Source organism: Nicotiana tabacum, chromosome 5, assembly GCF_000715075.1.
Source record: "Nicotiana tabacum cultivar K326 chromosome 5, ASM71507v2, whole genome shotgun sequence".
NCBI lineage: Eukaryota > Viridiplantae > Streptophyta > Magnoliopsida > Solanales > Solanaceae > Nicotiana > Nicotiana tabacum.
Genome location: NC_134084.1, coordinates 102,192,605 through 102,264,693, shown reverse-complemented (window position 1 = coordinate 102,264,693; position 72,089 = coordinate 102,192,605). Strand labels below are relative to the sequence as shown.

At 38.7% G+C, this 72,089-nt stretch overlaps 1 protein-coding gene and 2 long non-coding RNA genes across 3 annotated transcripts; 1 reads left to right on the top strand and 2 right to left on the bottom strand.

Annotated features, from left to right (window-relative positions):
- Positions 1–18,573: 18,573 nt before the first annotated feature.
- Positions 18,574–20,015, bottom strand: LOC107760415 (uncharacterized). Its single transcript, XM_016578459.2, has one exon. It carries the CDS (start codon positions 19,813–19,815, stop codon positions 18,823–18,825), a length of 993 nt encoding a protein of 330 aa, XP_016433945.1. The 5' UTR covers positions 19,816–20,015; the 3' UTR covers positions 18,574–18,822.
- A 3,565-nt stretch (positions 20,016–23,580) lies between these two features.
- On the bottom strand, positions 23,581–35,733 carry LOC142181200 (uncharacterized). Its single transcript, XR_012709674.1, has 2 exons — positions 35,346–35,733; positions 23,581–23,912 (listed from the first exon to the last, which is right to left on the bottom strand). It is a non-coding gene; the product is annotated as an uncharacterized LOC142181200 (long non-coding RNA).
- A 1,174-nt stretch (positions 35,734–36,907) lies between these two features.
- On the top strand, positions 36,908–44,703 carry LOC142181201 (uncharacterized). Its single transcript, XR_012709675.1, has 3 exons — positions 36,908–37,162; positions 37,810–37,903; positions 44,086–44,703. It is a non-coding gene; the product is annotated as an uncharacterized LOC142181201 (long non-coding RNA).
- The last annotated feature ends 27,386 nt before the right edge of the window (positions 44,704–72,089 follow it).

Genomic DNA, 72,089 nt, shown 5'->3' with positions numbered 1-72,089 from the left:
TTTACTCTCGTCCTCACCAAAACAATCATATAATCAAAATGTGCATGGCATTACCCTTCGCGCTTTTACTCTCTTTCCTCACTATATAATCAATAGATTCGGCACGGAATGGTACGTCGTGCGGCACGGCATCACCCTTCATGCTTTATATTCTTTCCTCACAATAACAAACAATGCACGGCATCACCCTTCGTGTTTTAACACTCTTCCTCACCCAAAAAACAATCACAAGCAAAGGGGCAAGGGAATAAACAAAATAGTAATAGAGATCCCGACAAGGGAACAACAGTTAAACAATTAAATCCCGGCAAGGGAACAACAATTAAACAATTAAATCCCGGCAAGGGAACAACAAATAAATCAACAATAGCCCGGCAAGGATGACAACATAATGATCTCATCTCTTTCTCAATTTTTACTTCACAATTCACTTCACAACTCGAGCCAATTCTCTAGAGGTTCAATTATCACTTATACTTTCACACTTCATTTCACAACTCGAGCCAATGCTCCTCAATGTTCATAGGTCACAATTCTTTCCACAAACTTTATACAACAATTAGAAATCTTCACCAAGGCATGAATAATACAACGAAATTATGAAAATCACAATATAAGACTCTCGGTCATGCTTGACACCGACGTATAGATACTCGTCACCATGCCTATACGTCGTACTCGACAAGAAGCAAATAGAAAATAGGACACAACTCCTAATCCCTCAAGCTAAGGTTACACCAAACACTTACCTTGATGCCTCGAACACAACTCAAGTTTCAATCACAAGCAAAGGGGCAAGGGAATAAACAAAATAGTAATAGAGATCCTGGCAAAGGAACAATAGTTAAACAATTAAATCCCGGCAAGGGAACAACAATTAAACAATTAAATCCCGGCAAGGGAACAACAAATAAATCAACAATATCCCGGCAAGGATGACAACATAATGATCTCATCTCTTTCTCAATTTTTACTTCACAATTCACTTCACAACTTGAGTCAATGCTCTAGAGGTTCGATTATCACTTATACTTTCACAATTTATTTCACAATTCGAGCCAATGCTCCTCAATGTTCATAGGTTACAATTCTTTCCACAAACTTTATACAACAATTAAATTTTCACCAAGCCATGAATAATACAACGAAATCATGAAAATCACAATATAAGACTCTCGGTCATGCTTGACACCAACGTATAGATACTCGTCACCATGCCTATACGTCGTACTCGACAAGAAGCAAATAGCAAATAGGACACAACTCCTAATCCCTCAAGCTAAGGTTAGACCAAACACTTACCTCGATGCCTCGAACACAACTCAAGTTTCAATTATAGCTTTACCCCTTGACTCCACCGCCAATCGCTCGTATCTAGCCATAAGTTACTTAATTACATCAATAAATGCTAAATGAATCAATTCTAATGCATGAAAATAGGTTTTTTAAAGATTTTCCCAAAAAATTAAAATCGACCCCGGGCCCGCTTGGTCCAAACCCGAAATTCGGACCTAAACCCGATTACCCATTCCCCCACGAGCTCAAATATGTAATTTGTTTTGAAATCGGATCCCAAATCGAGGTCCAAATCCCCATTTTTTTGAAAAACATAGGTACTACCCAAAGCACTCAATTTCCCCCATGAAATAATTGACTTGAAGTTGAAATGATGTTAAAAGATATTAATGATTGAAGAAAACTAGTTAAAAAATGACTTACAATTGATTTGGAGAAGAAATGTTGTTTGAAAAATCGCCTCTTATGTTTTTTGGGGTTTAGAAAAATGAAAATAACTGAAAATCCCGTTTATTTATACCCCTCTCAGACCCTCTCCACAGACCGCATAAAAAAGACTGCGGCCGCAGAGCTCCACTGCGGGACCGCATAAAAAGGACTGCGGCCGCGGAGCTCCTCTGCGGACCGCAAGAAATCGAGCGTGGCCGTGGAGGCTTGGCCTTGCTCACCGCGGACCGCACAAATCCCACCGCGGTCACGGAGCCCCCACCGCGGCTGCGAAGTTTCCACCGCGGACCACGAGACCTGGCTTCAGAGACCTGCAACCTCTTTGAATCTGCAACTTTTTCCTTAGTTCAAAACTTGCCGAAACACATCCGAAACACACTCGAGCCCTCGGGGCCCCTAACCAAACACGCGTACTAACTCAAAAATATCATACGAACTTATCCATGCGATCAAATCGCCAAAATAACCTCAATAACAATGAATCAAACCTCAAAATCAAGAATTTTTTTCTCAAATTTCATCAAGTATCAAATTTAGTTAGGTCCGAATCACGTCAAACAACGTTCGTTTTCAACCAAACTTTACAGAAATGACTTAAACCATATATAAGACCTGTACCAGGCGCCGGAACCAAAATACGAGCCCGATACCATCTCTTTCTAACCAAACTTCATTTCAAATTTCCTTAAAAAATTTCAGAAAATAATTTCTTTTCAAAATTCATTTCTCGGCCTCAAAACTTCGGAATTCGATTCCGGGCATACGCCCAAGTCCCATATTTTCCTACGGACCCTCTGAGACAGTCAAATCACGGATCCAGGTCCGTTTACCCAAAATATTGACCGAAGTCAAATTTATTCATTTTACAGTCAAAACTTATCATTTTTCACTAAATTTCATATTTAAGCTTTCCATCTACGCGCCCAGACTGTGAACGCAAATCGAGGTGACTCTAAATGAGGTTTTCAAGACCTCAGAATACGAAAGTTTCGTTTTAAAACAAGTGATGACCTTTTGGGTCATCACATTGGCGACAAGTGGCCATTTTGATAGAAGGGTTTAAAATAGCACCAATTAGGTTAATAGGAGGAATATGATAAAAATATTTCTTAAATTTATCTAGCATAGATTCAACAACAGAACTATATCCTTCTTTCTTCTTGAAATTATGGAGTAAAAGAGAAATTTCAGCTATATGTACTAAACCATTTGCAATAGTAGGATAATATGCTCCAGAAAACTCAAGTCTAGCTACATAAAAATTTTGTAAAAATTTTACAACATCTTCAATGACATCCCAAGTACTAGATGTTAACAAACGGTTAAAATCGGTATAACGAGAATTATCAACTTCAGTTATATAGACATTTCATATTTATAACAATATCTTAAGAATAAATAAGTATAATTCCACCTAGTAACTATTTATTCAGGCACGAGTCTTGATTTTAGTCCATATTGAACAAATTTATCCATAAATGCATTTAATCTAGCACTTCTATTATTTTCTTGAATTACACCATCAACTCTTCTAACTAAAGTGATCACATTTCTAAATAATTTAAGGTCACTCTTAACAATTAAATTATAAATATGACGTGAACAACTCACATAAAATATTTCAGAAAGTGATGGGTGTAGATGCAATTTTAATAGTATAATAGCAGAATTGTTGTTAGAAGCATTATCAAATGACATGCACAAAACTTTTTCTGAAAGATTGTAAAATGTACAACTTCATGGATAGTATTACTTATAAATGCACCACTATAACTTTGATCTTTAACATATTTATAGCAGAGTTCGGATGCCGCATTAAATTTGATATTACGCTTCAATTGATATGATGATATTGATACCACACGTCACTTGATAATTATAATTTTGTAGTGGTTACCGTAAATATTTGATAAAACTTGAAATAATAAGTAATTGAGAATTTGAGAGCAATAAGCAATTCAATAATTATGAGAGAATTAGAGTAGTACGAGAGCAAATTGCGAGAAAAAATGAAGAAGATGTGAACTATTTATATTTTTTAAAAGGTTAAAAATATAATTTATCAATTATTAGGGGTGGGGGCTATTTTCTTAAGGGGGTAGGCCGTAATGGGCAAATCTGCAAAAAAAATGGTCGTTGCCCAACGGTCATTTTTGAATTTGACCGTTGGCAACGGTAAAATAAGAAAATTAAAAAATACATAATGGTAACCGGGTTGGACCGGGCTATAACCCCGTAAAAACCCGTTAGTGGTTTATCGGGCTTGCCGAATTCTGGGGCACCGGTTAGCAAAAATAGCCTGCCCCCGTCCGGCTAAACCCCTAACCCTAACCAACTTGTCCCACCCTCTTAGTGGACCGGGCTGACCCAGGCTGAACCGGATAGAATAGGATCGAACCGGATCGTCAGTGGTCTGACCCGACCCGTTTAACATGTTTACTTTAATCTAAAAAGTAAGATGTATGCGCGTAAAACAATCGAGCATTAAATTTGATCTTTTTTTATTTCGAATGAATTTTTTTGATATATTTGTAAAAGAATAAAGCTTTTGTACAAAATACTAAATGTGAAAGATAAAAAGATATAATAGCTAATTCATAGAGAGTTAGACTATTAAGGCCTCATTTGTTTTTTTAATATTAAGACGTCTGAATCTGAATACACATCTAAATATCAATATGTGTATTAAGATTAAGACATCTGAATCTGAATACACATCTGAATATATTAAGATGTGTATTAAGATCTGAATACTAAAAATTAAGACTGTTCAATTTTTAACATCTGAATGCATAAAATTTATCTTTATTTGAAAAATAATAAACATAAAATTTAAATGAAATACTAACTAATCGAATATTTTATCAATAAAATATATAATTTTTTAAATTATGATAGTTGTTGGTAGTGATGGCTAATAGGTGAATGCCGACTAGAGGAGGTGATTGGTGGTAGTTTTGGTTGATAATAGTGGTTCATGCTAGTAGCTAGTAGTAATTGGTAGTGGTGGCGATTATGATTGAAGATGGTGGTGGTGGGTGGTGATAGTTAATAATGGCGGGTGGTGGTTTGTGATTGAGGAAGGTGGTGGTAAGTTATAATGATGGCAATGCCGACTGTGGTTAATGGTGATGTGATGATTAGTTGTGGTAGTTGAGGTGGATAAGTGTTGACTGTGGGTGAGAATGATGGTGGTCGGAGTGGTGGGAATGGTGGATGGTGATGGTCGATAATGGTGGCGGCTATGATTGAGGATGATAGCGGCGTGGTGGTGGTGGTTGAGTATAGTGGTGGTGGTGGTGGTGGCATGGTGGTAGTTGTTGTCACACCTCCTTTTTCCGTACTCGAGAGGGTACAAGGGAGTTGGTGGGGAAGTAGGAGTGACGAGTGGTTCGAGCCCCTTTTGCGCCTTAGCCATGGCTAGATGCATTTCATGCATTTCCAATCTCATTTTTTGGAGGTGCGCCTAAAATTTTAATCGGTTACTGTGCTTCATTACGCTATCAAAACTTGCTGGGGATGAATTTTCCTTTTCTTCCTTCCCCACTCTGTATTTGCGACCAACTTCTTTTCACTTTATCGCCTTATCTTTGGCCTATTGTATTCGCCTTTTGCTTTGCATCATTTTGGAAACTGGTAGTAAACTTTGAAAATCCTTTTCAAAAACAAACTGTTGGGGAGGTAAAATCTTTAAACCAAGAAATGAAAAAGTGAAGAATTTCAAAAATAGAAAAAGAAGAAGTCTTTCTGAACAAAATGTTGGGGAAAAGGAAAGAAAAGAACACCTCCGACTGTCTTTCTTAGAATCGTGTTGTCTTGCTATCTCTTAAAACTTGAATTGATTTCCTCGTTCCTTCGAGAAAATTTTCGACAAATGGCAGAAAATTTTCTGCCCCAGTGTTGGTGCTTTTACTTGTGGCATGTTTTTTCGCCATTAACAAGATTTCCTTTTCCTGCTTGAAAAATCATTTTATTTGAATTTTTTTTGGGAGTGATTCTCATATAGGGCAAAAATCACGTGCTTACAGTTGTATCCAGAGATGTTCACTCTCAAGAAACCAAATTTCCTTTTGCCTCAGACACCACATCTCCAGATCTTATCTTTGCGCACGCAGTCCGAGCGTGTAGCCAGAAAGCCAATATGTGAAAAATATGTGAAAATGATGAATTTTGCTTTTAAAATGAATTTAAGTTGACTTCGGTCAACATTTTGGATAAACAGACCCGGACCAGTGATTTGACGGTCCCGGAGGGTCCGTAGGAAAATATGGGACTCGGGCGTATGCCTGGAATCGAATTCCGAGGTTCCAAACCCGAGAAATAAATTTTCAAAGAAAATTATTTTCTGGAATATTTATGAGTTTTTGGAAATGAAATGTGTTTAAAACTTGATGGTGTCGGGCCTATATTTTGGTTCCGGAGCCCAGTATAGGTCTTATATGAGATTCAAGATGAGTCTGTGAAATTTAGTAACAAATGGACTTGAAATAATGTGAATCGGACCATATTTGAGAAAAATGAAAAAAATGAAGTTCTTAAGAAATTTCATGATGTTGATGCTAAATTCATAGTTGTTGATGTTATTTTGGTGATTTGAATACACGAGTAAGTCCGTATGATATTTTTAGGTTGGTGTGCATGTTTGGTTTGGAGCATAGAGGGCTCCGGTGAGTTTTGGATAGGCCACGGGGTGGAATTTGGACTTGAAAAAAATTGCAGGTTTCAGCTGTTATATTGCAGGCCTGCAGGCTTCGCAAAGGCTCGCAAATGTGAGGGCTAAGTCGCAAATACGAAATAGCCCAGGACAGCCTACCTCGCAAATGCGAGGTGCCCATCGCAAATGCGATGCCCCCTAGTTGTTGCCTTAGTCGCAAATGCGACTCCTATGTTGCAAATGCGACTTCGCATTTGCGAGAGATCTATCGCAAATGCGAAGAAGACCAGAAAATTTATTGGGTCGCAAATGCGAAGGTCTCAGAATTTTGAAGGGTTCGTAATTGCGAACCGTGGTCGCAATTGCGATATCAGAGACCTATAAGTTCACACTTAGACGCATTTTCAATCATTTTTCGCACTCTTTCAAAGCCAAAACACTCTAGGGCGATTTTTCAAAGGCAACTTCTTCTCCAAATCAATCGTAAGTCGTTTCGAACTAGTTTTCTTTAATCTTTAACATCTTTTCAAATGATTTCAACTCAAAATCAATGATTTTTATCGGGAAAATTGGGTGTTTTGGGTAGAACCTAGGTTTTTCAAATTTTGGGAATTTGGACCTCGATTTGAGGTCCGAATTCAAAACAAATTATATATTTGGGTTCGTGGAGCAATGGGTAATCGGGTTTTGGTTCGAACCTCGGTTTTTGACCATATAGGCCGGAGGCGATTTTTGACTTTTTGGGTAAAACTTTGAAAAACTTATTTTCATGCATTAGAATTGATTCAACTAGCATTTATTGATGTAATTAAGTAACTTGTAGCTAGATACGAGCGAATTGGTGGTGGAATCAAGGGGTAAAGCGATAGTTGAGACTTGAATTGTGTTTGTGGCATCGAGGTAAGTGTTTAGTCTAACCTTAGCTTGAGGGATTAGGAGTCATGTCTTATTTCTTACGTGTTAACTGTGGAGTACGACATATAGGCATGGTGACGGGTATCTATACGTCGGTGTCAAGCATGACGTTCTGACATTCCTTATATTTCTCTACTTTATTCTTCTATTTCCTTATCTTTACTGGTAATTGATTTATGGCATTCCTTATATTTCTCTACTGTCGTTCTGTTGTTACATGTTACTCCCCGCGGCATGTTTCCCCCACCCAACTTTAGTTGTAATTATCTGCTTCTATTTCCGATGTATATGATTTAACTACACATGTTTATTAGGTAGTCTTGTCCTAGCCTCGTCACTACTTCGCCGAGGTTAGGCTAGGCACTTACATGCACATGGGTCGGTTGTGCTGATACTACACTCTGCACTGTTTGCAGATACTGATACCAGAGCATTTGGACCACAGTGAGGGTGTTGTCTTCGGTCCACACAGGCGACCCGAGGCAGTCCTGCAGACGTCCGCGGGCCTTGGTGTCTCCTCTTATCTTTCTCTTTTTGTTTTTACTTATTCAGAGACAGACTTATGTATTTCATTCAGACTTTGTTTGTAGTGTTCTTAGACAGTCCGTGACTTGTGACACCAAATTGTGGGTAGTATTGTACTTCAAATTATGTAGCAGTGTTTGCTTGGAATATTAAGTTTTGGCTTCCGCATTTCCGATTGGTTAATCTTATTCCGTTGTCTAACCACTTAGTATTTTACATTGTTTAATATGTTAAATAAAAAGGGATATAAATTTGCAATATTCGGCTTGCCTAGCTTCCATGAGTAGGCGCCATCACGACTCCCGAGGGTGGGAAATCCGGGTCGTGACAAGTTGGTATCATAGCTCTAGGTTACATAGGTCTCACAATTCAAGGACAAGCTTAGTAGAGTCTGAGGGATCGGTATGAAGACGTCTGTATTTATCCCCCAGAGGATACGGAGTTAGGAAAAACTTCACATTTATTCTTTCATGTCGTGCGATTTGGTTTCTCAATGCTAATTGAATTTCTACTCTTTTATTTCGCAGATGGAGAGAACACGCGCTTCCTCATCCACTGACCAGCAGCCCGAGCCCCCAGCAGCAGCTCCTATGAGGGGTAGAGGGCAAGGTCGAGGCTGTGCTAGAGGCCGAGGTAGGGGAAGAGTTCAGCCCAAAGCAGCAGCACCAGCGGCGGAGCCTCAGGTTGACTTTGATGATGAGGTTTCGGCCCAGACAGTTCTGGTGGGCCCATCTCAGGTCCCAGAGGGGTTTATTGCTACCCTAGAACTCCAGGATACTCTAGTCCGTCTAGTGGGCCTTATGAAGAGTGTCACCTGGGCAGGCTTGCTTCCTGTAGCACCAGTCGTCTCTCAGGCTGGAGGAGGAGCTCAGACTCCTGCTACTCGCACTCTAGAGCAGATGGCTCCCCAGTTTCAAACTTCAGCAGCTCAGCCAGTTGGAGCAGTTCAGTCGGGTGTGGTAGCCCAGACCGGTGATGGAGCAACTATGTCTGCCGATGCCTTGTGGAGATTGGACAGGTTCACCAAGCTCTTCACTACTACTTTTAGCGGTGCATCTTCTGAGGATCCCCAGGATTATGTAGATAGCTGTCACGAGGTTCTCAGGAACATGGGGATAGTGGAGACCAATGGGCTCAATTTTGCTACTTTTCGCTTGTCTGGTTCCGCCAAGACTTGGTGGAGAGATTATTGATTGGCTAGACCAGCCGGATCACCAGCTTTGACTTGGGAGCAGTTTACTCAGCTATTTTTGGAGAAGTTTCTCCCTATCACTCAGAGAGAGATCTATCGGAGGCAGTTTGAGCGTCTCTAGTAGGGTTCAATGACTGTTACTCAGTATGAGACCAAATTCATCGACTTGGCCCGTCATGCTCTTATCATACTTCCTACCAAGAGAGAGAGAAAGAGGGAGAGGAGGTTCATTAAGGGACTTATCTGGCCTATTCTACTTTAGATGGCCAAGGAGACGGGGAGTGGGATCTCTTTTCAGGAGGCGGCCAATGTGGCCAGGAGAGTTGAGATGGTTTTATCGCAGGGAGGTGGTCATGGGTCGGACAAGAGGCCCCATCATTCAGTCAGATTCAGTGGTACCTTTTCTTGAGGTAGGGATTCGTATGGTAGAGGCCATCCTCCTAGGCCTTTTCAGTCGGCACTTCAGGTTTCTCACGGTGCTTCAGGTGGCCGTGGTTCTCAGATGCAGTATTCTGATCAGCAGTCCTACAGTGCACCACCAGCTCCTATCAGTGCACCGCCACTTCAGAGTTTTCAGGGTCGTCAGCCCCAGCAACCGAGGGCTTGTTTTACTTATGGCGACACGAGGCACATTGCTAGATATTTCCCTTGAGCACCGAGCAGTTCTCAGCAGCAGGGTTCCCATGCTATGGTTCAGGCACCAGGTGTCCCACCGCCCGCTCCGCCAGCTAGGGGTGGGGTAGAGGTGCTAGAGGTGGAGGTCAGACAGCTAGAGGTGGAGGCCAGCCAGCAGTAAGCCATCCCAGAGATGTAGTTCAGGGTAGTGGGGCCAAGCCCCGATGTTATGCTCTTCCAGCCAGACCTGAGGTTGAGGCTGAGGCTTCTGATGCAGTTATCACAGGTACTGTTCTGGTTTGTAGTATAGATGCTTCAGTCATATTTGATCCAGGGTCTAAATACTCATATGTGTCATCTTATTTTGCACCATATCTAGTCATGTCTAGTGATTCCTTGAGTGCCCTTGTATATGTGTCTACACTGGTGGGTGATTCTATTGTGGTAGATCGAGTCCATCATTCTTGTATAGTTGTGATTGGGGATCTTGAGACTCGTGTAGATTTGTTACTTCTAGACATGGTTGATTTTGATGTCATATTAGGGATGGACTGGTTATTACCTTACCACGCTGTCCTGGACTGCCATGCCAAGACTATGACCTTAGACTTGTCGGGTTTACCTCGTTTAGAGTAGAGAGGGACTCCTGGTCATTCTACCTGTAGTGTTATCTCTTATGTGAAGGCTCGGCGTATGGCCGAGAATGGGTGTTTGGCTTATTTGGCGTATGTTCATGATTCTAGTGCCGAGGTTCCTTCTATTAATTTTGTGCCCGTTGTTCGAGAGTTCCCTGAGGTTTCCCTTTAGACCTGCTGGGTATGCCACCCGACAGGGATATTGACTTTTGCATTGATTTGGCTTCGGGCACTCAGCACATTTCTATCCCACTGTATCGTATGGCCCCGCCTGAGTTGAAAGAGTTAAAGGAGCAGTTGCAAAACTTGCTTGAAAAAGGTTTCATTAGACCTAGTGTTTCGCCTTGGGGTGTGCTGGTGTTGTTTGTTAAAAAGAAGGACGGATCGATGAGAATGTGCATAGATTACCGGCAGTTGAACAAGGTTACAATCAAGAATAAGTATCCATTGATGAAGATTGATGATTTGTTTGATCAGCTTCAGGGTGCTAAGGTATTTTCGAAGATTGACTTGAGATCTGGCTACCATCAGTTGAGGATTAGGGCATCTGATGTCCCTAAGATAGATTTCTGCACTCGGTACAGGCATTATGAGTTCTTGGTGATGTCATTCAGGTTGACAAATGCCCCGGCAACTTTTATGGATTTGATGAGCCGAGTGTTAAGGCCTTACTTGGATTCGTTCGTGATAGTCTTCATTGATGATATTTTGATCTATTCCCGTAGCTGGGAGGAGCACGAGCAGCATCTTAGAGTGGTTCTTCAGACTTTGAGGGGTAGTCAATTGTATGCCAAGTTTTCGAAGTGTGAGTTCTAGTTGAGTTCAGTTGTATTCCTGGGTCATGTTGTATTAGCGGAGGGTATTCAGGTGGATTCGAAGAAGATTGAGGCAGTTAAGAACTGGCCTAGACCAGCATCAGCTACAGAGATCAGGAGTTTCTTGGGATTGGTAGGCTATTATCGTCGGTTTGTGGAGGAGTTTTCGTCTATTGCAGCCCTGATGACCAGGTTGACCCAGAAGGGTGCCCAGTTCAGATGGTCAGACGAGTGTGAGGCGAGCTTCCAGAAGCTCAAGATAGCTTTGACTACGGCACCGGTGTTGGTTTTGCCCACAGGTTCAGGGCCTTATACAGTTTATTGTGATGTATCTCGTATTGGACTTGGTGTGGTGTTGATGCAGGATGGCAAGGTCATTGCCTATGCTTTGCGGCAGTTGAAGATTCATGAGAAGAACTATCTGGTTTATGATTTGGAGTTGGCAGCCATTGTTCACGCGTTGAAGATTTGGAGGCATTATCTGTATGACGTGGCATGTGAGGTGTTCACGGATCACAAGAGTCTGCAGTACTTGTGCAAGCAGAAGAAGCTAAATTTGAGGCAAAGAAGGTGGTTGGAGTTGTTGAAAGACTATGATATCACTATCTTATATCATCCGGGAAAGGCCAATGTGGTGGTCGATGCTTTGAGTAGGAAGTCAGCCAGTATGGGCAGTCTTGCTTATATTTCGGTCAGTGAGAGACCGCTTGCTTTGGATGTTCAAGTTTTGGCCAATCAGTTCATGAGGTTGGATGTTTCTGAGCCCAGCCGTGTATTAGCTTGCACCATCACTCGTTCTTCATTATTGAAGCGTATCCGAGATCGGCAGTATGATGATCCCCATTTGTGTGTCCTTAGAGACACGGTGAAGCACGAAGGTGCCAAGCATGTTACCTTAGGAGATGATAGAGTTTTGAGATTGCAGGGGCGAGTTTGTGTGCCTAATATGGATGGACTCCGAGAGTTGATTTTAGAGAAGACCCATAGTTACCGGTACTCTATCCATCCGGGCGCCGCTAAGATATATCAAGATTTGCGGCAGCATTATTGGTAGCGGAGAATGAAGAAGGACGTTATTGCTCATGTGGCTCGGTGTTTGAATTGTCAGCAGGTTAAGTACGAGATCAGAGACTCGGTGGTTTGTTCCAGAAGATTGAGATTCCTGAGTGGAAGTGGGAGCGTATCACTATTGACTTCATTGTTGGACTCCCACGGACTCAAAGGAAGTTCGATGCAGTGTGGGTTATTGTTGATAGGCTGACCAAGTCAGCATATTTCATTTCTATGGCAGTCTCATATTCTTCCGAGAGGTTAGCTGAGATCTATATCCGGGAGATTGTTCGCCTTCATGGTGTGCCCATGTCTATCATTTCGGATCGAGGTACGCAGTTTACCTCACATTTCTGGAGAGTTGTTCAGCGAGAGTTGGGCACAGGGTTGAGTTGAGCACATCGTTTCATCCTCAGACGGACGGGCAGTCTGAGCGGACCATTCAGATTTTGGAGGATATGCTCCGAGCTTGTGTCATTGACTTTGGGGGCTCGTGGGACTAGTTTTTGCCTTTAGCAGAGTTTGCCTACAGCAACAGCTACCAGTCGAGTATTCAGATGGCTCCTTATAAGGCTTTGTATGGTAGGCGATGCGGGTCGTCGGTTGAATGGTTCGAGCTGGGGGAGGCTCGGTTGTTGGGTACGGATCTGGTTCAAGATGCCTTGGACAAGGTTAGGATTATTTAGGATAGGCTTCGTACAGCTCAGTCCAGGAAAAAGGGTTATGCTGACCGTAAGGTTCATAATTTGGCATTCATGATCGGTGAGCGGGTATTGCTTCGAGTGTCGCCTATGAAGGGCGTGATGAGATTTGGAAGGAAGGGCAAGCTTAGCCCTAGGTTCATTGGCCCGTTTGAGATTCTTGATCGAGTGGGAGAGGTGGCTTACAGACTTGCGTTGCCGCCGAGCTTATCAGCCGTGCATCTAGTGTTTCATGTGTCCATGCTTCAGAAGTATCACGGATCAATCCCACGTGTTAGATTTCAGCACTGTCCAGCTTGCACAAGGACTTCTCTTATGAGGAGGAGCCGGTAGTTATTCTAGACCGGCAGGTTCGTCAGTTGAGATCGAAGAGTTTTCCTTCTATTCGTGTTCAGTGGAGAGGTCAGCCTGCTGAGGCATCGACCTGGGAGTCCGAGTCCGATATGCAGAGCCGTTATCCCAAACTTTTCCCTGACTCAGGTACTTCCTTCTTCTGTCCATTCGAGGACGAACGCTTGTTTTAGAGATGGAGAATGAGATGATCTTTTTAAAAATAAATTCTATGTTCAGAGGCCTTAAAAACCTCTTTCTGTCTCCCTCGATTTGCGTGCGCAGTCAGGGCGCGTACCCGGAAAACCAATATGTGAAAAATATGTGAAAATGATGAGTTTTGCCTTTAAAATGAATTAAAGTTGACTTCGGTCAATATTTTGGGTAAACAGACCCGGACCAGTGATTTGACGGTCCCGAAGGGTCCGTAGGAAAATATGGGACTCGAGCATATGCCGAGAATCGAATTCCGAGGTCCCAAGCCCGAGAAATAAATTTTTAAAGAAAATTATTTTCTGGAATATTTATGAGTTTCTGGAAATGAAATGCATTTAAAACTTGATGGTGTCGGGCCCGTATTTTGGTTCCGGAGCCCGATACAAGTCTTATATGAGATTTAAGATGAGTCTGTCAAGAAACGGACTTGAAATGACGTGAATCGGACCGTAATTGAGAAAAATGGAAAATTTGAAGTTCTTAAAAAATTTCATGATTTTGATGCTAAATTCAGAGTTGTTGATGTTATTTTGGTGATTTGAATGCACGAGCAAGTCTGTATGATGTTTTTAGGTTGGTGTGCATGTTTGGTTTGGAGCCCCGAGGGCTCGGGTGAGTTTTGGATAGGCCACGGGGTGGAATTTGGACTTGGAAAAAATTGCAGGTTTCAGCTGTTATATTGCAGGCCTGACTTGCAAATGCGAGTTCGCAAATGCGAGGGCTGAGTCACAAATGTGAAATAGCCCAGGTCATCCTACCTCGCAAATGTGAGGTGCACATCGCAAATGAGATGCCCCCAGTTGCTACCTTAGTCGCAAATGTGACTCGTGTGTTGCAAATACGACTTCGCATTTGCGAGAGGTCTATCGCAAATGCGAAGAAGACCAGAAAATTACTGGGTCACAAATGCGACATTTTGTTCGCGAATGCGAAGGTCTCAGAATTTTGAAGCAATTGCGATATCAGAGACCTGTAAGTTCACACTTAGACGCATTTTCAACCATTTTTCACACTCTTTCAAAACCAAAACACTCTAGGGCGATTTTTCAAAGGCAACTTCTTCTCCAAATCAATCATAATTCGTTTCTAACTAGTTTTCTTTAATCTTTAACATCTTTTCACATGATTTCAACTCAAAATCAATGATTTTCATGGGGGAAATTGGATGTTTTGGGTAGAACCTAGGTTTTTCAAATTTTGAGGATTTGGACCTCGACTTGAGGTTTGAATTAAAAATAAATTATATATTTGGGTTCGTGGGGGAATGAGTAATCAGGTTTTGGTTCGAACCTCGGGTTTTGACCATGTGGGCCCGGGGGCAATTTTTAACTTTTTGGGTAAAACTTTGGAAAAATTATTTTCATGCATTAGAATTGATTCAACTAGCATTTATTGATATAATTAAGTAACTTGTGGCTAGTTACGAGCGAATTTGTGGTGGAATCAAGGGGTAAAGCGATAGTTGAGACATGAATTGTGTTCGTGGCATCGAGGTAAGTATTTGGTGTAACCTTAGCTTAAGGGATTAGGAGTCGTGTCTTATTTGTTACGTGTTAACTGTGGAGTACGACGTATAGGCATGGTGACGAGTATCTATACGTCGGTGTCAAGCATGCTCGTGAGTCTTGTATTGTAATTGTTATGACTCTGTTATAGTTTATTTCGCTTCATATGAGGACTATCATTATTGTTCCCTTGCCGGGATGTTATTATCATTATTGTTCCCTTGCTGGGATGTTATTGTCATATTATTGTTCCCTTGTCGGGATGTTTGTTTTGATATTATTGTTCTCTTGCCCGGATGTTGTTGTAATATTATTGTTCCCTTGTCGGGATGTTGTTATATTGTTATCGTTCCCTTGCCGGGATCCTTTTATAATTGGTGTTGATAAATGAAATGGGAGCGGGTTGCACGCCTGCAACGATAATATATGAAATGAGAGCGTGTTGCACGCCTGCTACGGTAATATATGAAATGGGAGCGGGTTGCACGCCTGCAACGGTAATATATGAAATGGGAGCGGGTTGCATACCTACAACGGTATCATATGAAATGGGATCGGGTTGCACGCCTGCAATGGTATTACATGTGTACTTGTTCTTCTATTTCCTTATCTTTGCTGGTAATTGATTTATGACATTCCTTATATTTCTCTACTGTCATTCCTGTTGTTACCTGTTACTCCCCGCGACATGTTTCCCCCGCCCAACTTTAGTTGTAATTATCTGCTTCTATTTCCGCTGTATATGATTTAACTACACATGTTTATTTGGTAGTCTGGTTCTAGCCTCGTCACTACTTTGCCGAGGTTAGGCTAGGCACTTCCAGCACATGGGGCCGGTTGTGCTGATACTACACTCTGCATTGTATGCAGATACTGATACCGGAGCGTTTGGACCACAGTGAGGGTGCTCTCTTTAGTCCACACAGGCGACCCGAGGTAGTCCTGCAGACGTTCGCGTGCCTTGGTGTCTCCTCCTATCTTTTCTCCTTCTGTTTTTACTTATTCAGAGACAGACTTATGTATTTCATTAAGACTTTATTTGTAGTGTTCTTAGACAGTCCGTGACTTGTGACACCAAATTTTGGGTAGTATTGTACTTCAAATTATGTAGCAGTGTTTGGTTGGAATATTAAGTTTCAGCTTCCGCATTTCTGATTGCTTAATCTTATTCCGTTGTCTAACCACTTAGTATTTTACATTGTTTAATATGTTTAAATAAAATGGGAGATAAATTTGCAATATTCGGCTTGCCAAGCTTCCACGAGTAGGCGCCATCACGACTCCCAAGGCGAAAAATCCGGATCGTGACAGTAGTTGATAATGGTAGGCGGTGGCAGCACTTAATAATGAATATGTGATAGCATCTTAATTAAATTAAGTCTCTATTATAGATCTTAATCACACAGACCTTTTCAGACACATTAAGTGATTGTGAAGTAAAAAAACAAAACACACTTAATGATTAACATCTGAATAATTAAGATTCAGACTTTAAAACCAAACGCATTTAATGTCTGAGATCTGAATGATTAAGATTCAGACCTCCATTAAGTGCAAACAAATGAGGCCTAAGTGTGACATTGAAACAGTCGAAGAGGGGCCCACTTGAACAGTAATTGGCAGTTTTAAAATGTTGCAATAACGCGTGGCATGGAAAGTTAAGGTGGACACCATACTTCCAGCAAACTTATCAAGTACGTACAAGTAATAAAGCTAGCAAGTACAATAACAACAACAACGGCCCAGTATAATCCCACAAGTGGGGTCTGGGGAGGGTAATATGTACGCAGACCTTACCCCTATCCCGAGGGGCAGAGAGGCTGTTTCCAGGAGACCATCGGCTCAAGAAAGCAACAAGAGACGATATAGGAGTACCACCAATAGACTCATACTAAAGTAACATCAATATAAGAGATACGAAATACGGAATACGAAAAATATAAGAAATATAGGAAATACAAAAGATGGAAGGTATAATAATATCCAGCAGGTAAAGCCCTGCATCAGTAGCTGACCATTAGCATCCTAAGACTAACTCCTAACTGGTTGGTCTCACTCTAGTGTGCTGTAGAAATATTCACAACTTCCCCCTAACCTACAACCTTAATGCTCGACCTCCACAATTCACTGTCAAGGGTCATGTCCTCAGTAATCCTAAGTCGCGTCATGTCCTGCCTGATCACCTCTCCCCAATACTTCTTAGGTCTCCCTCTACCTCTCGTCGTGCCCACCACAGCAAGTCGCTCACACCTCCTCACCGGTGCATCAGTGCTCCTCCTTTGAATGTGCCCGAACCATCTGAGTCTTGCTTCCCGCATCTTGTCCTCCATGGGGTCCACGCCGACCTTCTCTCGAATATCTTCATTCCTAATCTTATCCATCCTTGTATACCCGCACATCCACCTCAACATCCTCATCTCAACTACATTCATCTTCTAGATGTGTGAGTTCTTAACCAGCCAACACTCGGTCCCATACAACATGGCAGGCCTAACCACTGTTCTATAAAACTTACTTTTTAGTAACGGTGGCACTTTCTTGTCACACAGGACTCCCGACGCTAACCTCCACTTCATCTACCCACCCCTATACGGTGTGTGACATCCTCGTCGATCTCCTCAATCCGCTAAATAACTGACTCAAGGTACTTGAAACTACCCCTTTTAGGAATGACTTGAGAATCAAGCCTCACTTCCACTCCCGCTTCCGTCGACTCGGCCCCAATTTTGTACTCGAGGTATTCCGTCTTCGTCCTACTCAACCTGAAACCATTAGACTCAAGGGCATGTCTCCAAACCTCTAGCCTCTCGTTAACACCGCCTCGTGTCTCATCAATTAGAACTATATCATCAGCAAATAGCATACATCATGGCACATCCCCTTGAATATGAAGAGTTAGTGCATCCAACTCTATTGATACGCATATTGGGTCTCATTTGAAGTGGTTTTTGATCCATCAAGTGCAGAGGAATAAACCATCAATCATACCAGCCCCTAGCTCAGTAATTTGCCAGTAGTTATCTATGAACAGAACTAAAAATTCTTAAATTATTGACTATCTTGTAATTCTCCCCTAAAAAAAATTCAGTGTTATGATTTTTTTTTTATTACTAAGAAATTCTCCAACGTTAAAGGTGCAAAATTTGAAACCGCATGGATAATAGATCCGCCTTCCTACACTTCTATATTAAAATATCATGTATTTGTTTGCAGTAGACTTTGAACCAGTGATACGCGGCAGCATCATGTATTGTGCTTCTAGACCAAAAAACTTGGGGAAAATTCATTGACTATTTTGTAATTCTCACTTAAACAATTCTTCTTAGTGTTTTGCTCCTCCGACTATATCATGTTTATGCTATTATTGATTATCTATGGTAAATAAGAAAAATTAGTATAACGGAGCAAGGGGCAAGCCTCCGAGTCGGAGCACCCACCTGTTATCCTTGTTTTATGTTTAAATTTACCACATGCATTTTAATGGAGCAACATGTTAGTGATGATTCATATATTCGATCTCAACTTGTTTGGTATAGAAATTGTTGATATTTTTTCCCTAGAAGTACATAATCATATTAGATTTAGAAGTTCTATAACAGAAACAAATAGACAATATACTAAAATTGCATAATAAACGAAATGTAGATTACCAAACAAGGTAATAAGCTCTCAAAAACTAGAACTTGAACTTAAAAGTATATAGCAATATAGCACATTTTAGACCATCAGTTTTCCTCCATACTATACTATAAAGATCCTTACCAAAACAAGCTGTTTTTTAATTATTACTGATTTACTTCACCTTAAATCCTCAAAAATCTCTTTTAACAAGATCCAATATTACTCTATGCCACCATAAACAACAGAAAACTTTTTAACAAAAACATAGGATCAAAACATTTAAACATGAAGCAATGTCACCTAATTTAAGCTCCAGTAGCTCCCACCGATGCCTTCTTCTTCTTCAACTCCTCATTAGCATTATCTTCAGTTCCTTTCCCATTCAATTCATTCGTCGAAAAATTAAACCTTCTTGAAGATATTTCAGATCTTAAATCATTCAAAGCATTTCTTAATAATCCATTTTCAGCTTGTATTGTCTCCAGTTGCTGCTTCACATCCACACACACCTTCGCCAAATCAGCATTCTCTGCCATCCCTTTCTTCGAATCATCTTTCGCCACGTGTTCGATGCCGATCTTATTCATCACCAACAGCGGACATTGCCTGAACGAAATCCCCGCCTGCGAAAACACGTCGTTCTTCCCAAGTATAACAGTATCCGGATCCTCCGCCGGAGAAACCGTCGGAAACCTAAGACCCCAGCGGAAATTCACCACCGCACGGTTTCTCACGGGGAACGAGGTCCGTGCGCTGACCGCCGTGCCGGAGAACAAATTCTCCACTGCTCCAGCGACGGCCGATTCCGATGGCAAAACCCCGACTTTACCGCCGAGAAACGCCGGTTTCACTAAAGGCGTTTCGAAGCCGTCGTGAATTGGACCAACGACATTAACTCCGTTCGATTTCGAGCTCAAACTCTTCGTGAGGGCCGAAGAGGAGTGCGATTTCTTCACGCAAAAATCACCGAAATTAGGCTTAAAGTGAATGAAGAAACTAGGGTTTTGATTCCCAATCAAATTGAACTCAGCACTCATAGTAAACGGGCTGGATATCGGGGACCCGAAATGTCCAATCCCTGTTTTGAACACAAAACTAAACGGGTTTGCCGAATCATTAGGACGATAAGCGAATTTAAAAGACGGTCCAGAATCGAATAAAGTACCGAGATTTAACGATAACTCTTTCGATTCGCCGGCAACAATTCCTGATTGGAACGGAACGTTAAGTATACTGAGAGGAACTTTGGCTCTGATTAACGGTTTTTGCTCCTCACGAAATTTGATTGAAGCTTTCATCTTTTTCTTAAGCCCCAATTGAGATTTGAATTTGGGTTTGGATTTGGATGTGTACTGGGAATTTGGTGTTGGAATTATGAGTGTGAAAATACTGAGGTTTTTATAGTTGGATCTTGAGGGTTTAAGGGTTGCAACGGAGAAGCGGAGATTCCGTCAAATTGAGCTGGCAATTATTGGGTCTGAAATGGTGAATGTGTTTTTTGGCTTATTTGCTAGTCTATGTACAAGACAAGGTTACCCCTAACAATTATCAATAAATAATTTTTACATTTAAAGGAGTATTCTTTAAAACTATAATAAATCTCCGATTAACCTTTATACTGATGTATATTTTAACCAGGTTAAATAATTCATGATAAACATCAGACCTAATTTAAGTATAAATATAGTCATTATATTATTTTTGTAAAAATATTGGATGCTAATCTACTATGATCCTCCTATTTTATTGGGGACTTTACCGCAATTGTTTGGAACGAAGAAAGCAATATTGCTGGTGGCAATTTGGGAATTTAGATTATTTTCTAAGGATTCAGATTGGTGTTGAGTAGGATATTAGAGGGAAATTGGTAAAGCTGTTTTGGAATATTATTTGAAATTCAAATTTTGTATTTAGCTGCAACTTAGGAAATTTGTGGGCACCAATCTGGATTTGATAGGATGCTGATATCAACTTAAATTTGAATTTTTCGGAATCGGTTTAATTAAAATATTCCCAGCATTTAAATTTTGACTTATTAACTAATTAGGTAAGTCATTAAAACTGAAATCACATCTGGAAAAAAAAAATTGCGTTTGAATTTCAGACTTACGTTTTGAAATATTTTGTCATTTAACTTAGTTCATAATTTGCTTGTTTAAACATGAACTACGCTTTCATAGAAACAACCTCCTTGTGCTTTTTGAGTTTTGTCAAACTTGAGTTTTAAACATTTAGAACTCGATACCGGTTTCCCCTAAAAATTTCATTTTATATGAATTGGATAAGGAATATAATAAGAATGACTTTTGGAACTTGCGGTCTTAAACAAGTGATGAGGTTTTTGTGCCAATAAAAATCATGAAATTAAGGTTAATTCAGTTAAAGTTTAAAATTTAAGTTGTTAAAAAATAATAATATGTTATTCGCTTTTAAATATATAAAAACAAACAAAGTTCACATAGAGTAAAACAGAGAAAATAATTTTTATCAAACTAAACTTCAGATATTTTTTATGAGGATGTCTATGTAGATAATAAATTGCGTCGAGAAAATAAAATCAAGACCGAAAAAAATTGCAACGATCGTAGTATTTGATTTCAAGTAATATGAGTATACAATCTCTATGATTCCTCTGATTCTACTTTTCCAGTATAAATTCAAGGGCCTTTGAGCTTGATCTTGAATTTGAATTTGATTTATCCGTCGCAAACACTTTGATTGTTGCCACGAATTGTATCACGAACAAGTAACCTTGATCTTGAACGCCTTGTATTTAATTTGATTTCGTTCTTGATCTTGAATACTTGAAATTTGCATTGAAGTGCTTGAATGCTTGAACACTTGCAGTTTGCAGAGAATTATGGCCTTTGATCCACGAGCTCCCTTGTGTCTTCTTATTGTAACGTCTGGTGTCTTTTCTGAGTTATGAAGACCCTTATTTATAGTTATGGAGGGGAAGAGTTATGATGAGAACAAACTCTTTCCGACCAATTAGATTGAAGCGTGACAAGGCCGCAATTGATTGGCCAGAACATATCACTTGCACATGTGGCGCGATTTCATTGGCATTTTAATTTGATTTGGCATGCCTTGTCATTTTGACATGTGGCATGATCCTATTGGCTTTTTCGTTTGACTTGTCGTGCCATGTCATTTGACATGTGGCATCAAACTGGACCTCTAGGAAGATGATATCTTGGGCCTAATGAGGTGGGCTCATCATTTGTAGCCCAATTATATGAGCTAGCCCAATAATATTGGACTTATATAATGAATCCAATTATATTAGCCCATAATATTTATTTGGACTAATATATTTAAAATATAGTCCAAATTATTTATTGAATTTAAATCCAATAAATTTTGCTTGCCTACAAATACTCCTGCTTCAAGACTTGTTGGGGTGTAGACATGTTGAACTTTAAAACAAGGCTTGAAGTACAATGTCAAATAGCTTGAGCTCTTGACCCCGAATCGCAATTTGTTTTCTCAAAATAAAATTTCAGTCTTAATACGTTCAAGAAAATTTCATCCTCTTTAGAAATATATATATGTCTTAAGTTGATGAGCTTTTAATATTGGCTTCAAGAAAGTTTAATTATGTAAATAATTGAAGATCAATTGCCACTATTGTAAAGAGATATACTATCAAAGCCAATACTCAATCTTTCTAGTGGCACACGTGAGTCAAGGACTCCTACTCATATAGGAGTGCCGTCGTCCGTACATTACCAAGCAAATAAGGAGTGTTTGATAGTCTCTAAATCCCACTTGAACTTCAAGTAGCCAATGACTAAATCCCTTCAGGAGCTAAATTACATTACTGACTCCCACATCGCTAATATATCTTTTCAACACATCCTCGCCATCTATATATATAGTTGCATGCAGAGGCGGATACAGTGTAATAACTACGGGTTTAATTGAACTCATAATTTTTAATGCGGAGTAAAAAATTTGTATGTTAAAATTCATTAAAATTGTAAAAATAATAGATATGAACAAATAACTTTAAAAATATAATGGGTTTAATGTTAAAAACATTAAAATTGAACTCATAGGATTTAAATCCTGGGATCCGCCTCTGATTGCATGCTCTCCGGTAGTGAATATTAATTTGCAGTGTTTGCCAATTTCTCGAGTGCATATTTGACAGGTAACTTCTTCTTTTTCCAATTTTTGTCACCCCTTTACAGTCAGCATATTTTATGGTATAAAATTAATATCTTGTTGTAGAAAAGTCCAAATCACGGTCCATTTGTTTCTATAGAAGCTATAATTTTAGTTCTATAACATATCTGAAATTCAGAATTAGACTCCTCGCGGATCATCCTACATGAGTTTTTGAAGTTAGCCTTAATTTCTGTCATGCTGATATTTCCAGATTTGTGCGACTTCACCAAAAGTTTTATATCTTGATGTATGAACCTCAGAATCACAAACCGTTTAATTTTTCAAAAACTAGAGTCCAATATCTACAACATATCTTGAAGTCAGCTTTACATTCGAACAAGCCAACAATTTTAGATTTGTGTGGCTTTACCAAAAATTTTATATCTTGATGTAGATACCTCGGAATCACAAACCATTTAATTTCTCAGAAACTAGAGTACAAGATCTACAATATATTTGAAATTCAGAATTAAAAACTTTCAGGATCGTTCTAGATGATTTTTTGAAATCGACTTTACATTAGAACAAGCCAACGGTTTCAGATTATCGCGGCTTCACCAAAACCTTTGTATCTCAATATTGGAATGTCAGAATTTAAAACTGTTTTAGTTGATAGAAATTTGACTCAGATAGCTTCGTTCTCACTAAAAATCATGGCCCGAATTATACCTGATTAGTTTAAGCAATACTTTGAACTCAATTTTCGAATCTGACACGCCTTGGCAGGTAACTATATTTCTTGTACTTGTATATTTTTCGCTACCTTCTTTTTTTGTTGTAGACAATGGAGATATCTTCGTCAACAAGGTTAGATGCCCATAGAAGGAAAATGTCACGACCCCAACCCCGGTCATGATGGCGCCCAACACATTGCTAGGCAAGCCCGACCATTTACCAACATTATCCCAAATTCTTATTCAGATTATAGATAAATATCACAGAGAATTTACTAAGTCATTACATTCAAGTGTATAATTCATAATAAAATCTGCGGAAGTTCAATTAAAATACCACACCATAGCCCAATAGAATCCGGTGTCACGAATATGAGCCTCTAATACAGAATATCCACCTATTACAAGTCTGTCTAGGAAAAATGCGGAATTAAAGATAGAGATAGAGGGGAGAGATCAAGGCTGCAAACGCCATGCAGCTACCTCAATACTCCCGGATACTGCTGCTCAGCTAACAAATCCTCACTCAGCCTGTGGTGTACCTGGATCTGCACGCAAGGTGCAGGGAGTAATGTGAGTACTCCGACCCAGTGAGTAATAAACATAAATAAAGGCTGAGAATAAGAAATCGTGGAAAAATACAAAGTAAACTATGACTGGCAGTTTAGAACAACAATTAGTGAAGCAACAAGTCAATTAAATCAGAGTACCAATTACTGAGACAGGTATAACAGATAAAAACAAATGCATGAGTGTAATGCAATGCATATGATGGTACACTCTATGCATGAGTGCAATGCAATGCATATGATGGTACTCTCTAGTACCCACTGCGGCGTGCAGCCCGAGCCATCCATTTTATTTATCGTCGACGACGCTCACTGGGGGTGTGTACAGACTCCGGAGGGGCTCCTACAGCCCAAGCGCAATATAAAGCCATCTTGTGGCATCAAATCTAGGCACTCGACCTCATATCAATATCAGTATAATCACCCAGGCTCTCGGCCTCAATATCAATGTAATCAACCAAGCCCTCGACCTCAATATCAATGTAATCAACCAGGCTCTCGGCCTCAATATCAATACAACACTACTGCAGCGCGCAGCCCGATCCATGCTCAGTCCGGAAATCATCATAAGCCCCTTGGGCATTTGTAAAACAGTAGTTCTCAGCCCGAAATATCATTTAGAAATATCATTTAAGTTTTCAAATCTTAGAAAGATGGCTGAGTTTGCAAAACAGTATTTAAAATCTTGGACTGAGATCAAATGATATGCATGTATGCAAAAACAGTGATGTCAATCCCTGAAGGATTCAAATAATTGGCAAGAAGCCCAAATGTAACAATTAAATCCAAGTAAGGATGATTCTCAATTTAGTTCAAATAGAAAACACGGTAAAAACATCTCTCGGGACGGACCAAGTCACAATCCCCAATGGTGCTCTACCCCACGCCCGTTATCCGGCATGCAAGTCACCTCAATAAAGCGTTACGATGTGAAATTCCGGGGTTTCAAACCCTCAGGACATCATTTACATCAATTACTCACCTCAAACCGGCTATTTCTTTAATTCGCGACGCCTTTGCCCCTCGAATTGGCCTCCACGTGCGTCGAATCTGCCCAAAATCGCAACGAATATGTCACATAATGCTAAAGAGACAATACCCAATCGAAAGCACTCGAAAAATATCAAAATTCACGAATTTGGCAAAAAACCGAGCCCCGGGCCCACGTCTCGAAAAATCAGAAAATTGACATCACCGAATTCCTTATCTCGCCACGAGTCTATACATATCAAATTTACCAAAATCGGAGTCCAAATGACACGTCAAATCCAAATTTGAAATATTAAAACTAAAGCCCTAGTTCTTCCTCTTTCGCTAAATTTCCATGGATTCCAAGATCAATTTCACAATAAAAACGTGTTTTTAGTTCATAGGACTTACCTCCAATCACTTCCTGTCGAAACCCCCTTCAATCCCCGTCCAAAAGCTCTCAAGGTTGCTCAAAAATGGAGGAAATGGGACTTGGATCGCGGGTGAAATGTTTATTAAACTCACTCACCCCCTTAAATTCACGCGTGTGGACACTGTTCACCCGCGCGTTTACTGTTCATGCGCGGTTACTGTTCACGCTGTTAAAAATATACAACAGTAGCCAAAGAAATTGCAGCACTTTTCTTTTTACTAAAATGGCTCTAACTCCATCATACGAACTCGGAATTCGATGATTCTTGTTCCTATGAGTCACAAATAATGATACAAACATAGTCCTTCAATCGAAACTTAATTCGGAGCTCGTTTGCTCAGTGCGATATCCATTTCGCTCGTTAAACAATTAACTCATATTTCGTGTCAAAAACCCAATCGCCTTGATGAAATTAGACCAAACATTCCAGATCACTCCTATAATTCATTATTTAAATTTTGGAAATCTCGAAATAAAATTTCGATCTCTAGAACTAAAAATGGACCTTTGGATCATTACATGCTTATGCTCAAACGGCAAAAATCTTCCAAAAACTCTTCCAAAACTTATCCGAGCCTCATGGGACCCCGACCAAACATGCCAACATAATTCATAACATTATTCAAACCTCTTCCAATCATCAAAATACCTCAAACGACATCAAATTACCCAAAACTCATCGAATTCAAGCCTAATTTTCTAAAAACTTCCGAAATACACTTTAGATCAAAAACCCGACCAAACCACGTACGAATGACCTAAAATTTTGCACACATATCCCAAATCACCTAACGAAGCTACAGCAACTCTCGGAATTCCATTCCGACTTTGGGATCAAAATCTCACCTATCAACCGGAATTCGCCAAAATACTAACTTCGCCAATTCAAGCCTAATTCTACACCGGACCTCCAAAATTACTTCCGATCACACTCCTAAGTCACAAATCATCCCCCAAAGCTAACCGAATCATCGGAATTCATATCCGAGCCCTCTAACTCATAAGTCAACATCGGGTTGACTTTTCCAACTTAAGTCTTCTTAAAAGAGACTAAGTGTCTCATTTCTTATCAAAACCACTCCAAACCAACTCGATCACATAAGATACGGATAATAAAGCATAAAGAAGCTGAGAATGGGAAAAAAATAGAGCGGTAACCCATGAGACGACGGGCCGGGTCTCACAGAAAATTCGTGGCAGAAAAATAGAAGTTCAAATCTTCAACATTATATGGGAGGACAAGTCCATGACGGTATATGGAACGACAAATCCATGACAGCATATATGGAAGGATCAAATTCATGACAACATATAGAAGGATAAAATTCATGAAGAGGCCAACTTAAGGTGCATAGGGACTTAAATGTCCACTTTAAGATTGGAAAAGTATAATTCCTTTTGAAGACAAACATACGAAGAGGTCAACTTAAGGTGCAAAGAGACCTAAACGTTCACCTTAAGATTGGAAAATTATAGTTCCTTTTAAGGACAAACCCACGAAGAGACCAACTTAAGGCGCAAAGGGACTTATATGTCCACCTTAAGATTGGAAAGTTATAGTTCTTTTTAAGGACAATCCTACGAAGAGGCCAACTTAAGATGAAAAGGGACTTAAAAGCTTCAACTGGAAGACTTAGTGGACGTAACGACATCGACTTGAACACTTGGAAAACTTTGCAGATTTGGTGGACCTTGCAGACTTCAACTTGAAGAGTGGTGGACTTTTAAAATCAACTTAAAAAGTTAGAAGACTTGAGGACTTCAACTTGAATATTTGGAGGGCTTAAATAATTCAACTTGAAGACCGGCGAATTTGAAAACTGACGGGCTTAAAGACTTCAACTTGGAGACTTCGATGGCTTAAGTATTTCAACATGAAGAATGAAGAACTTGAAGACCGACGGACTTGAAGACTTCAACTTGAAGACTTGGAGGGCTTAAATATTCAACTTGAAGACCGAAGAACTTGAAGACAGGCAGGCTTAAAGATTTGGCGAACATGAAGACATAAAGAACCTGTTACATCTCGCGTTTTTGTACACTAAAAGTTTCGTCTTCGGTTAATTGATGTAGACTCGGGGATGATCATCTTGATGTTAATGTACTTACGCTATTTATAACAAGCAATAAATAAGTAGAACAAGGGGTACACGAATTAAGGAAAACGAGTTTCGTTGAAAGTGGTCAATTTAGAATAAAATATGGGTCGAGCGATAATACCCGATAATTATGAACTAGTACCATGCAAGGTACCATATGACTATGGTAGTATAATATATAAAGTATATGTGAAGTATTTTAAAAATAAATAGAATTTTAAGTAATTTGTGGTAATTTTTAAATTATACGGGTAATTGATTAATTACCGGGTAATAAGACATTACCCAATTAACTAATAAGTAGATAAAAATTTAATAAATTAACCACTCTCTGCGTGGCACAAGGCCACCAATTTAAGAAATGACTCACTGCACATAAGTGTAGGTGTCTAACTAATAATCAAATATGACTTAAGCATAAAGTGACTAAAACTTATAAAATCTTATCTAATTAGACCATTTGTTCTTAGCTTCAAGTCATGTCTTGGAATCAAGAACTTGGAAACAGATTCTCGTCCAAACTCTTAGCCAAAGAGTTCAAGTGAAATTTCAAAGTTCAACAAATAGACTAAATCCATTTCTGTCCTTGTTCAAAAACGTTAGAAGCAAAGCAGAACAAATTCGTCCAAGATTTCAAGTTCGTCCAAGTGTAAATTTCGTCCATATTTCGCAGAAGCAGATTCGTTCAAATAATTCCAGGAACAAATATGTTAAGGCAATCCCTTTTTTATGCTGAAGAAACGAGCAAACACACAGTTTTCATAAATTATTCTATTCATAAAAATAGTAGGGGTGTCTATATTCTTGATTCCTCATGAAAAATATTATTATCTTCTGTTCATGGGTCTCAGAATAATACGCAGTTGGAAAAAAATTTCCAGAAGGAATATTGAGATTATTATGTATTTTTCATGCATTTTACTTATTTATACATGTGCATCGATTCATGACCAGATGGCGTTATATACGCGTATATATGTAAATATATGTATATGTGATATGGAAAAAGGTTACGGCGTTATATACGCATCACCACCTGATCAGCTGGTATATGATAATGATGTTGCCCACAGTGGCCGAGATGATATGATGGGATGCCCTCAGTGGCTTGATGATATTATGTACACCCATACCTATGCATGGCATGACATTTATACGCACGTGCATGACATTATAAACGTTTCAGAATTTACAAAGTTATTCAGATTTAAAGATGTGTTTCTGTATTCCATGTTTCACCTATGTCTTTTACGTACTAATTTTCATGTCTTACATACTTAGTACATTTTTCGTACTGACGCTCTATTATACGGGGCCTGCATTTCATGCCCGCAGATGCAGGTAGGCAAGCTGACGGTCCCCCTTCTTAGGATCCCTGATCAGCGAGAGTTGGCATGCTCCATTTGATCCGGAGCTGCTTTTGATTTTGGTACGATACGTTTGTATATATATATATATATATATATATGTGTGTGTATATGGGTATGACGTGGCTCAGTCCCGTCTTTGTACAGTTATATTTCTGTTAGAGGTTTGTAGACAGTATGTCTAGTTGGATTATATGTGGCCTTGTCGGCTTTCAGTTTTGGATATATAGTTGTCTATAGTAGCCTTGCCGGCTCGCCCACTATATTCTACATGTATACATACATATGCCTTGATGGCAGGTTTCCTTCATGTATGTTATTTTCGTAATGCAACAGATGTTATTCAGATTCATATCTTAGATGCATGCTTAGGGGTGTTTGACAGGTAGGACTTAGGCACCCATCGCGGCCCATCGGTTTGGGTCATGACAAAAGTGGTATCAGAGCAGTTCTGTCCTAGGATTGTCTACAGACATGTCTAGCAGAGTCTTGTTTATGGGTGTGTTGTGCACCACACTTATAAATAGGAGGCTATAGGACATATAGGATGTTATCCTCTCTTTTTATCTCAGATCGTGCGATACAAGAATTCATGTTCCTAACGATATGTTATATTTTCAGCAATGCCTCCAAAGAGTACGACCGCTCAGAAGGGAAAGTTCGTGGCCGATTAGACTACTAGTCGAGCGCCACAAGTTACCAGGGTTCGGGGAAAGTCTCATGGTGAGGTTCCATCTGAGACTTCACATACCCCGCTCCAGCGTCCGCCCCTGTACATTCAGCACCTCAGTTGGATGTACCGGGTCAAGAGATGAGAGATGCTATTCAGTTATTGACCCGATTAGTAGTCGCACAGGCTCGGCATCAGGAAGTAGGTATTGGTCATGCAGATAGGTTCGTAAGTGCGAGGGTTCGTGACTTTATTAATATAGACCCTCCGGTATTCACTGGAGTAGATCCAAACGAGGACCCTCAGGTATTTATTGATAAAGTGCAGAGGACGTTACAGGTAATGAAGGTCACTGCGACTGAGTCAGTTGAGCTAGCTTCCTATAGACTCCGAGATGTTGCAGTTAATTGGTACGAGTCTTGGGAATTGTCCAGAGGTGAGGATGCCCCTCCAGCAGTATGGCAGGAGTTTACAGATGTTTTTCTTCGTCATTATCTGCCACCAGAGCTTAGGCAAGCTAGAGTTGATAGGTTCTTGACCCTTCGGCAGGGTAACATGAGTGTTCGGGAGTACATTCTTCAGTTTGATTCGTTGGCTAGGTATGCTCCCACTATTGTATCTAAAATGGAGGATCGGGTTCACCAGTTCATAATGGGATTAGAGCCTCGCCGAGAGGTAGATTTATTTCCTATCTCAAGGCAAGGAAGATGATCAATAAGGTGATGTATTTATCACTTAGTTCGGGTTCAGTATGTGGAAGTAGAGTCACCAACCATTCAATCCATCCCTGTGGTGAATGAGTTTCCCTGATGAGCTTCGGGGTCTCCCGCTAAAATGAGAAATTGAGTTTTCTATTGACCTACTACCAGATACTCACCCAATATCTATTCCTCCCTATAGAATGGCCCCCGCAGAGCTGAAAGAATTTAAAGAACAATTAAAGGACTTACTTGAAAAAGGCTTTATCATACCTAGTACGTCACTGTGGGGAGCACCTATTTTGTTTGTGAGAAAGAAAGATGGTTCCTTATAAATGTGTATTGATTATAGGCAGCTGAATAAGGTGACGGTCAAGAATAAGTACCCGCTCCCGAGAATTGATGACTTATTCGATCAGTTGCAAGGTGCCAAGTGTTTTTCAAAGATAGACTTGAGGTCCGGGTACCATCAGGTAAGGGTTAAGGATGAAGATATTCCGAAGATAGCATTCAGGACTAGATATGGGCACTTTGAATTTCGGGTTATGTCATTCGGTCTGACCAATGCCCCAACAGTATTCATGGATTTGATGAACCGTGTGTTCAGGCCTTTCTTAGATCTATTCATAATTGTATTTATTGACGATATATTGGTGTATTCTTGTTTAGAGGATGAGCATGCAGATCATCTGCATACTATGCTCAGAGTTCTACAAGAAGAGAAGTTGTATGCAAAACTTTCTAAATATGAATTCTGGTTGAACTCTGTGGCTTTTCTTGGACATGTTATTTCGGGTGAAGGCATCCGGGTGGATACACAAAAGATTGAGGCAGTAAAGACTTGGCCTAGACCCACAATACCGACGGAGGTTCGTAGCTTTCTTGGTTTGGCAGGTTATTACAAGAGATTTGTAGAGGGATTTTCTTCCCTTTCAGCACCTTTTGACAAAGTTGACTCGGAGGGGAGCAAAGTTTCAATGGACTGATGCTTGTGAACGGAGTTTCCAAGCATTAAAGGACAGATTAATGTCAGCACTGGTTCTAACGCTTCCAGAAAGGAACCGATGGTTACGTTATTTATTGTGACGCTTCAGGCATTGGGTTGGGTTGTGTGTTGATGCAGCATAGTAAGGTTGTGGCTTATGCTTCTAGAAAACTAAGAAAGCATGAGAAGAACTACCCGACCCACGATTTAGAGTTAGTTGCGGTAATTCATGCACTAAAGATGTGGAGGCACTACTTGTATGGCATTCATATTGATATATATACGGATCATAAGAGCCTCCAGATCCTCAAGCAAAAGGAATTGAATCTATGTCAAAGGGGATTGTTAGAGCTACTTAAAGACTATGACGTTGATATTTTATACCATCCGGGGAAGGCGAACGTAGTAGCCGACGCCCTCGGTGGTAGATCTATAGGTAGCCTGTCGTATTTTCATCCAAAAAAGAGGGTAATAGCCCATGAGGTTCATCAGCTAGCTAGTATTGTAGTTCGGTTACTGGACTTAGGTGATGTTGGAATTACTCTTCAGGATATGGCAACATCCTCTTTAGTAACTGAAGTGAAGGAACACCAGTACGAGGATCCTATGTTAGTTCATTATAGGGATACCACCCTTCAGAAGGAGAAGATGCCGTTTGAAATTACAGAAGATGGGGTCCTCAGATATCAAGGACGATTATGTATGCCTAATGTTTCAGGGCTGCATCGGCAGGTTATGGGAGAAAATCATTATTCTCGTTATTCTATCCATCCAGGAGCGACAAAGATATATCATGACATCAGGGAAGTACATTGGTGGGACGGAATGAAAAAGGATATAGCAGAATTTGTTGCTCAGTGCCCTAACTGTCAACAAGTTAAGATTGAGCATTAAAAACCCGGTGGATTATTGCAGGGTATGTAGATTCCGACTTGGAAATGGGAAGTAATCAATATAGATTTCATCATAGGCTTACCTCGTACCTAACGTAAGTTCGATTCGATATGGGTGATTATTGATAGGCTTAGAAAGTCAGCCTATTTTTTGCCCGTTAGAACTACATATTCCTCAGAGGATTATGCGAGGCTTTATATTAAGGAGATAGTACGACTGCATGGTGTCCCTGTATCTATTATCTTGGATAGAGGAGCTCAATTTACAACTAACTTCTGGAGGTCCTTCCAAAAAGGATTGGGGACTCAAGTAAGTCTTAGTACAATATTTCATCCCCAGACAGACGGACAGGCTGAGTGTACTATTCAAACACTGGAGGATATGTTACGAGCTTGTGTAATAAACTTCAAAGGTAGCTGGGATGATCATCTGCCACTTGTTGAGTTTGCATATAATAATAACTACCATTCCAGTGTTCAGATGGCTCCATACGAAGCTCTTTACGGATGGAAGTGTAGGTCGTCTATAGGTTGGTTTGATATTGGAGAATCTGGATTATATGGGCCAAACCTGGTTCAGCAAGCCTTAGAAAAAGTAAAGCTTATCCGGGATCGACTATTGACAGCTCAGAGTCGTTAGAAGTCATATTCTGATGTGCGGCTACGAGAATTAAAGTTTGGGGTTAATGACTGGGTATTCTTAAAAGTGTCACCTATGAAGGGTGTGATGAGGTTTGGCAAGAAAGGCAAACTTAGCCCACGGTATATTGGGCCTTATAGGATCATTCGGAGAGTGGGCCGAGTAGCTTATGAGTTAGAATTGCCCTCGAAATTGGAGTCTGTCCATCCGTTTTTTCACGTATCTATGTTATGGAAGTACATTAATGATCCTACCTGAGTGGTGCCCACGAATGATGTACAGATTACAGAAGACTTATCATACGAGGAAGTTCCAGTTGCCATTCTAGACGGACAAATCCACAAGCTATGGAATAAGAAGGTAGCCTCCGTGAAAGTACTTTGGAGGAACAACAAGGTGGAAGAAATGACTTGGGAGGTCGAGGAAGACATGAAGTCTAAATATTCATACTTATTTCCTCCTCTAGTGAAGGGTCCGACTGAGACGTCATAATCATAAGGTACGTGTACAAATTCTTTTGTTGGCTATTGTCGTTGGTCGTGTGAGGTCATGGTCGTTATTCATAATTATGGTCCTGTATGGCGTTGGGTTATTAAGCTTCTATGAAGAGAATTGGTAGTGGTGTTGTTACAAAGGCGACCCTGCCAAAGTTATATGAATCACGGGGAGTTGAACATTCGAGGACGAATGTTTCTAAGAGGGGAAGGATGTTACATCTCGTGTTTTCGTACGTTAAAAGTTTTGTCTTCAGTTAATTGACGTATACTCGGGGATGAGATCATCTTGACGTTAACGTACTTACGCTATTTATAACAAGTGATAAATAAGTGTTATGAAGGATAAGGGAGTACACGGATTAAGGAAAATGAGTTTCGTTGAAAGTGGCCAATTTGGAATAAAATACGAGTCGAGCGATAATACCCGATAATTATAAACTAGTACCATGTATTATACCCCATTGTGTCCAGTCAAACAGGTTCACATAAATTGGAACGTAGGGAGTACTAATTAAAGAGTCGCCACCTAATTATTTTAAAGATGAATTAGGACACCTATTTTAACTAAGTAATGTAAAGTTAAACTTCGTTAAAGTCTACTAAATATGAGAGATTCTAAGGTAAGGGTTCAAATTAACTTAAGGGGAAGGTGTGAGGCACCCTCAAGACCCACATGAGACGAGCGTCACTTCCGGACTTAGTGTAATCTAACTAAAGCTTTATAAGACTATTAGACTACAATACTAAAATATTTCAACATAATACTGTATGTCATTTGAAAACTCAAAATTTTGCTTTTTAGGATTTTAACTCCAAAATACGTAGAGGCTTAAGAAAACGTCATTTTCGCAAAGGTTGAAGCTTGAAACTAAGAAAGTTTAGAAAGCCAAATCTAATAGATAGGCAAAGCATCCTATTGATTTAAAGGACAATCAGATCTAGTATGATAAGGAAAATACTTGGTAAGGAAAATTCTAATTGGACTAAAACTAAGACCAACCCATATTGACTTAATTATTATTCAATTTAACTGATTTCATAAGCACTGCTAAATAGCTAGGCGTTAGTGGAATTTCTAGTTTGATTTTTAACTATATTTGTTACCCTTACGTGTTCATGCAAGAACTAATTAAGAATAATTGTAAATAAAATATTTGTAAGCAAGAAGTCACATGATTTATGAGCATAAGCAGATGTTTTTAAATGTCCAACCAGAATGTAAGAAGCCCAACACTTATCGATATAAATAGATTCTTAAGCAGTAATTATATACTTAAAGCTAAATATCTAGTATTTCCATATTGTTTATTATAAAGAAATCATAAGGTATACTTCTATACTTTAAAGAAGCAAATAAGCCACGTACGTGAAGTAAGCAAAGAGAGACTTTTGCATAATCATTTAGAGTAACAAAGATACTATCATCTATTAAGAGATTTTCCAAACAATGAATACACCTTAACATATTGAAGGCTTACCGTAAGCATATTGGCAACAAAAATTTCTCATAATAGATTGCCTAATTCTAAAGGATCTAAGTCACGGTTTCTGCTCTTAGATCATTAGTCATACTTCTTAACAGGTAATGCAGCTAGAACAAACACATATCCTAAATACATTGTCCGAACAGATTTACAGACTAAGATAACATCTGTTTGGACCAAGCGGCAGATTATTTAAAGTTAGTGACACATTAAGCATGGTTTTTCGGACTGGTTTTCACGCTCAAATTTAGTCAAAAGTATAAGAACATGATTTCTCCTTTTTACTATTGATATCTGTCACGGATTATACACAGATTTACAATAGAACATAAAAGAAACAATTTTCCTGGTCAGGCTTCAAAGTTCAAGCTCAACAAAAAGAATAAAATATTTAACATGTCATATTATTCAAGATTTTGTTTCAATATAATCTTTTAAAATAAATATGATTCCAAGTAAAACAAATTTCAGCATATGAAAAGGGAAACTCTAAGTCAACAAAGCAGAGCACATATAATATTTTAACGAAATCCAAAATCAAATTCCCATGTTCAGGATCTTCACATATGAAAAATAAATAAAATAGAAAAGAAACAAGGACATTCTACTTCCAAAATTAAAGGCTATGACACATATGCACAACAGAAAACATAATAAAATTTAGGTTAAGATCTAACCTTTTATGGAGCAGGAACTGGAGCGTGTGAGGCTTCGAATCTATTCCCTCCACGTAACAAGATCGAAAAGTGGTGTTAGCGAACTAGATAGACACTGAGATTATAGAAAAGAAAAGAGTTGCTTGTTGACTCGGTTTGGCAATGTTCGAGCTATTTTCCAGGATTCAAAAGATGATTTGGCTGAAAATTTTAGGAGTATTTATAGATGTAAAATTGAGGTTCTTAGTTCCTTTGAGCGAGAATTTGAAAGTTCGGATTTCAAAAGAAATCAAATGGATCCGTTTGAATTTTAACGTTGAAACTTTTTTGGATGGATTCGATCTTCATGTGATTTTTCAGTGATATCCTTCAGGTTACACCCGAAAATGGTGGGATATGCTCTATCACGCAGGGATTTGAAAGTCAAGAATTGGCCAAAAAATAGAGGAAAAGTCAAGATGACAGAGATTGAAAGTGACATACGAGAGGGAAAAGGGATGAAACTTAATTAAAAATAAACAATAAAATAAATAAGTGCTAGCATTTATTTAGGAATTCTCTGAAAGATAGAAGAAAATTGATCTTGACCATTAATTGATGAATTCATATGGCAATATGTGGGGTCAAAGTATGAAAGGACGAGGAAAGAGTGTGTTAGACGTGTGTTTTTGGTTGTTGGGAGCCTAGATGTTGCTGACATGGATCTTATATGGCGCCTACATGAAGGTAGAATAGAGTAGATGGGCTGGTAGATATGGACCTCCGATTTGGACTATTTTGGCCTCCTCTTTTTGGGTCAAAAAATCTAGAATATAAATTATAAGAATTGGCCCCATTTTAAATAATATTGGACTTTACCAAGATAATCCAATTTAGATTTAAAAGTCCTTTTTCACTTTAAAATTTACTATGCTTCCATAATTCTAATAATTTATAATAAAATATATTATATTATATTGTTATAAAAATAATATTTAGTACGTATGCATTTATATAGAATAGAAAATAGAGAACTAAACAATATTTGTATTAATTACTACGATGCATTAGCATAATATGATGGTGATTAAGTTACTAAAATAATAACGATATAGTAACAATAAATTAATATGCTAGATTATATTAAGGCTAATAATTGTACTTTATTTTAAACATCTTGAGGCTGGAAAAAATATAACAAATATTTTGGATAAATATACTTAGTAAATTATTAAGAATTAGGAAGCATAGAGAAATAGATCCGGAAAAGGAGGGGCAAAATTGATTGTCAACACCATGCAAGGTACCATATGACCACGGCAGTATAATATATAAAGTATATGTGAAGTATTTTAAAAATAAATAAAATTTTAAGTAATTTGTGATAATTTTTAAATTATGCGGGTAATTGATTAATTATAGAGTAACAAAACATTACTCAGTTAACTAATAAGTGGATAAAAATTTAATAAATTAACCACTCTCCATGTGGCACAAGGCCACCAATTTAAGAAATGACTCACTACACATAAGTGTAGGTATTTACCTAATAATCAAATATGACTTAAGCATAAAGTGACTAAGACTTATAAAATCTTATCTAATTAGACCATTTGTTCTTAGCTTCAAAGTCATGTCTTGAAATCAAGAACTTTGAAACAGATTCTCGTCCAAACTCTTAGCCAAAGAGTTTAAGTGAAATTTCAAAGTTCAACAAATAGATTAAATCCATTTCTGTCCTTGTTCAAAAACGTTAGAAGCAAAGCAGAACAAATTCATCCAAGATTTCAAGTTCGTCCAAGTGTGAATTTCGTCCATATTTCGTAGAAGCAGATTCGTTCAAATAATTCCAGGAACAGGTATATTAAGGTCATCCCTTCTTTCTTTTGGCATGGTCCAAATTATACTGAAGAAACGAGACACATAGTTTCCATAAATTACTCTATTCATAGAAATAGTAGGGGTGTCTATATTCTTGATTCCCCATGAAAAATATTATTATCTTCTGTTCATGGGTCTCAGAATAATACGCAGTTGGAAAAGTTTATCCGGAAGGAATATTGAGATTATTACATATTTTTCATGCATTTCACTTATTTATACATGTGCATCGATCTATGACCAGATGGCATTATATATGCGTATATATGTAAATATATGTATATGGGATATGGAAAAATGTTATGGCATTATATACGCACCACCACCTGATCAGCTGGTATATGTTGATGATGTTACCTACAGTGGCCGAGACGATATGATGGGATGCCCTCAGTGGCTTGATGATATTATGTACACTCATACCTATGCATGACACGACATTTATACGCACGTGCATGACATTATAAACATTTCAGAATTTACAAAGTTATTCAGATTTAAAGACGTGTTTTTGTATTCCATGTTTCACTTATGTCTCTTACGTACTAATTTTCATGCCTTACATACTCAGTACATTTTTCGTACTGACGCCCTATTTCACGGGGCCTGCATTTCATGCCCGCAGGTGTAGGTAGGCAAGCTGACGGTCCACCTTCTTAGGATCCCTGATCAGTGAGAGTTGGCGTGCTCCATTTGATTCGGAGCTGCTTTTGATTTTGGTATGATACGTTTGTGTGTGTATATATATATATATGTATGTATGTATGTATGTATGTATGTATGTATGTATATGGGTATGACGTGGCTCAGTCCCGTCTTTGTACAGTTATGTTTCTGTTAGAGGTCTGTGGACAGTATGTCTAGTTGGGTTATATGTGGCCGTGTCAGCTTTCAGCTTTGGATGTATAGTTGTCTATAGCAGCCTTGCCGGCTCGGCCACTATATTCTGCATGTATACGTACATATACCTTGATGGAAGGTTTCCTTCACATATGTTAATTTCGTGATGCAACAGATATTACTCAGGTTCATATCTTAGACGCATGCTTAGGGGTGTTTGATAGGTAGGACTCAGGCTCCCATCGCGGCCCATCGGTTTGGGTCGTGATAGAACCCCTATACTTCAATGCAAATACTTGGTACCCTTCGAAAAGATTATAATCGTCCCACTGAAGACACTGGTTTACCCTATAGGCTTGCCCCCTCTAAGTTATATGAGATCCAAAATTCAATAGAAAAATGATATTTCAGCCCGACTTTCAAGTGTTGGTTGAATGAATTACTTCCATCATACTTCATTTGTACAACGATTAGGGCAGTATGTATCTTTTGAACTTATGTGACTGAACTTAGAATAAAACTTTAAGCTGCCTACGTACCTCGGTAAAGAAGATCAAGTCATACCGTAGTTCATAATGGGTGATTTTTTTATGTCATAACTTTTGCCTAGGCTGCCTCTTTCGAGGTTTTCAACCTAGCGACTTTTTTTTTGGACCCTACACAGTTTAGACTCATGCGAGCCAGGAGTGTAGGAACATGCAGTTTTGGCTCATGCATCAAGGAGCGCAACGACTTGCAATTTAAGCTCGTGTTTTGAGGAGCTTTGCAACTTGGAGATTTTGCTCAAATTTGAAGAGCTTTATGACCTGCAGTTTAGGCTCGTGCGTTCAGGAGCGTTGTAATTTGAAGATTTGTCTTACAATTTGAAATGCTTCCCAACTTGAAGACTTGCTCAATTTTGAAGAGCTTTGCAACTTAAAGGTTTTGCTCGAATTTGGAGAGATTTACAACTTGAAGACTTTTCCGAATTTGAAGAGCTTTATGTCTTGATGTTTGGCTCGAATTTGAAAAACTTTATGATTTGAAGTCCTTGCTCGACTTTGAAGAGCTTTCGACTTGAGTCTTTGATCGAATTTGAAAAACTTTGCAACTTGAACACTTTGCTCAAATTTGAAGAGCTTTACGTCTTAAAGATTTAGTTCAAAATTGGGGAGCTTTGGTACATACAATATATACTCATGTGCCGAGAAGCATTATAACTTGCAGTTTAGGCTCGTGCGTTGAGGGGCATTATAACTTGCAGTTTAGGTTCATGCGTCAAGAAGCATGATAATTTGCATCTTAGGCTCATGCATTAAGGAGAATAGCAACATGCATGGACTCTTCAGTTTCATCTTCAGATGAATACTTGCCCCCATTCTGAGCATCGTCTGCTTTTATTTCATCATGAGGCTCAAAGTCAAGAAACCTTTGATCTCCACTTGTAGCCATACTCAATTCCAGATCATATTCAAGAGTTGCTAGTTTTTCAAATGTTTTGGGCTTTATTCCTTGTAAGATATAGTGAAGACCCCAATGCATGCCTTGAATGTACATTTCGATGCCAGAAGGTTCGCTAAGGTGATCTTTACAGTTGAGGCTTAAGCTCCTCCAGTGGTTGATAAAGTCAATAACCGGCTCATCCTTTCCTTGATAAGTGTTTGTAAGTTCGATCATGCTTATGATGCATCTTGTGCTATAGAAACGATTGAGAAACTCTTGCTAGAACTGCTCCTAACTATCGATAGAACCAAGTTCGAGATCTGTGTACCAATCGAATGCATTACCTTTGAGAGAATGAACAAACTGTTTGATAAGATAATTACCGTACATTCCAGCATTGTTGCAAGTTTCAACAAAGTGCGCTACATGTTGTTTTAGATTTCCTTTGTCAATGAATTCTTGCAACTTAGGAGGTTGATAACCAACATGCATCTTTAAATTATCAATTCTTTGCGTATATGGCTTTGCATATGTGAGATATAATTTGGATGACGACTTAGGATTATCTTTGATAGCCTCCATGATAAAGTCCTTCAATTTCTCAACGGGAATCAAACCTTCAGCAGAGACTTGAATCTCCTTGGTTGTCGTTGCTTGCTTTACGGAGGAGTCTTCTTTCTCTTGTGATCTTTGAAAATTTAAAGGTGTTTGTGTCGATTCTTCCTCTATTATGCTATCCAATGTATCTGTTAACTTCAAAAGTTTAGCATCTTGATATTGCATGTGCTTTGATAAGTTTCAATTGCTTTCGAAAAATTTTCAAGTTGTTCTTCTACAGTAGAAGCTTCAATAACCATTGCTTGCATGATCGCCATTGAGGATGAAGAATAATATGGATCATTGTTGGAATAGAGCTTAGTGGTTGCATGAGGATATCCAACGCTCAAGTCAACATCATCAACTTGCAATAAAGGTTTCTTGGACTTAGATAAACTAAGTTGAGCAAGAACCTCTTCGATCTTTTTAGCAACATCGTTCCCTTTCTGCGTCACACTTATAGAGGATCTTGTTCCTTTTGAGGATGAAGATCCGAAAATAGGGCTTGATGCGGATGACACTTGAAGTGTTTGTTTTCCTAAAGAGCTTACTTTTCTCCTTGTGACTTGTCCAAAGTTTCCAAAGGTAACATCGAGGATGCTTTCCACATCAGCATAGAACCTGGAATTAGCAACCTTGGTGGAAGTTGAACCGGAGTTGATTTTCTTTGAAGCCATTTCAATGTTCTTGAACTTTGGTGATTGAAAAGTTGAGATGAGAGGTAGAGATTATGCCACTGGGTGTGCAAGAATTTGTAGACAATAAATTGTGTCAAGAAAATAAAATCAAGACCAAAAATATTGCAACGATCATAGTATTTGATTTCAAGTAATATGAGTGTACAATCTCTATGATTCCTTTGATTCTGCTTCCAGTATAAATTCAATGGCCTTTGAGCTTGATCTTGAATTTGATTTGATTTATCTGTCGCGAACACTTTGATTGTTGCCACGAATTATATCACGAACAAGTAACCTTGATCTTGAATGCCTTGTATTTAATTTGATTTTATTCTTGATCTTGAATACTTGAAATTTGTGTTGAAGTGCTTGAATGCTTGAACACTTGCATGTAACAACCGACCGGTTGTTTTGAGATTTTGCACCTCGCTTGCCAGTTCTCGGTCATGACTAGACCCGTGTGGTATAGTATGACTTATGTAAATCGTCGGTTTTGGTTTTCAGGGTAATCAGAATGAATTTGGAAGAACAGTTCTCAGTTTGAAGCTTAAAATTTGAAAGGTTTAACCAAGTTTTGACTTGTTAGTATATGATCTTGGATTGGAATTTTTATGATTTGGTTAGCTCTGTTAGGTGATTTGGGACTTACGAGCGTAATTGGAATGTATTTTGGATGTCCGTGAAAGGTTTAGGCTTGAATTGGCGAAATTGGGATTTTGGCGTTTTCCGGTTGATAGGTGAGATTTTGATATAGGGATCGGAATGGAATTCCGAAAGTTGGAGTAGGTCTGTTGTGTCATTTGTGATGTGTGCACAAAATTTCAGGTCATTCGAACAAGGTTTGATAGATTTTTTGATCGAAAGCGGAATTTGAAAGTTTTTGGAATTCTTAGGCTCGAATCCGATGCAAACTTGGTGTTTTAATGTTGTTTTGAGTGTTCTGAAGGTTGGAACAAGTTTGAATGATATTATGGGATATGTTGGCATGTTTGGTTGAGGTCTCGAGAGCCTAGGGTGTGTTTCGGGTGGTTAAACAGATAAAATTCTTGTTTTGAAAGTTGCAGATTTCTTCAGTTCAGTGTTGCAGAGTTTTGGCCCTCGCGTTCGCCAAGAGATGTTGAGTGAGGCAGGCCAGTTATGCATCCTGATTGTGCATCGCGAACGCGTGGCATGGTTCGCGTTCGCGTAGAAGGGTGAAGCAGACTTGGGCACCAGGCCCTAAAGCATCACGTTCGTGACTGAAGAAACGCGTTCGCGTAGGCTAAGCTGGGTAAGGCATCCCGTTCGCGTAAGAGGAAATTTGAGCTGTGAATTATTTGTGCTTCGCGAATGCGAGGCTTGACCGCGTTCGCGAAAAAGGAATTTTTGGCCTGGGCAGAATGTTTAAATAGCCATGTTCGCGATTTTTGGTCTATCTTTCACCATTATTAAGCGATTTTGGAGATTTTTGAGAAGGATTGAAGAGGGAATCGAAGGGAACACTTGGAGGTAAGATTTTTAAACTCAATACTCGATCCTATGTTGATTCTTACTTGTTTAAACATGAAATTGGTGGAATTTAAAGCCTAAAATTGGGGAATTAGGGCTTGAAATTGGTGAATGTAAATTGGGGATTTGAGGTCCAATTTTGATGTTTTTGGTATGTATGGACTCGTGAGAGTGTAAGGATTCTATCAGTGTAATTTTTATCAGATTCCAAGGCGTAGGCCCGGGGTCGGGTTTGGCCAATTTCAGAATTTTCGATGTAAATTGATTATTTTTGAGTGGGCTTTGTTCCCTTAGCATATTTTGATAGTATGAATCTGATTTTGGTTAGATTTTGAGCAATTGGAGTCCAATTCAAGGGGCAAAGGCATCGCGGGCTAGAGTTTGGACCGAATTGAGGTAAGTAATGATTGTAAATGTTGTCCTAAGGGTATGAAACCCCGGATTTCACATCGTTGTGCTACTATGAGGTGACGCACACGCTAGATGACGAGCGTGGAGTTGTGCACCGCTTGGAATTGTGACTTAGTCCATCCCGTACAATTGTTAAGTCGCGTAATTGATTGAAAACTGTTTGATATCATTGTGTTTTGAAAAGTATTGATATGTTTTGGGCGAAATGCCACGTTTGGGCCTTATACCAACTGTTTTGAACCCTTGTGGGGCTTTTACTATTTTTCCTCACTATTTTGACTTAATAATTGTACTCTGTCATGTTGTGTTTTATTAATTTCATAACTCAGCCTTATTTACTCAATTTTGATACTATAAATGATATTTGAGCTGAACGACATGTTTTACTAATAGTCCGAGTAGCTTGTGAGGTTGATGGCTGAGAGAGGCGGAAGACCTGATTGTGAGGTTGATGACTTAGATAGACCGAGGGTCTAATGGTAGGGTTGATGACTGAGAGAGGCTGAGGGCCTGGTTGTGAGGATTATATATTTATGGATTGGGCTACACGCCGCAGCAATATATATATATATATATATATGGATCGGGCTGCACGTAGCAGCGATATATGGATCGGGCTGCATGTCGCAGCAATATGTTGGGTCGGGATGCACGCCACAACGATATAGCGCTTGGGCTGTAGGAGCCCCTCCGGAGTCTGGACACCTCCAATGAGCGCAGTCGACTATATATATGGATCGGGCTGCACACCGCAACAATATATGGATCGGGTTGCACACCGCAACGGTTATGATAAGGTACCTATTGAGCGTGAGTGCTAAGTGTGAGCGCTGATTGCTGAGAGTTGAGTCATGAGTGATTGAGTGGCTTGCCCGAGGGGCTATATATACACACATATACGAGTGATGCTTTGCCTGAGGGGCCTATTTATGAACTTATTATTTTTCATTCCTCCTTAAAGTGAGTTTCTGTTGAATATGTTGATTAAATTACTACTTTCACTCATCTTTAGACTGAGCCTCTATTGAAAATGTTGAACAAATGCTTTAAACAACTTTCATTTAAATTGAAGTTTTTATGAGGTGTTCGGAATTTAGTCACCGATTTGGCTTTGTTACTTCCTCCGAGATTTTTAAGTAATGAAATGGTTCTAAATTTCTGTTTGCCGAGGGGCTGTATACGAACTATGTTTTGCCCAAGGGGCCGATTATAATTTTCATCACTTTCACTATATATATTTCTTTAAACCTCTATTTAAAAGGTTAGAAAGATATTTTCTAAAGAATTTTACTGAAGTTGAAAATTTAACTAAATGATTTGAATGGTATCCTGTTTTGGGAACATACTATAACCACTGTGGTGCTATGACATGGTTTACGTGATTTCTTACTGCTCAGTCTTCGTTTACTTTTATTACTTACTGAGTTAGCGTACTCACATTACTCCTTGCACCTTGTGTGCAGATTCAGGTATTTCTGAGCTCGGTGGCAGGTTCATCGGAGTTAGCAAGGTAATTGTCTGGCGATCGCAACCCTGCTTTTCTCCCTCCTTATTCTTCCTTAGTGTATTTCTTGTGATTTTCCCGGCCATGTTGGTTTTTATGTTGTTAGACAGTTGTAGTAGATACTCATGACTAGTGACACTCCAATGTCGGGCTTGTGTATTTATTCCGCACCGTTCATTTGAACTTACATCACGAGATTATTGATTAATAAATGGTATAAAAATAACTTTTGTCACACCTCCTTTTTCCACTCGAAAGGCGTATAAGGGAGTTTTTCCAATTAAAGTGACATTATTCGAAATGAGATTATTTTATTTAATTAGAGTCGCCACTTGGAATAAATTATTTGGTGTCCCAAGTCACCAGTTTATTTTAAAATCTCAAATCAAGGAAATTTGACTTTATTTAAAAGTCAGCGAAATCAGAACTTCTATATAAGGAAATATGTTAACCCGGGAGAAGGTGTTAGGCATTTTCGGGTTCCGTGGTTCGAGCACGGTCGCTTAAACTATTAATAATTGACCTATTATCTGATTAATTACAAGTTTTAAACCTAGTTGAATTTTTAAACTTTTAAACTGCTTTTAATTATTTTAAAACCGGTTTTAGGATTTATGGAATTATTTCTTGAACAAGTTACGATTGTCGTACACTTGTTGTTTTGGGGGCACACTGCAACCACGCTACATGAAATGCACCTGTGATTCGCAATATGTTTATTTTATTATTTTTCAAAGTTGTTATGATCGGGTCACATGAAATGCACACCCGAATTGGGGATTACGTATCGTAACTATGTCACGGGAGTCGTACCCATAGTCACGATGATTTAATTACGCGCCTAAAGCAAACTAAGAATGTTCATAATTATTCATTTCCTAAATTCGAGATTGTTGTGAGGCCATGGATTATAGCTATAACATTGTGGGTAGAAAGGGATGTATCTTGAGATGCCATTGGGCTTGACAGAATTATTTTGGCCCTAACTAGCTTAGTCCAACATTTTCTAATATCAAAGTTACGGCCCATAGTCTGTTAACTTCACCTACGGCCAATCATCCGGTCAAATCAACTCAAAATAAAAACCTTTGTAACTCTAAAAATTAACATCAAGGTCCAACTTAATCATAGTGTTACTGATTCCATTAATTTAGATCATAAACTATTCTAAGAAAAAAAAATAAAAAAAAAATCAACAAAGTATTTTAATTATGAGCAAATTATTATTATTCAAGGATAAGACAAACTAAGATTAATTCTAAAAACTTGTCAAACTGCCAGTTTAGCCTTAGTTAAGAAGTGATATTAATTTTTTAAAAGTCCCTAGATGAAACTACATCAGCCAAACAACAACCATTTATTTCAAATATAAAGAATAATCAATCAAAAGCATAAACAACAAGAAATGACTTCACACACTATTTGAATAACAATACATTAACCATAAAGTAAAGGAGAATGGACCTTTGTAGCAAACTTTCTTTATATTTAAAAACCGACTGTGAACAAAGATAGTCATCGACCTCTGACCGCACGCCGGAAAAAGACTCGAACTGAACCTCTCGGAATTGTGAATGGACAGCTCGTCGACTCGACTCGCACCTGTGGTGTCATTTTGGATGATCTCGAGGTTGTTTTTGGGTGGTTTTCGGGCTGGAATTCGGACTGATTTATGGAGGTGTTTTGATGTGAGTTTTGTTGTGTTTTTCAGCTTATTTGATGTAGTTTTTTCAACAAGATTTGATGCTGTTTTTCAACAATATTTTATGCTTATTTCAACAGTTTTTATGTTGTTTTTTCAGCAATTTTTATGTTGTTTTCCAGCAGCTTTTGAAGCATTTTTGGACTGAATTTTGTAGAGCTTTTGCTGCATTTTTATGATGTTTGAAGGCTGAGATCTAGAGGAAAAGAATGGGGTGTTTGGTTGTTGATGGGTGACGTTTTTTTGGGGGTTGAATTTCAGCTAGGTTTAGGGTATTTTTGGAGTTGTTTTTGCAGCTGGAATTTTTGGTTGGCTTTTTATGGAATTTTTGTGGAATTTGGTGGTGTCTTAACACAGGTGGAATGGAGTGGATTTTTACTGATTTTTGTGTGTGTGTATCGTGTGTTATAAGTAGAATGAGTGGGGAGTGGGTGGAGAACATGAGTGGAGAGAGTGGGAACATGAGTGGGGAAAGTGGGGGGAAATGAGAAGTGAGTGGAAAAAGTGGGGGAAGTGGGAAGTGAGTGGAAAAGTGGGAATAAATTCAAACATGATAAAAAATTAGTTGCTCACAGCTGCCCCTCTTTGCTTGGAAACATGAAGAGTTTTCAAGCAAAGATAAGGTGAACCATGTGACTAATTTTTGAACAAATCCTTTTTTTCTAAAGGGAAAATAAACAAAGGAAATGGTGCAACCGAGTCCTGATTTTGGATAGCCTACATATCCCCGGTCATAAGGGAACCAGGTCGTGTGTAGTTCAAGAAGAATGATGGAATGATTAATTCGAGAGTCAAGTGAGGTTCCGTCGAGGCTCTAGTCCATGGTCCTGTTATTACCTCGAAATAAAAATGAAATAGACTAACTAAGCCATCACCTACGAGTTACAAGATTCCAATCTACAAATCTTCTAAAGCTTGATCTTGAGTCTTGGATGATTCTTCATGCAGACTCTGATCTGAATCTCAATGCTTGTTAGCTGCAGGTGTTGGTTCATTCTTCTTCAGCTTTCCGGATCAAGATGGGACATGCAATGTTTGTGACTTCAATCATATCTTGAGCAGTTCATATCTTTTCTCCGCTTCTGCATTTTGAGTTCACTTCTTTTTTTTTATTCTGGATTGAGACTTCTTCTTTTGGTCGCCTCAAAACTTGTTCCTCAAGGTAAAAATCCTGTTCAGGCACCAAAACAAACAACGAACGAAATTTTTCTGCCCCAGTTTTCACTGGAAAAAATTTCGTGAGTTATTGTAACAAATCTAAACTACCTCTTTATTGAAAGCAAAAAAATCAGGATTGTGTATTCTTGGGAAAAGAGATTAAGGAGTGAAGCCTTATATTTATAATGAAATCAACTAGGGATCGGGGCCCTAAGTTTGAAAGATTACCAGGTTATGCTGGAAAAATACCGGGTTATGCTGGAAATGTCCTCGGGTTATGTCGGGGAAGGTCATCGGGTTATGCCGGAAAAGAAAAAGGACCTCGGGTTATGCCTGTCCGGTTCTTGGGTCCGGTCGAGCCTCTTTGAAATTACATCCCTGCCTCTCGTCTAACTCGAGTTGCCCCGCTCCTTTGGCAGTTAAAGTAGCTCGCTTCAAGAAGTAAGATTATATCCCTAGGGGTATGTTACGAGCAGAAGTTCTCTTGCTAGTGGAAGTAAGAGTAGCAAGGTTAGGACCGCATATAAATATAATAGGGGGTTCGAAAGAAATTAGATTCCCTAGAAGTTTTGTCCGGTTGGGAAAGCCAGAACTCTTGTAAACCAGCTTGATAAAGGGTAGTGGTAGGGACAGTCTCAGTACCACTGAAAGTGCGATAGTCCTTCAAGCAAGGGACTTGGGCGAAAAGTCATCGGGTTATGCCGGAAAAGAAAAAGGTCCTCGGGTTATGCCGGGGAGGTCCACGGGTTATGCTGGGAAAGTCATCGGATTATGCCGGAAAAAGAAAAAGGTCCTCGGATTATGTCGGGGAGGTCAACGGGTTATGCCGAAAAATTTATCGGGTTATGCCGGGAAAAGAAAACGGTCCTCGGATTATGCCGGGGAGGTCAACGGGTTATGCCAGGAAAGTTATGCCGAAAAAGAAAAAGGTCCTCGGGTTATGCCGGGGAGATCCACGGGTTAAACTGAAAAAGTCATCGGGCTATGCCGGAAAAGAAAAAGATCCTCGGGTTATGCCAGGGAGGTCCACAGGTTATGCCGGAAAAGTTATCGGGTTATCCCGGAAAAAGAAAAAGGTCCTCGGGTTATGCTGGGGAGGTCCATCGGTTATGCCGGGGTGATCATCAGGTTATGCCGGAAAAGAGAAAGGTCCTCGGGTTATGCCGGGAAAGTTATCGGGTTATGCTAGAAAAGAAAAAGGTCCTCGGGTTATGCCGGAAAAGAAAAAGGTCCTCGGGTTATGCCGGAAGGTCTACCGGTTATGCCGGGAAAGTCATCGGGTTATGCCGGAAAAGAAAAAGGTCATCGGGTTATGCCGGGGATCAACTAGGGAGTAGAACCCTATAATGGAAAAGGCTACCAGGTTATGCTGGCAACGACTAGGGAATGGGACCCTATGTTGGAAAAATGTAGCTAGAGATTGGAGACCCTAAACTAATATAATTTTGAATTTTTCTCCTTCTTTCTTTTTCTTTTTCATTTCTGATACTTTATTCAAGAGAATGCATGAAGTGTTTGAAAGGGACTTCCCTTTTTTGGGTTAACTTCTGCTGCAGAACCATTCTGGTCTCTGTGCACCTTGATTTTATTGCACCTGCTTTTTGCGGGGCTATCTTAGACTGCACCTGTTTTCAAATCAAAGAACAATTTATCAGTTTGAAACGGTGGTTGATTTTGTGGCCTTGCTTATTTTGATCACTTGATCTCGGCACAACTCTTTTGTCCTAATCCTTTACTGCTTGCTGGCTTTCTGCAGACCAATTTCTCTTCTAAAACGAGGGACCTTGACTTTCCAAAATTTCACTTGATGGTTCAACCGTGCGGGGCTTTGGCCTTTTCATCTTATTTCTCCTTTATGGGCATTTGACTTTGGATTTCTTTCCTTTTTAATAAATTTGAACCTGGAGCATCGGCCATCATGGCCAGTCGAGATCGACTTGATGCACCTGCTGAAGTTGGGTGCTTTTTTTCTTTGAACTCGGACTTTGTTAAGCAGAACCCTGTAAACCAATCTTGCCATCTTTTCTTTCGATTAGTTTCGAAAGAGGATTAAAACCAAAAGGGATTCGAAGAAAAGTAAAGAAAGGACAGGATAATGAATTAAAAGAGAAGTGTCCCTTTCGGGGGAGGGAAGAAGGACTTATCTGGAGTTCATGCAGACTTCAATAGACATGACATGCTTCTTGGACTGGATACCCGATCTGCGCAACTATCTGACTTCTCATAAACCCATTATGACCCGTGTTTTAAAATTGGGGAACCTTGCCAGGGCTCTTTCGGTGCCAATGGTTGTAAGGGATTCCTTCTTCTCGATCAACGGCGCCCTTTGCGGGTTTTCACCAATTAACCTCTCTCGTTTCTCTTCTCACCATTGCCTTATAGTGCTCTTTACGAGTTTTCACTAACAAGACTCTCTTATTTTCAATTTCTCTGATTACCATTGCCTTACGGTGCCTGTGTGGGTTTTCACCAATAAAACTCTCTCATTTTATTTCTCTCGTTTTGATTGCATTGGATCCAAGCAGCCGCATTCTCCAATTCTTGAACATCGCTAGATCAGAAGGACTTGATCAGGATTTAGGGTAAAAAGAGTTCGGATCGAATTACAACTTTGGAACCTTTCTGGCGAACCGTAGCCAAACCATTATAACATCTGCCCTAGTTTCACTTTTGGGGGAACTGGGATTTTTGTTTTGGTGTGAGTGAACCCCAGAGAGAGGCTGCCTACGTATCCTTTCGGAATCAAGTCGAACGTAGTTCAGGGAAACTTTGTTTTTTATTTTCTTTTGTTTTTCTGTGTTGTTTTGTTTTTTTTCTCTTTCTTTTTCCTTTCCTTTTCCACTTCTCTTCTTTTTTGTGTTTTTCATTTTCTTTGTCTTTTCTCCCCCCCCTCCCTTTTTTATATCTTTCTTTTTCTTCTCTTCATCAATTTTTTTCTTCATTTCATTTTTTTTTATTTTTATTTTTTCAATAACATTTTCAGGTTCCAAAGAGAGTAATCAAAGAAGAGTAATCAGCTCAAATGGTTTACAAAAAGGTTAATGGTGTTTGGGTAGCGTGAATGAAAGTCTTCATCATCCCAACCGGAGAATATTAATACTATATGGAGGATCAAACATATTACCTTTTGACTGCACCTGCATTGATAGTTGTTTCAGGGATATTTCCTTTGATATTTCTTAGGTACAACGCTCTCTTTTGGCAGTACTCTTGTTACCATGTATGGATCTTTCCAATTTGGAGCTAGTTTTCCTTTAGTTGTTCCAACTCATTGTTTTATTTGTTTAAACTTATCTTCAATGCAATCTAATTCTTGATTCATTATTTCAAGGTCTGACAGTGTTTCAGGATCTAGGCATGAAGTCCGTAAGCATGTCATGTTATTGAAATCTACATTTAACAGAACTAAAAAGAGAATAAGAAAAATGACAAGATTAAGAAAAGAGCATTCCTGGGCAGTGAAATATTAATTTCATTTAATTTTTTTGATTTTTTGATTTTTTTTTTCAATTTTGAAGATAAAAGGGTTTACATCGAAGACAATAAAGTAAATCATCCGGATCACACCCTGAGATAATACGGATGCAGAAAGGATAGCAAGACTAGCTATTAAGACTTCCGTCTGATGGGAAAATTTCATGCTTGGCGACCGTCTTTCGGCTTTTCTTCTGTTTCGACAATGGCTGCAATAGCTTTCAATGCCGGATCAAATTTCTCATCTTCACAAATCATTCTTACTACTGGCCCAACGTTGTGAGCAGGCAACAGATTGTTCATCACATCAAGAACTTCTTCGTCCTGAAAAATAATTCTTTCAGCTTCAATCAAATCTTCAACTGCCTTTTTGAGGGTCTAACAGTCCTCTGTACTGTGTCTCACTGCTCCAGAATGGTATTCACATCTAACATCAGCTCGGTGCGATGGGAGACTCGGGGTTTGGCCGGTTTGGGGCCCCTGGATGCAGCAGACCTCGTCTGACTAGCTTTTGGAACAAGCTCGAGTATGATTCACCAATAGGAGTGAACTGATTACTTTTGAAAGGCTCTCTTAGGCGAGGATTGTATTGGGGAACATTTGATTGGGGATTATATGGAGCTTGGTAAGGATGGGCATTTTTGGGAGGTGGAGTTCGTTTTTGTGTATAATGTTGTGGCCGCGTGCAAGGTTGCGTGTTCATCACCGCATACCAACAAAACCAACCACCTGAACAGAACCTGACTAATTTTCTCACACCACAACCTTATTAGCTTTGAGACATTTAACATATAGGAAATCACATGTTGGGATGCAATGCACCTAACAGTTAAACGCTTCTACCATGTGTTTGAACGGTTGCATGTTTTATCCCGGCCTTAACTAACTCTTTCAGTATGTACCTCTTTTCTTTTATTTCTGCCTCTCTTGAATCACTCTTGATTTTTTTCATTCTATTTTTGTCGCTCTTTTATTTTTGGCACTCTCTTTCTTTCTTTTTTATTTTTGTTTTTGTCACTCTTTTAATTTTTTGTCACTTTTTTTTTCTTTTTTTTCACTCAATTTTTCTTTCTTTTCACTCAATTTTTCTTTCTTTTCTTCCAGTTTATTTTCCACTTAGTTAATTGTATGGCTATGATAGAATCCGATGGGGATTGCCTACGTATCATGACGTCGCATGAATCAGATCTTGCGTAATTCGGAAAGATTGAGAATTGAGTAAATAAGCTAATTTTTTTTTTTTACTTTTTATAAAACTCAGACCATAAAAGCTTTAAGGCTAAAGAAAAATATTTTTTTTCAGTTTTTTTTGTTTTGCCTCTTTTTTTTTGAATGTTCGAAAACAATTGCTTTAAAAGAAGAAAGAAAATAATTTATTTATTTTTTTGGATTTTTGATTTTGGTTTTTTTTTTTAAAAGATAGACTTCTAAAAATTCTTTTTCTTTTTGATTTGAACTTTGGAAATTTCAAAAGTAAAAGAAAATACTTTTTTATTTATTTTCTCTTTTTCTAAAGAAGAAAGAAAGTATTTTTGGACTTTGGATGTTGCCTCTTAATTTTCGAAATAGAGACTTTTAAGAAAATATTTTGGATTTCTGAGTTTTAATTTATTTACAAAAGTACTTCTAAAAAGAAGCGAAAATATTTTTGGACTTCAATTTTTCAATATTTTTTTTGACATTTACGAATGAAAGATTTTTAAACAAGGAAGAGAAATTTTTTTTTCTTTTTTTTCTGATTTTTTGTTTGAATTTTTCTTTTTGGAAAAAAATACTTCAAACTAAGGGAAACACGTATTTTGGATTTTGATTTTTCTTTTTATTTCTTTTTTTTTTCATATGAAAGACTTCAAAAAGAAGGAAACTATATATTTTTTTATCTTTTTGTTTTTGAATTTTCTAAGGAATGATTTCTAAAGAAGGAACTAAAGGAAAATATTTTTTTGGATTTTTGAAAATTGGGGTCGGAACCGATGAGGTTTGCCTACGTATCTCACATCTAGTGAGAATCAGACCCGCGTAGTTCGGTCAATTTTGACGGAACTGAGAAACATGGCATTTGAAGATTTTGGGCTCATTTTGAAATGACCTTGTCTTTTTTTTTTTTTTTTTTAGAATTTCGGTAGAGTTTCGGAATTTATCAAATACCTACCTCACTCTTTTTTTTTTCTTTTTTTTTTGATTTTTTTTCTCTATTCTAGAAGCCGATCAACATGCAAGCCGAAATAAACAGATGCGCAAGTAGCACGTAAGATGCATCAGGATGGTCTTTTTTTAATTTGGGTACACCTGTCCTAGACGGACCCAACCCCTATGTTGAGTCCCCAAAGTCAGATGCACGTGATGCAAACAAACGTTCCTACTAGGGATCCGACATAAGGTTATGTTAATCTAGGTTTAAAAACCCTGGTATATTATTCTAAACCTGGCTTACCCGAGCAGACAGCTCGAGCCGGGGGCCAGCGTACCGGGAATACAAAAGCTTCACCGGCTTTGCAACTTGTCCGAACCTCGTTCTAAAATTGGGATATGACTGTAACAGAAAAAAGTCACACGAAGTGCACACTTCCCAGATGATTTAGAAGACTCAGGGAGAAGAGGTTTTCGTAACAATTTATATACAATCCAAACAATATCAAAGCGGTAAAAAGCGACATTTAGCACATTAGGCTCAAACATGTAAAAATCAGATAATAAACAAAGCCAAGTATAACAGTTATTCTAAGCTCGAATTCTTGAACCATGAACCGAAAGTTCTGGGTTATTCTCCCCAGCGGAGTCGCCAGAGCTGTCACACCTTCTTTTTACCTGCTCGAGGGAGAGTATAAAAGAGTTTTTTCAATTAAAGTGACATTATTCGAAATGGGATTATTTTAATTATCAGAGTCGCCACTTGGGATAGTTTATTTGGTGTCCCAAGTCACCGGTTCATTTTAAAATCCCAAATCGAGGAAATTTCGACTTTTATTTTAAAAGTCTGCGAACCAGAAATTCTAAATAAGGAATTCTATTAACCCGAGAGAAGGTGTTAGGCATTCCCGGGTTTCGTGGTTCTAGCACGGACGCTTTAACTATTAAATTGGCCTATTATCTGATTTACTACACATTTTAAACCTATTGTGCATTTTTAACTCTATAACTGCTTTTAATTATTTTAACCTCTTTTTAGGATTTATGGAATTTATTTCTTGAACAAGTTAAGATTGTCGTACACTTGCCGTTTTGGAACACACCGTAAATCATGCTACATGAAATGCACCCGTGATTCGCGACATGTTTATTTTATTATTAGAAGTTGTTATAATCGGGTCACATGAAATGCACACCCGCATTTGGGGATTAGGCATCACAACTATGTCACGGGAACCGTACTCATAGCCATGATGGTTTGTTAATCCGCCTAAAGAAACTAGGGCATTTGAATTATTTTCCTTACTTTGAGATTATTGCAAGGCCAAGAGTTATGGAATTATTGTGGCAAAAGTGATGTAGTGTAGATTTTTATTTCACTGTTATCTTGGCTTTGGGCCCAACTTGTATTTAAGCTCAAATCATAATCCTTGTTGTGACTTATTAAAATTAAAAGCTCAAAATTTCATCAATCTCACATTAAAGTTACAAGACCCAATGGCTCTAATATACCACATTTTTTAACTTAAGCTCCATTTTTCAGCTTTTTTTAGATAACTAAAATAATTTTGAACTCAATGACATACGTTGTCTCATGGAGCAAGAAATCAAAATAATAGAAAGCTAGCAGCAGATTATCTACTAAGGAATAAAATACTCATATAAACACTATTGATAAAATAAACTTCCTTTAAACAAAGACTTATTTACGTTCAAGTCCAACATGGATTTCTCAAATTATATTAATCTAACAACATAGGTGAGAAGCTAACATTCAGTTACTTGATAAACTAATTCTAATCAAACAAAACAGAAAACAAAGCAAAAAAAAGAAAAAGAAAAATTAGTGAAACATTTGAACAGATCTAAACCAAAGCTGAAGCATTATATTTTAAAGAGGTACAAGAAAAAGAATGATTCTTTTATTAATGGATTTCTAACCTTTTATTGCGAAAAATGGAAATCAAAGACGACGTTCTACCCGAACTCGCTGACCGGAGCATCGAACGAGAACTCAAACAGACCTCAAATTTCGACCTCTTCTAACTCGACCCAAATGAGGCAAAAATAATTAGACCTGGCATGGGTTTATGGTAGTGTTTCGTGAGCGTATTTTCGAGCTATTTGGTTGCAATTTTTAGGTGTTTCATGCCTGTTTCAATGCTGATTTTCGTGGTTGTTGATGGGTTTGAGAGTAGAGTTTGGCTGGTGCATTTCAGGTGATGAAATCGGTGGTTTTAGGTGTTGATTTTGGGATGTTTTAATGGCTGAAATTTCAGCTGGTTTTCATGGTGATTTTTGCTGAGTTTTCAGCTGAAAATAGAGCATGTTTTAGGGACCAAAAATGGAGAAAAATATATTTTTTAAGAGTGTAGATGCGGCATTTTTCTGAGAAAGAAAAGGAAGGAGTTGTAGTTTTTTTTTAGCTTTTTCTCTCCCTCCTCTATATTTCAGATCTCTCTCTTTCTATTATCTTTTCCTCCGTCTTCTCGCTCCTTTTGTGTGTGTTGTGTGTGTTATTTAAGAATGATTGGGGAGTGGATGGGGAACATGAGTGGAGAGAGTGGGAAAATGAGTGGGGAAAGTGGAGGAAATGGTAAGTGAGTGAAGAAAGTGGGGGCAGTGAAAAGTGAGTGGGAAAAGTGGGAATAAATTCAAACATGGTCAAAAATTAGCTGCTCACATGAGCGGGGAAAGTGGTCAAAAATATGCCGGTAAAGTCATCGGGTTATGCTGGAAAAAGAAAAAGGTCCTCGGGTTACGCCGGGAGGTCCACGGGTTATGCCAGGGAAAGTCATCAGGTTATGTCGAAAAAGAAAAAGGTCCTCGGGTTATGTCGGGGAGGTCCACGGGTTATGCCGGAAAAGTCATCGGGTTATGCCGGAAAAGAAAAAGGTTCTCGAGTTATGCCGGGGAGGTCCACGGGTTATACCGAAAAATTTATCGGGTTATGCCGGGAAAAGAAAAAGGTTCCCGGGTTACGCCAAGGAGGTCCATGGGTTATGCCGAGAAAGTCATCGGGTTATGCCGGAAAAAGAAAAAGGTCCTCGGGTTATGCTGGGGAGATTTACGGGTTATGTCGGAAAATTTATTAGGTTATGCCGGAAAAAGAAAAAGGTCCTCGGGTTATGCTGGGTTTTCTCTCCCTCCTCTATATTTCAGATCTTTCTGTTTCTATTATCTTTTCCTCCGTCTTCTCCCTCCTTTTGTGTGTGTTGTGTGTGTTATTTAAGAATGAGGAGGGAGTGGGTGGGGAACATGAATGGAGAGAGTGGGAACATGAGTGGGGAAAGTGGGGGAAGTAAAACGTGAGTGGGAAAAGTGGGAATAAATTCAAATATGGTCTAAAATTAGATGCTCACAACTTTTATTGAATAATGGTAGATTCGAGAGTTGTATCGGCTGGTCTAGTTTCACGATAGGTGCCATCACGACCGGGTCAATTTTTGGGTCGTGAAAAGTTGGTATCAGAGCCTAGGTTATATAGGTCTCACGAGTCATGAGCAAGTTTAGTAGAGTCTCGCGGATCGGTACAGAGATGTCTGTACTTATCCTCGGGTGGCTGCAGAACCTTTAGGAAAAACTTCACATTCTTGAATTCTTGTCGTGCGTCCTTGATTCACCTTGAAATGTAACTCTTTGAATTCCTTCCACGCGTTCGTATGCGCACATGAGCACTCAGTATCAGATATGCGTCGATGGCTTGTGATTCCCTAATCGAGGGGCGAAATGTGACCTCTGTGTATTGATGTTGGGCCAGTCTGGAGGACTTGAGGCTAGGTTTTGCTTATAGATTAAGCACTGAGGCGTTGATTGTGTGAGCACGTGCTTTTGAATTTGTATGTCCGATAGTGTCCCGACTAGCAGGAGTGATGGCTGGATAGTTACATGATGAGTGTGATGTGACTCTGAGATATGTTCATATGAATTAAATGACATGAGAAGGGTCTTCTTTGGGGTAGTAAGAACTATCCGGTGCTTGATTTTCATCGTGATTTGATGTATAACCCAAGTTGTAGGCGGGTTGAAGGACCTTTTCATATTACCAAGTTGGGAAGTGAAGTAAATTTCACGTTGTGATATGAGTTCAGACTCAGGAAGATTAAGTGACTACGTAATGTTTATGTCGGTGGAAGGGTATAAAGAGATGTTAGTTTGAGGCGAAGCGGATGGGTTATCTCCTGCGGATTGTTCTGAAGTTTGCGTGCTCCTTATGTCGTTTATTGGAAGATCTCTGTTACCAGTGAAAGATATGTGTTACAACTTGAATTTGGGTTGCTTAAGAGAGTGGACTTGTCTGTTACGAGGGTGAATGTGAGATTTATAGAAGATTTAAAGTACTAAATGGTCTGTGTTTCACGAGCTTATAAGGAATTGAGTTTAATCTCACTATGGTATTATGGCAGTAACAGAGTATATGCATTATGAGTTATGGTGTGTTTTGATCTATGGCTTTGAGCCAAGTAGGGGAGTTTGCTATTGATCAGTTGATTGCACGGTTATGTGCTATGATGATTTCAGTTTGGGACATACTGGTGAATCAGTGATGGCTTACAGAGGTTGAGACCGTGAATGACTTGAGTAAAGGAAATTTCAATAAAGGTTATGTTATGCTTATGGGTGTATGAGAATCACGGAATGACTTAAGTTGTTATTGGTGAAGAATGTAATGTACATGGAGCAGGAATCTATCTTGGAGGCATTAAGGTGGGGTTACTTTCTGCAGTATTGGAGAGCTAATAGAGCACAGGTCGCCCGATCCGTTTGATCAGTCTAATTGAGGTTTGAGCAGAGTGGATGACTCTTGAGAATGGGTCTAATGGGTTCAAGATTTTTATAGCGCTATGTCGCTGCGGCGTGCAACCCTATATATATATATGTGGCGTGCAGCCCGATCCATAAATATATAATCCTCACAACCAAGCCCTCGGCCTCTCTCATTCATTAACCTCAGCATCAGACATTCGATCTATCTCAGTCATCAACCTCACAATCAGGCCTTCCGCCTCTCTCAGACATCAACCTCACAATCCACTCAGACTATCAGTAAAACAGGGCGTTCAGCTCAAATATTATATGGATCGGGTTGCACACCGCAGCGATATATGGATCGGGCTGCACGCCGCATCGATATGTTGGGTCGGGCAGCATGCTGCAGCGATATAGCGCTTGGGCTGTACGAGCCCCTCCGGAGTCTGCACACCCCCAGTGAGCGCAGTCGACTATATATATGGATCGGGCTGCATGCCGCAGTGGTTATGATAAGGTACCTATTGAGCGTGAGTGCTGAGTGTGAGCGCTGATTGCTGAGAGTTGAGTCATGAGTGACTGAGTGGCTTACCCGATGGGCTATATATATACACATATACGAGTGATGCTTTGCCTGAGGGGCCTGTTTATGAACTTACTATATTTCACTCCTCCTTAAAGTGAGTTTCTATTGAATATGTTGATTAAATTACTGCTTTCACTCATCTTTAGACCTAGCCTCTATTGAAAATTTTGAACAAATATTTTAAACTACTTTCATTTAAACTGAAGTTTTTACGATGTGTTCGGAATTTAGTCACCGATTTGGCTTTGTTACTTCCTCCGAGATTTTTAAGTTATGAAATAGTTCTGAATTTATGTTTACCGAGGGGCTGTATACGAACTATGTTTTGCCTGAGGGGCTGATTATGATTTTCATCACTTTCACTATATATATTTCATTAAACCTCTATTGAAAAGGTTAGAAAGATATTTTCTAAAGTATTTTACTGAAGTTGAAAATTTAACGAAATGATTTGAATGGTGTCCTGTTTTGGGAACATGTTGTAACCACTGTGGTGCTATAACAGGGTTTACGTGATTTCTTACTGCTCAGTCTTCATTTACTTTTATTACTTACTGAGTTGGCGTACTCACATTACTCTCTGCACCTTGTGTGCAGATTCAGGTATTTCTGAGCTCAGTGGTAGGTTCATCGGAGTTAGAAAGGTAGTTGTCTGGCGATCGCAGCCCTGCTTTTCTCCCTCCTTATTCTTCCTTAATGTATTTCTTGTGATTTTCCCGGCCATGTTGGTCTTTATGTTGTTAGACAGTTGTAGTAAATACTTATGACTAGTGACACCCCAATGTAGGGCTTGTGTATTTATTCCGCACCGTTCATTTGAACTTACATCATGAGATTATTGATTAATAAATGGTAAAAAAATAACTTTTATTGAATAATGGTAGATTCGGGAGTTGTGTCGGCTGGCTTAGTTTCACGATAGGCGCCATCATGACCGGGTCGGTTTTTGGGTCGTGACATTGCAGTTTGCAGAGAATTATGGCCTTTGATCCACGAGCTCCCTTGTGTCTTCTTATTGTAACGTTTGGTATCTTTTCTGAGTTATGAAAACCCTTATTTATAGCTATGGAAGGGAAGAGTTATGATGAGAACAATCTGTTTTTGACCAATCAAATTGAAGTGTGACAAGGCCGCAATTGATTGGCCAGAACATTTCACTTGCACATATGGCGCGATTTCATTGGCCTTTTAATTTGACCTGACATGCCTTGTCATTTTGACATGTGGCATGATCCTATTGGCTTTTTCGTTTGACTTGTCGTGCCACATCATTTGACACGAGGCACCAAACTGGACCTCTAGCAAGATAATATCTTGGGCCTAATAAGGTGGGCTCATCATTTGTAGCCCAATTATATGAGTTAACCCAATAATATTGGACTTATATAATGAATCCAATTATATTAGCTCATAATATTTATTTGGACTAATATATTTAAAATATACTCCAAATTATCTATTAAATTTAAATCCAATAAATTTTGCATGCCTACCGTCTAGAATTGTAGAAAATTATAGTTGCATTAGTATTTAGTCGCCAGATGCTTTAAAATTACAAGAACTGTAACTTATGACAACTTATTTTTAAAATTCACAATTACAATAATTTATTCTCCAATATTTGATGAATCTGAATATATCTTACTTCATATGTAGCTACAATTTAGACTATTAAATTACGATCAGTGTACTTATGTACGTACGTTCTTAATGCCACTGGATTTTCGAAGTCTTAAACGTTTAATTAGGCTCTTGATTTAAGTGTAAATTTTGTATATGAAAGATATATGAGAGAAACAAAGACATTTTAGGATATGTTAATATTGCCACAACTATTTGGTGCATGTTGATGCATCTTACGTTGGTCTCTGTTGGTGGTGAGTAACCACAAAAATGAAGTTGAGCTTATCAACTTCGAATTTTGAAGTGATGCATGAAAGACATTATGCAGTTATATTGAGAAAGTTTTAGAAGATTGCTCAAGGTTTGGAGTGGATATAAAATTTTAAATTACTGAGCCCTGACTTAGTATAGGTATATATGTTTTAAGAACTTAAAATTGCATATATAGAATTCGAGTTCAATATAGTGACCAATATTTAAGAGACATGGGCGCAATGCGAGACATTTTAACTAATTTTGGGCGAGAGGTAAGTATTAGGCGTAAGCCCCATGAACCTTTATTTTTTTAAAATTAATAAATTAATATAAAAAAAGATAAATATTAAAATAAGATAAAATTACGTAGAACTTATAAAAAATTCAAGAAATTATAAAATAAGAAATGAATATGAAGTGCTTCATCTTAAAACGCTAATTGGAATCAATAATTGACTAAAAAAAAATAATCAAAACCGTTTCACAATAAATAAATAAAAAATCAAACTTCTAACAATTGAGTAGAAATGTATAAACTAACTTGAAATAGCAAAATAACCTAAAAAGAAAGAAAAGTAAAGAAGAAACCTACAATTAAAAGCATTGAACCAGAGCAATCATGAAGGGAGATCCGTTTGTCTTGTATTTTTTAAATTGAGCATTTTTTTCTTATTCGGTAGAAGGCGAAGAGAAAGAATAAAAGTTAAGGTTAAGAATAATTTTAAGAATAAAAGTTAAGGTTAAGAATAATTTTTTTTATCTTTTGTAGTTCTTTTAACCTTTTAGAATGTAATAACAAGTTGGTTTTTATGCATTTAGCATTAAATTAAGTACATTTTTAGTAATTTTAATTCTAATTTGAAAGACTTTTTGGGCCGGTGCTGCAAACTAAAAACTCACCTAACGCATAAGCATACACCAAGAATTATGGGGCATATGCCTTACGATACTTTAGTTCCCACTTCCTGATAAGACCAAACCTATTGTTGTATGTTAAAGTAGACAAAATAAAAGAAAGAAAAATCAAAAAGAGATGAAAATATGATGTAAGCTCTTACATCAACATTCTTGTAATGTAAACGCTTACCTCGGCATTCTTATGATGTAAGCGCTTACATCGACATTCGTATGATGTAAGTGCTTACCTCGGCAGGGCATTCAAATGCCTATAAATAGGGGTCTACATTTTCATTTGTAGATCATCCCAAAACTTCTTATTTCTCTCTTCAATTAATAAAGAGTTATTCTTTGTGTGGCCGTGGAGTAGGCAAAAATTGTCGAACCACGTAAATCTTGTCTTGTCTTGTGCAGTTTATTGCTTTTCTCTCTTAAATATTCTTTTTCTTCTATTAGCTTGACACGCTTCCTAACAACTGGTATCAGAGCACAGACAGTGTAATTCTGGTAGAAAAGTACAGTATTGGTGCAGGTACTATTCACAAGAATAGTGCGACACTATTGATCATCGTACTATTCACAAGCACTATTCACATAAATGTTTTGTGAAAAATGGCATCGGAAGAAGGGAAGGTTAAGATTGACAAGTTCAATGGCAAAGATTTTGAATTCTGGAAAATGCAAATAGAGGATTATTTATACCAGAAAAAAATACACTTACCTCTGACAGAGGTGAAACCAGAGACTATGACCAAAGCGGATTGGGATCTATTAGATCGCCAAGCTCTTGGTGTGATACGTTTGACGCTAACACGAAATGTGGTGTTTAACATCATTAACGAGAAGACCGTTGCAGACCTGATGAAGGCGTTATCAAATATTTACGAGAAGCCATCTGCTTTAAATAAAGTTTATTTGATGCGTCGATTGTTCAACTTAAAGATGACAGAATGTGAATCAGTCACAGAACATATCAATTAGTTTAATATAATATTAACTCAGTTGAGTTCTGTTAATATAACAATTGATGACGAAATCAGGGCGTTAATTCTACTATCATCTCTACCGGAGAGTTGGTCTGCAACAGTAACTGCAGTTAGCAGTTCATCAGGAAGTACCAAACTCAAATTGAATGGTATTAGAGACTTGGTTCTAAGCGAAGATATTCGCCGAAGAGAATCAAGTGATTCCCCAGGATCTGCTTTTAGTACCGAAAGCATGGGAGAATCAACCAAAGAGGACAGAGTTATGGTCGTGGCAGATCAAAGTCAAGGAGAAGAGGACAATCCAAAAATCGCAAAGATATTACTTGTTGGAATTGCGATAAAAAGGGTCACTACAGTAGCCAGTGTAGAGACCCAAAGAAGAAGAAGGAAGAAAATTCAGCAAATGTAATTGCTGAACAAATCGGTCATGCACTAATTTGTTGTGCAGACAGTCCAGTCGAATCTTGGATTCTGGACTCATGTGCATCCTTTCACTCTACATCATGCAAAGAATTATTGCATAATTATATTGCTGGAAAATTTGGGAAAGTTTATCTAGCAGACGGCGAACCTCTCGACATTGCCGGAAAAGGTGAAGTTCATATAAATACTTCACAAGGCACGCTATGGAAATTGCAAAATGTACGACATATTCCTGGCCTCAAGAAAAATCTGATATTTATGGGTCAGATTGACGATGAAGGATATACAACAATATTTGGCAACGGATCGTGGAAGATAACCAAAGGGAATTTGGTTGTGGCACGAGGCTTCAAAAGGGGAACACTATTGTAACTGCAATACAAAGAGATACTATAGCAACAGTTGATCATGGTTGTGATACAACATTGTGGCACCGGAGGCTCGGGCATATGAGTGAGAAGGGAATGAAGCTTTTGGCATCCAAAGAAAAATTGCCAAACCTAAAACATGTTGAATTAGGTTTGTGCGAAGATTGCATTTACGGGAAACAAATGAGAGTTAGTTTCTTAAAGGTGGGAAGGACGCCAAAGAAAGAGAAGCTGGAACTAGTGCATACAGATGTGTGGGGACCAGCTCCTGTAACTTCTCTAGGAGGCTCACGCTATTATGTCACCTTCATTGATGATTCCACAAGAAAGGTATGGGTTTATTTTCTGAAAAATAAATCTGATGTGTTTGTTACCTTTAAAAGATGGAAAGCTGAAGTTGAAAATCAGACAAGTCTAAAGTTAAAATGTCTAAACTCTGACAATGAAGGAGAGTATGATAGCTAAGAGTTCAAAGCATTTTGCTCGGAGAATGGGATCGGAATGATCAAGACAGTTCCTGGAACACCGGAACAAAATGGTGTTGCTGAGAAGATAAACAGAACCCTGAATGAATGAGCCAAAAGTATGAGAATATATTCTGGATTGCCGAAGTATTTTTGGGCTGAGGCTGTTAATACATCAGCTTACCTCATAAATAGGGGACCCTCTGTACCGCTGAATTTTGAAATTCCTAAGGAGGTATGGACAGGAAAGGAGGTAACTCTCTCACATCTAAATTTTTTTTTGTTGTGTTGCTTATGTGCATGTAAACTCTAATGGTAGAGATATGCTTGATCCTAAAGCCAAGAAATATTTCTTTATTGGCTATGGTGAAGATAATTTTGGTTATCGATTTTGGGATGATCAGAATAGAAAGATCCTAAGACATAGGAATGTCATATTTAATGAAAATGTGATGTACAAGGACAAGCTTGAAGTAGAACCAACCAACACCAGCAAACAGACAATGTCTGAAACAGTTGAGTTAGAAGAAATATCAAAAAATGAAGTGGCTAGAGGGATTACAACTGATTCTGAAATTGAAGATGAAGAACCAGAAGCCGAATTTGAAGAGAACTAGAAGCCGAACCTGGATCAGAACCAAAACCGAAACCAAAGATAGAATCAAATGCAGAACCAAATCTGGAATCAGGACCTGAATCAAATTCATATTCTGTTACTCATGAACCTACATTGAGGAGATCTAAAAGAGTCATGAATGCTCCAGATAGGTTAACTCTCTCTCTTCACTATTTACTTCTAACTGATGCTGGGGAATCAAAGCATTTTGTTGAAGCAATGTAGGTGATAGACTCTTATAAGTGGAAGCTAGCCATGAAAGAAGAGATGAATTCTCTTCAAAAGAATAAAATATGGATACTTACGGAGTTACCAAAAGGAAAGAAGGCATTGCAGAATAAGTGGATGTACAGAGTCAAGGAAGAGCATGATGGTAAAAAGAGATACAAAGCATGATTAGTAGTAAAAGTCTTTCGGTAGAAGGAAGGAATTGACTACACCGAGATCTTCTCTCCTGTAGTCAAATTAACTACTATCAGGTTGGTGCTAAGTATTGTAGCTGCAGAAAATTTGCATTTGGAGCAGCTAGATGTTAAAACTGCTTTCTTGCATGGTGACCTTGAAGAAGACATCTACATGAAGCAACCTGAAGGTTTTCAAGTTTCTGGTAAAGAAAACCTTGTGTGTAAGTTGAAGAAGAGTTTGTATGGTTTGAAACAAGCTCCCCGACAATGGTACAAGAAATTTGATGGATTCATGCATAAAAATGGTTTCACACGATGTGAGATGGACCATTGCTGTTATATCAAAAATCTTGATGAATCCTATATCATTTTATTGTTGTACGTTGATGATATGCTGATTGCAGGATCTAGCATAAATGAGAACAATTTGGTTAAGCAACAACTGGCGAAGGAGTATGAAATGAAAGACTTAGGACCAGCTAAGCAAATGCTTGGGATGAGGATTAGCAGAAACAGGTCGGAAGGAACCTTAAAATTGTCTCAAGAAAAATACATACAGAAGTTACTAAGCAGGTTCAGTCTTCATGATGCAAAGACCAGAAACACTCCACTCGGAAGCCATCTAAATCTGTCAAAAGACCAATCACCTAAGATAGATGAAGAAAGGAAGTACATGTCCAAAGTTCTGTATGCTTCAGCAGTAGGAAGTTTGATGTATGATATGGTTTGCACTAGACCTGACATAGCCCATGTTGTTGGAGTTGTCAGTAGATACATGTCAGATCCAGGAAAGGAGCATTGGGAAGGTGTAAAATGGATATTGTGATATCTCAAAGGCACCTCAGGTATGGCACTTTGTTTTAAAAAGAGCAATATTATCTAACAAGGTTTTGATGATGCAAATTTAAGCGGCAATCTGGATAGTCGAAAAAGTACCACGGGCTACGTGTTCACCTTGGGTGGTACTGCTGTTAGTTGGATGTCCAGACTTCAGAAAAGTGTTGCTCTATCTACCACTGAAACAGAGTACATGGCAATCTTAGAAGCTGGAAAAGAGATGATTTGGCTCAAGAATTTTCTTAAAGAGCTAGGTAAAGAGCAGGACAATTGTGAGCTTTTCAGCTATAGCCAGAGTGCAATTCATCTTGCCAAGAATCCAGTGTTTCATGCAAGATCGAAGCATATCCAGTTGAGGTATCATCATATCCAAGAGTTGATAAGTGAAGAAACTTTTTCCCTGCAGAAGATACCAGGATCAAAGAACCCGTCAGACATGTTGACCAAAGTTGTCGGTGTTAAAAAAATGAGACTGTGTGCTGCCTCAGTTAGCTTTCAATACTAATAGTGTGAAGGCACCATCAAAGAATAGTAAATTTATTTATCTTTCTTGATGTAACATAGGTTTTAGGGGGAGATTGATAGGACCAAACCTATTATTGTATGTGAAAGTAGACAAAACAAAAGAAAGAAAAATCAAAAAGAGATGAAAATATGATGTAAGCGCTTACATCAACATTCTTGTGATGTAAGCGCTTACCTCGGCATTCTTATGATGTAAGCGCTTATATCGGCATTCTTATGATGTAAGCGCTTACCTCGGCAGGGCATTCAAATGCCTATAAATAGGGGTCTACATTTTTATTTGTAAATCATCCCAAAACTTCTTCTTTCTCTCTTCAATTAATAAAGAGCTATTCTTTGTGTGGCCGTGGAGTAGGCAAAAATTGCCGAACCATATAAATCTTGTCTTGTCTTGTCTTATGCAATTTATTGCTTTTCTCTCTTAAATATTATTTTTCTTCTATTAGCTTGACACGTTTCCTAACACTCCCTACCCTCCTAAATCGCCTTAATGCATTTTTACTACATCCTGATATCTTTTAAAACAGTGACAGTTATGTGCCTGCACTTGTTGCTGAAGATTATATTTGACACTCTCACTTTCAGTAACTAGACTTACAAGAAGTGTAAATGGTAATTTGAAACCTTAGAAATAGATTTCAACCATGTTTGACAAATACATAAACAAATGCTTATGAAAAGAAAAGAATTTTAATCGAGGCAAGCTAAAGAAATGAAGACAAGATTAAACTACCTTTGGTAAAACTATCTAGCATGAAAAATATTGAGATTCTACTTCGACCCTCCTAATTTGAATACTATGTAAATTGATGAACCGTCTCCAGCCCCAAACCCAATACTTTTTTACAAACTCTCATTTTTAATTCCCAAATTTCAACCGGTCCTGCTGCCTGCCAGTTTATCCATGTCGATCTAGATTTAACAGATAAATTTGAATATTTTAGTGCATCTCACTGCATCTGATAAATCATGCTTATACTCTCCCTAGTAGTTTTATGGTATAGTTTAAAGTCTTTGGGGGAAAAGTGCATCACTAACTACTGAAAATCAGACTTACCTTATTAAGGAAACCATCTAAAGACCTACCTTTAATTAATTTGGGGTCAGATTGTTTTCGTAATTAAATTTAGAAAAGAGGAAAATACTAGAAAGCTCTTCATGGAGGGTCATGGTTTATCTTAAACCATTTTCTCTCTGTAAGAAGGTGGGAGCCTAAGTTCATTGAGTCCAATACTCAGTTAACCTACTCAGCCTTATGGGTACGTCTACCCGAGATCTCCACGAAATTTTACGACCTTGAAATCTTGCATTATGTGGGCAACAAACTCGAACAACTACTAAAGGTGGATACTTGTACCTCAACAACTACCAAGGGTCGGTCAGAGGCGGACCTAGGATTTTCAAGCGTCGGGGGCACCACTAGAAGCGAACACTAAACTTAATGTCCTTCTAAAATTATGGGTTCCTGAATCGTTAACCAATACGTTAGAAGAGAGTTTCGGGCTTTTTTAGAGAGGGGTTTAACCAAAAGTAAAACTGAGAGGATAGGGGTCAATGAAGGTGGGGACTAAAAATAGAAAGGAAATTTGAGCTGATGACGAGATGGGTTAAGGTTTTAATCAAAAGAATAAAGGGAGTGGGGATCTGGGTTGATGACTAGATAGCCCCTAAAAACAAAAATAAAAATTTAAGGTTTGCTAGACTTAGGAATCAAACCCTAATCACCCCAGCACAACTAGAAAGTTTAAGTGGAAGGCTGGACTAGTGACTCCAGCGCAACTTTTCCAACTCGGGTGCCTATATATATACGTTTCTCAAAGTATAGGCACCTATATGTACAGATTTTTTTCAAATTTTATGGGATCCGGTGACCCCCTATGTCTATGTGGGTCTGCCTCTATGGTCGATATGCACGCATATGTGTTGAAGTCTCTCTCGGGAAACTTCTAAAAACACATGGTCTCATTGGCACTCATAAATAGGTTCTTTTGTATGAGAGCCTTAATCTCTTATGCACCATATACTGTCGATTTGGACATCCTACATGGAATTTCATTACACTACCACTCCGCCTCTATCCACCTTGCCTGCGACCACTATTTCTTCACCTTCCTCCTCCAACAACCTTCAAAATCTAGCCTCTGAATGGAAAACAGTTACTATCCCCAAAAAATCAACCACTAAATTCAAATGTAAGATAGCTGAATATTAGTCTCCAATACCATATCCTTAATTAACGTATCTAGAACAGCAGACGGTGAAGTAGCACCGGACAACGGACGCGCACACCCTACTGGTTATGTATTTTTTCCAACCCTACTGGGCCACCTCTGGCCCAAAAGTACCTGATAAGGTTAATCGATCCAATCGCCTCACAATACAGAACTCTAATAAATTCTCTCATCTACAAGATCTCGATACTAATTTAAACTCTTCACTAGGCCAGCCTATCCATTTTAACCCAACAGTAATAAGTCTTGAGTGTCACGCCCCGAGCCCGGGGCGAGACCGGCACCTAGTGCCTCATCTACCCTTGCGTACCACTTGCGACTAAGAGATTCTGGACATGTAATGTCATACTTTATCTATGGGCCACATTACAAGATAATGTGCGATGCAAAATATAAAACTAAATGGAGACTAACACTGACTAATGTCAACATAAAGCTGGGCCGGCAATGCCGTCATAATTACTACAACTGATGTGCCAACAAAATATATGTACAGGGCTTACAAACCCAACGTACTGCACTAACTGACAGGATATGTCTACAAGCCTCTACTGATAGATGTATTGTGATCAGAACAGGGCCCCGACCTACCCATAACCTATCTACATATATACACAAGATATACACCACACTGCTAGACACGACAACTCCGATAGAAGGGGAGTTTACTGATAAAGCTGAACTCGGGCAACACCTACTGAGGAGGTCTACCCGTCTGTCTGAACCTGCACGCATGAAATGCAGCGCCCCTAAAAAGGGACGTCAGTACGAAATATTGTACCGAGTATGTAAAGCAATATACTGAAAAATGAAACAGAACTGATGATATAATAATTGCAAGCAACTAGGGATCAAAGATAATCTGAGCATAGGCTCATCAGCTGATACTGACTCAACTCTCTCAATATAGTGAGTAAAATAGCTGTGCGGTCCTATAAGGCTCGGTATACATTTATATTTGCTCTGTCGTAGTGGGCTCGCTCATAAGCACTCGGCCATATTAGGCTTTGTATCTCGACCAACTGGGCTCGCTCATAGGCGCTCGTCCACAGCAGGCTCGGTATATAACTTACCATCTGATCTGAGGTTGCCCAATAGGGGCATGACCATCGATTATAGCTCGATGGTAATAAAAACACTTTAATACTATATATATAAATTTTCTGCTCTTTTGACTGGAAGAAGAAAATACTCAATTGAATATGAAGTCCCGATAAGGAGAATATCGTAACTTACAAAACTAGGAAAATATACGTAACCTGCGAGACTAGCAAAATATACGTAAATTCCGGGATATGAATTATTTTGTATGACTCGTTATCAAATTTTTGTAATTACGAGATCATGAAATGAAGGAAGATCTTAGCCTTAACATACCTATTCCTGGAATTATTTGAACGAATCTGCTTTTACGAAATATGGACGAAATTTTTGCTTGAAATCTTGAAACGAAATTTGGATGAATTTTTTGACAGAATGAGATGTAATTGGAACGAAATTCTTGACTTGAATTATTTGAAATGGAACGTTTCTGCTTTTGAAATTGGAACCAACCTTTACTATGAATTTTTGAATGTTGTATGAAATGATAATGTTTCTAACTTCCTTGGTTTGAAAACCAAATACAGAAATGTGCCCTTTTTTATCTAATGAATTATTTATTAAGTTTCCTAACTAAGTCTTATTTGCTAAGAATTTAGTCATGCCTGGTTGAAATGATAAAAAGTCATCGGGCAGAAATGACTACTTAGTCATTTCCAATTGTGTGGCTTCTTGCCACGTGGGGTAGGGAGGGATAATTTATTAATTTTTTTATCCACTTATTAGTTAACTAGATAATGTCCTGTTACCCGGTAATTAATTAATTACCCGCATAATTTAAAAATTATCACAAATTACTTAAAATTCTATTTATTTTTAAAATACTTCATATATACTTTATATATTATACTACCGTGGTCATATGGTGTCTTGCATGGTATTAGTTCATAATTATCGGGTATTATCGTTCGACCCTTATTTTATTCCAAATTGTCCACTTTCAACGAAACTCGTTTTCTTTAATCCGTGTACCCTTTTATCCTTCATAATACTTATTTATTGCTTGTTATAAATAGCATAAGTACGTTAACGTTAAGATGATCTCATCCCTGAGTCTACGTCGGTTAACTGAAAATGAAATTTTAACGTATGAAAACGTGAGATGTAACATCCTTCCCCCTTAGAAACATTCGTCCTCGAATGTTTAACCTTCCGGGATTTATATAACCTTGGTACAGTCGCTCTTATAACAATGCTACTACCAACTCTTCTTGTAGAAACCTAGTAATTTAACGTCATATAGGACCACAATCATTAATAACGACGATGACCTCATACGACCAATAATAATAGCTAGCACAAGAATTTGTACACGCACCTTGAGGTTATGACGTCTCAGTCGGACCCTTCTCTGGAGGAGGAAATAAGTAGGGATATCTAGATTTCATGTTTTACTCGGCCTCCCAAGTTATTTCTTCCACATTGTTGTTTCTCCAAAGTACTTTCACGGAGGCTACCTCCTTATTCCGTAGCTTGCGGATTTGTCGGCCTAGGATGGCAACCGAAATTTTCTCATATGTCAAGCCCTCTGTAATTTGTACATCATCTATGGGCACCACTTAGGTAGGATTGCCAATGCACTTTCGTAACATAGATACGTGAAAAATCAAATGAATAGACTCCAATTCCGAGGGCAATTCTAACTTGTAAGCTACTTTGCCCGCTCTCCTAATGATCCTATAAGGCCCAATATACCGTGGGCTAAGCTTGCCTTTCTTGCCAAATTTCACCACACCTTTCATAGGTGACACCTTTAAGAATACCCAGTCATTAACCCCGAACTCTAAATCTCATCGCACGTCAGAATATAACTTTTGACGATTCTGAGCTATCAACAGTTGCTCCCGGATAAGCTTTACTTTTTCTATGGCCTGTTGAACCAGGTCTGGCCCATATAACCCAAATTCTCCAACATCAAACCACCCTATGGGAGATCTGCACCTGCACCCATACAAAGCCTCATACGGAGCCATCTGGATACTGGAGTGGTAGCTATTATTATATGAAAACTCGATAAGAGGTAGATGTTCATCCCAACTTTTAAAATCCAGCACACATGCTCGCAACATATCCTCGAGCGTCTAAATCATGCGCTCGGCTTGTCCATCTGTTTTTGGATGAAAAGCAGTGCTGAGATTCACCTGAGTTCCTAGACCTTTGTGAAATGACCTCCAAAAATGTGCTATAAACTGGGCCCCATGGTCAGAAATAATAGATACGGGTAATTTGTGTAGTCGCACTGTCTCCTTAATATATAATTTTGCATAATCTTGTGTTGTATATGTAGATCTCACCGATAGAAAATGAGCTGATTTTGTGAGCATGTCGACTATCACCCTTATGGAATCAAACTTACGATGGGAACGAGGTAAACCCGTGATAAAGTCCATGTTTATTGCCTCCCATTTCCATGTCGGGATTTCTATAGTCTACATTAGCCCTTCGGGCTTCTGGTGCTCTATTTTCACCTACTGGTAACTAGGACATTGAGCGACATACTCAGCAATGTTCTTTTTCATATCGTTCCACCAATACACATCCTTAATGTCATGATATATCTTTGTCGACCCAGGGTGAATGGAATACCATGAATTATGTGCCTCTGACATAATCATGTCTCGTAGCCCTGCTATATCTAGAACACACAAACGACCCCTGTATCTGAGAACCCCATCTCCTTTGAGTACTAACAACAGCTTCTTCTGTTGTGGAACCCGCTCTCTCAACTTGACTAACTCTGGATCCTCGTATTGCCTCTCCTTTACCTCAGCTATGAGAGATGATTTTGCAGTATTTTGGAGTACAACTCCTCCATTGCCAGAGTCTACTAACCAAACTCCCAAACAAGCCAATTGACGAATCTCTCTTGTTAATTGTCTTTTCTCAGCCTCTACATGTGTTAAGCTGCCCATAGATCGACGACTTAAGGCATCTGCTACAACATTAGCTTTCCTTGGATGGTAGAGAATGATAACATCATAGTATTTTAATAACTAGTCACCGCCTCTATCGCAGATTCAACTCTTTTTTCTTGAAGATATATTGCAGGCTCTTATGATCTGTGAATATATCAACATGCACACCATATAAATAATGTCGCCATATCTTAAGTGCATGGACAACTGCAGCTAACTCGAGGTCGTGGGTCAGATAATTCCACTCATGCTTCCTTGATTGCCTTGAAGCATATGCAATCACCTTCCTATGTTGCATCAAGACACATCCTAATCCGACACCTGAGACATCACAATACATGGCATAACCATCTGGACCTTCTGGAAGTGCTAGAACTCGTGCTGAGGTCAACCTGTTCTTAAGCTCTTGGAAACTCTGCTCACAGGCCTCTGTCCACTGAAACTTAGTCGCTTTCTGTGTCAGCTTTGTTAATGGTGCTGAAAGAGAAGAAAAACCCTCTACAAACCTCCGGTAATATC

Coding starts and splice junctions, on each gene's coding strand:
- LOC107760415 (XM_016578459.2), bottom strand. CDS start 19,815: ATGAAAGCTTCAATCAAATTTCGTGAGGAGCAAAAACCGTTAATCAGA.